General features: G+C 38.4%; 3 protein-coding genes across 19 annotated transcripts; 2 read left to right on the top strand and 1 right to left on the bottom strand.

Moving 5' to 3' along the window:
* Window positions 1–34,720: 34,720 nt before the first annotated feature.
* LOC122041247 lies at window positions 34,721–69,928 on the bottom strand. Of its 16 annotated transcripts, XR_006128933.1 has the most exons (8): window positions 69,616–69,928; window positions 55,223–55,413; window positions 47,092–47,331; window positions 46,784–46,958; window positions 40,378–40,953; window positions 39,290–39,320; window positions 39,090–39,175; window positions 38,002–38,993 (listed from the first exon to the last, which is right to left on the bottom strand). XR_006128933.1 is itself a non-coding variant. In XM_042600877.1 (4 exons), the coding sequence occupies exons 1-4, from the start codon at window positions 69,887–69,889 to the stop codon at window positions 55,055–55,057; spliced, it is 465 nt and encodes a 154-aa protein (XP_042456811.1). In that variant the 5' UTR covers window positions 69,890–69,928; the 3' UTR covers window positions 54,672–55,054. The 16 variants fall into 16 exon arrangements, 1 of the variants encoding a protein (XP_042456811.1); XR_006128929.1 differs by adding an exon at window positions 34,721–34,794 and having other exon boundaries at window positions 38,773–39,320; XR_006128928.1 differs by having other exon boundaries at window positions 37,992–38,577; window positions 38,773–39,320.
* LOC122041245 (protein FLOWERING LOCUS T-like) lies at window positions 42,273–44,760 on the top strand. Of its 2 annotated transcripts, XM_042600874.1 has the most exons (5): window positions 42,273–42,536; window positions 43,074–43,135; window positions 43,352–43,392; window positions 43,475–43,691; window positions 44,460–44,760. In XM_042600874.1, the coding sequence occupies exons 1-5, from the start codon at window positions 42,345–42,347 to the stop codon at window positions 44,485–44,487; spliced, it is 540 nt and encodes a 179-aa protein (XP_042456808.1). In that variant the 5' UTR covers window positions 42,273–42,344; the 3' UTR covers window positions 44,488–44,760. The 2 variants fall into 2 exon arrangements, with proteins under 2 accessions (XP_042456808.1, XP_042456809.1); XM_042600875.1 differs by lacking the exon at window positions 44,460–44,760 and having other exon boundaries at window positions 43,475–43,695.
* LOC122041246 lies at window positions 46,803–47,619 on the top strand. Its single transcript, XM_042600876.1, has 2 exons — window positions 46,803–46,988; window positions 47,074–47,619. The coding sequence occupies exons 1-2, from the start codon at window positions 46,803–46,805 to the stop codon at window positions 47,404–47,406; spliced, it is 519 nt and encodes a 172-aa protein (XP_042456810.1). The 3' UTR covers window positions 47,407–47,619.
* Window positions 69,929–72,089: the final 2,161 nt, after the last annotated feature.

Genomic DNA, 72,089 nt, shown 5'->3' with positions numbered 1-72,089 from the left:
AATCGGATATTTAACTTCTTACAGTAAACTAGGTTTAACTATAGAGACCTCAATAGAAATACATTATCGAAACATGAAATCGAAAAATAAAATCGATAACAAAAATGATAACTTAAAACTGATAGCTTCTTGTGTTTAGTTTTTCAAGATCTATATAAAGAAAATGAACTAGTTATGATGCGGAAACAAATAACTAGTTATACCTTTCTTTGTAGCTTAAAGACCTCTTGATCTTCTGTTGTATTCCTCTCCTCCTGTTGGACGTCATGTGGGTGATGATTTACCAAGATGGAATCCACTCGAACCACTTATTCTCCTCTAAGACTCTCAAGTCATCAAGGGATGCCAAAATAGGAAACTCCTCTTCTTCTTCTTCTCCAAGCAACCGAACACAAGCTTTCTTCCTCTCTTTGTTCCGTCGGCCTTAGCAAAGTAAGGATGAAATTGCCTCCAGCCAAAGGTGAGGAAGAGAGGTCCCTTGTATGTACTCGGATCTAGATGAAGATGAACCTCTCTTGTGTCGCCGACCCTTGATAGATGAGGGGATGAGAGGGTCGACCACAAGTAAGGATAAGAAGAATGGGAGTCGGCCACACCAAGGAAAAGAGAGGAGAGAATAGAGTTGTGTACTCTCATGAGGCACCCTCTCCTTCTCTTTTATAATCCTTGGTCAAGGTAAAAAAGGAAAGTTTTAAACATAATTAAAACTTCCTTATTTGTGGCCTCCCATTTAAAAAAAGAAATTTTAACAACAATTAAAATCTCTCTTTTCTAAATTTCCTATTGTTCATGGCAATAAAGGAAAGTTTTAAAATTAATTTCTCTCTTTTAAAACAAGTAGACAACTAAAATAAGAAAAGATTAATTAAAACTTCTCCTTTTTAAATCATGGTTATAGAAAGAGAAAATTTTATCAAAAATTAAAATATCTTTTAAAAATTATAGATAACTACAAATAAGGAAAGATTTTAATAAAATTAAAATCTCTCTTTAATCTTTTGTAGATAGATATAAAAGGAAATATTTTAAAATTTTAAAACTCTCTTTTAAAACTATGAGGATGGCTATAAAAGGAAATTAAAATCTTTCTTTTAACCATAAAAGGAAAGATTTTAATAAAATAAAATCTCTCTTTTAACCATTGTAGATAACTACAAATAAGGAAAGATTTTAACAAAATTTTATTTTAAACAAAACTTTCTTTTTCCTTTACCTATAGTCGACCCCATGCTTGGTGACCAAGCATGGCTTGGCCGGTCACTACATGAGCTCCAAAATAATGCTTGGTCGACTTGGATGTGTCCGACCCATTACTTGGGTAAGAAGTGGACTTTGTGGATACAAGGCTTAATAGAGGCTACAACATGGATCGAGAGGAGAAATTGATTTTGGTCTCCTGATGAGCTTGAGCTTCCTGTGTTCACCCTGAACACCTAACTCAAGTTCATCAATAATAACTCGTACCACTAAAGAGTTATTATTGAATTACCGCACCAATCCCAAATTACATTATGGACTCCTTATTATGAGTGCATTAATCTCCTTGTATTTAAGATATTGAATGTCCACTAATTAAATGAGTTACTGACAACTTAATTAATATTTAGCTCCAAGAGTAGTACCACTCAACTTTATTGTCATATTGGACTAAGTCCACCTACAGGGTTTACATGACAATCCTTATGAGCTCTTCAAGGGGACATCATCAACGTAGATTATTAGGACACAATTTCATTCTATAATCAACAACACACCATATAAATAATATTATTTCCCAACTTATCGGGCCTATTGATTTAACGAGCGAAATCGCACCATTTGATAAATTAAAGAAATAAATATTAAGTATACGTGCTTGTTATTATATCATGATTAAGAGTACGCACTTCCATAATAACAGAGGGTTTGTTCTTTTATGTAGTCAGTATAAAAGAAACTACCTCAAATGGTCCTGCTCAATACACTCATAGTGTACTAGTGTAATTTTATAGTCAAGATAAACTAATACCAAATTACACTACAATAACTCCAATGGTTTGTCTCATTTCATCTTGGTTGTGAGCTACTATTTATAATTTATAACGAACTGATAACATGATCTTCTGTGTGTCTTCTCACACCATGTTATCTTCAATATAAATTAAATGGACAACTACACTTAGCAAAAATGTAGATATTTGACCAATGTGATTCTTATAAATGTTTATATAAAAGTTAGACTTTTAATATACATCCTAACAATCTCTCACTTATACTAAAAGACTATGTTGTCATATATGTTGTCATACATCTGATTCTCATCCTCTCAACATGTACATCAAAAGCTCTTGCCTTAAGGGCCTTAGTGAAAAGATCCAGGTCATCTCCTAATGTAATCTAGGTGACAACAACTTCTCCTCGTTATACGATGTCTCGTATTGGGTGGTACTTGCGCTCTATATATTTTCTTGCCTTATGGGCTCGTGGTTCCTTCGAGTTTGCTACTGTTCCAAATAATTTTGGGCAAACAAAGAATCACATCTAAGTTCGTCATGAAGTTAATGAGTCATTCAGCTTCTATGGCTGCCTCAGAGACTGTCATATACTTTGTTTCCATGGTGGAGTATGAATCGTATTTCTGTTTAACACTTCTCCATTGTTATGGCTTCACTTCCTAAAGTAAACACAAAACCCCGAGGTTAACTTACTATTGTTCCTATCTGATTGGAATTTCGAATCCATGTAATCCACAGGGAGCAAGTCATCTGCCTGGTAAATCAGCATATAATCTCTAGTCCTTCTCAGGTACTTTAATATATGTTTTACGACAATCCAATTTCCTTGTCTTGGGTTACTTTATACTAACAATGTCCACGACAAAGCAGATATCCGGTCTCATACATAGCATTGCATACATTAAACTTCCTACAACATAAGGAATTCCCTTCATTAAACCGGATATTCCAAGATCTTGAAGCTTGCTTCAGTCCATAAATAGACTGATTGAGCTTACATACAAGATGCTCTTTGTCTTTTTCAATAAACCCCTCTGGTTGTTTCATATGGATGTTTTCTTCCAGACTTCCATTAAGAAAAGCTATCTTGACATCCATTTGCCAAACCTCATAATTCATATGAGCAGCAATAGATAAAAGTATCCGGATAGACTTAAGCATAGCTACCGGTGAAAAAGTTTCCTCATAATCGATTTCCTCTTTCTGAGTATATCCTTTTGCAACAAGTCTTGCTTTGAGAGTTTCTACCTTCCTGTCTGCCCCTCTTTTTCTTTTGTAGACTTATTTACACCTAATGACTTTTACAACATTTGGTGGTTCTACAAGCTCCCAGACCTTATTAGAATACATAGATTCTATTTCAGAATTCATTGTACTTTGCCAAGATGCTACATCTTAATCTTAGAGTGCTTCATCATATGTGCAGGAATCAGGTTCATGTTCACCAGGGATCAAGTCCAAGACTCTCCCAAAAACATGAATCTACCAGGTTGTCGAACAACTCTTCCATTACGATGTGACACTGCTTGTAATTGTGCAACATTTATGACACGTGTTGTAGTTTCTTATGGTATCTCATCTTGTAGAGTTGGTACTAGTTTAGACGTGTCTTCTCTAATTTTCTTAAGAACAGTTTTTATCACGGGCTTGTGGTTCATTACATAGTCCTTTTCTAAAAATCGGACATTGGTGCTAACAATGACCTTCTGATTTTTAGAACTATAAATCTCCTTTCGTTTCTCTAGGATAACCCACAAACAAGTGAACTCCTGTCCAACTTATCAGTGTCTCCCTTTAGCACATGTGCTGGACTACCTCAAATTCGAATATATTTCAGACTAGGTTTACACCCATTCTACAATTCTATAGGAGCAGAGGGTTCTGACTTTAGAAGGTACTATGTTCATTGTCGTTTCTAGAGTATATCCCCAAAATGAATTTGATAATTCTGAATAACTCATCATTAATCTAGTCATTTCCATAAGAGTCTTATACCTTCGTTCTACCACACCATTCTGTTGGGGTGTACCAGGTGCAGACAGTTGGGATTGAATCCCGGCCTCTGATAAGTAACTCCTAAACTATCCTAAGAGGTACTTTTTACCACGATTATACCATAGTGTCTTGATTCTTTTATCATGACGTTTCTCCATATCTGTCTTGTACTTATAAAAGCATTTAGACTTGCGGCGCATCAAATAAAAGTACTCGTATCTCGAATAGTTGTCTATAAAAGAGACGAAATATTCGAAATCACCTCTTGCTTGAATAGTCATAGGTACATATCAGAATGATCGAATTCCAACATATATTTGGCTCTATATCCCTTGGCCTTAAAAAGTCTTTTGGTCATTTTCCCTTCCAAACAAGACTCGCAGGTTTGAAAAATTTTCCACTACCAATGAACTCAAAAGTCCATCGGCTATTAACCTTTGAATCCTACTCAAGTTAATATGACCTAGCTTTAAATGCCAAAGATATGTTTGGTTCATTTCTGAAGGTTGCTTTCTCTTATTAGAGTTAGAAGATGTGTTATTAATTTTCATTTGTTGCATCGTGGGAGTTATTGAATTTAGAGTATATAAATTGTCAATCAACATACCAGAACAGATAACTTCCATATTTTTCTTGATAACACATTTGTTATCAAAATAGATAGAATATCCATCCTTGTATAATTTAGATACTGAAATCAAGTTCTTTCTAAAACTTGATACGTAAAGATAATTTCTCAAAATCAATATTTTATTCCTATAAACATCTCTCACTACAATAGCTGTTACTTTTGTAGCATTGCCCATGTAAACAGTGATTTCTCTTTCATGTAGTTGTCAGGTTTCCTGGAACCCCTGTAATTCACCCTGTAATGAATTACAGGCATGATTAGTGGTTCCCGTATCTACACACCAGGTACCGATAGATAACACCACTAAACATGTTTCAACAACTAATGAATAAGATATACTTTTATTGTTCTCATTTCTAAGAGGACAGTCCACATTAGTGTCCAAGTTTTGTTTCCAATCATTATAATTGAGAATAGTAACTCTATTCTCTAGTATAACAGCTAGGGAATTGAAGACCATTTGAAATCCAAATAATCACAAAATATTTGGTCAAAACCAACAACTCAAACACCGTGAATTTTTATGTCACGATAGTGTGTATGTATACAAATTCAATCATTAATTTTATTATCTTGACATCCTAAATTTATGACAAATAAAATTAATAATTAATCTTTCTTCGATCAAATATTAGGTCAACACTTTAGAATTTAAATTAATATTGATTCCTCAAAACAATATCATTTAAATTCACCAACACCTCAAATACTGTGAATTTTAAATGCCACGATAGTGTAAACGTATACAAATTCAAACATTCGTAAGAGGAGGGTCTTATCCATTAATTATCTTGTCAACCTAAAATCACCTTAAACACTATGAATTTTGTATGTCACGATAGTGTGGACGTATACAAATTCAATCATTTGTAAGAAGAGGTTTTACCCATTAATTTTATTTTGCCAACCTAATTTTATGACAATAAAATTACCTCAAATACCATGAATTTTGTATGTCACGATAGTGTGGACGTATACAAATTTAAACATTTGTAAGAGGAGGTTTTACCTAGCTTTATGACAAATTAATAGTTGGGTTTTCTTCTGTCACACAAATAATAGCAGTGAGTCTGATGGGGAGGATATTATTAAATGTGCCTAAGTGTATATCATTACTTGATACTAAGTTCACTAAATAGAATTGTGCCCCTTCAGTTGGAGAAGATCGCATACATCCTAAATAATTTCCTATAATCATCCATTAAGGAAGTTTGATCTAGTGATCTGCAAACAAATTCATCCGATGTAGAGGAAGGCACTCAGAGCCAACGCGCAAGTTTGAATGTATCACTTACAAACCAGTAATGGAGACCGTGGAATTTAATCAAATTCCTCTCCCACTTAGTTATTTAGAACGAGGAATTTTAACATGTACATAAGCACACAAACGCAAGCACACACAGCATAAAAGACAATAAATAAAAAAAATTATTTTCCAACTATTGTGGTTTTTATCCATAGCTGTGTAGGTGCAGCGGAGGTCGGCAAGAGGGGGGTGAAAAATTAAAACTATACCCTCCTCGGAATTTAACTCAAAAATAAAAACAGCAGTAAAATAATAGCAATTAAATTAAGGAGACAGAAAATAAATCAGAAACAGAATTTAACCTGGTTACAACCAAGAGGGTTGTTAATCCAGGGCGATGAAAAGCGTACTAACAAAAATCTCCTTCTCTGAAGATGGAGAAGCCTTTTACACTTTTGGAAGCTCACTAGTTGCTTAGGAATTATTTACAGTATTGATTGCTTGAGTTGTGTTGAATTCCTAGCTCCAGGGACCTTTAAATAACCTTTGAAAATCTGATCTCGAGGGTCCAAGGCACCTCCAAGGGGTGAGTGGATAAAACTTTATCCGCAGTGCAAACGGTCAGTTTTGACCTGTTGAAGGCGCCTTCAACAAGGCTGAAGGCGCCTTCAAGCTGGAGGTGCCTCCAAGCCTGATGGAGGCGCCTCTAAGCTGGCAGCTTGAATTCCAGCTTGCTCCTTTGCTTCGCTTTGACTTCCGACGCTTCGATCTTTTGGGTGATTGCGGCCAACCAGAATAGGGCTCACCCGAACCCAATTCCCGACCTTCTCCTCGAGCAGGCTTCTGTCCCGGCTTAACGTCCCTCGAACACCGCGCACGTTCTTCTCGCCCACCGGTGTATTCTTCCGCAGCTCTCTCGTCCTTCGGACGCACCGAGCCCGTCGGTTCCCTTCTCGTGTCGTCCTTCTCGTTAGCTGCGTCTTCCGCTCGACTTCCTATGCTCCTAAGCTCCTGCACACTCAGACACAGGGATCAAACAAAGCAGGACCTAACTAACTTGGTTGATCACATCAAAACACTCACAGGGACCAACAATCTCCCCCTTTTTGATGTGCATCAACCCAAGTTCAAATTAGGGTAAAAATAGACAGAAAAGTAATTTTAAAAGAAAAATTACTAAATTCACATATTAAACATTAGTTTGCAATAAATAAAATTGCAACTACAAAAAGAATATTTTTAATTTAAAAAAAAAATTCTCTCACTAAATGTGTACTTCTCTAAGCTTGTATCTTTCTCTCCCCCTTTGATCACAACACAAACGGGGTAATAAAAAAAATTTAGCATAAATTTTTAAGTTAGAAAAATTTATAAGTTAAGATGAAATTAGAAAAATTGAAATTTCAAAGATATTTCTAAGTAAAATGAAGTTTTTTTTTTTGGAAAAAATTCTAAGTAAAATGCTAAGTAAAATTTCTAAGTAAAAAAAAATCTAACCACAATAATTTGTTTGGATTTTTCAAAATAATTTTTAAGTAAAAAATTAATTTTTAGAAAAGAAATTCTAAACAAAACTTTCAAAGATATTTTTCTAAAAAAAAAATAATTTCTAAGAAAATATTTAAAAACTTTTCAAAGCATTGTTTAATTTCAATTTTAATACTTTTATCAGAAAGTTAATTAAACATTTTCATTTCAATATTTCGGCTTCCAAGTCGTGGCAAGACACTAGGCCTTCTTGGTTCTTGGAGCAACAACCACTTCCTTAGACAAAGCTTCCAAAAAGAAATTCAAAGTTTAATTTTCTTACTGTAAGCTTTAAATGAATTAATTTACCACAAATTTCAGAACCCAGTAGAGGTTCCTTCCTACAGGGTTATTCAAAAATTTCGGGGGTACATATTTCTTGGTTACTCTTTTAAGTTGACTCTGATGGTTTCTAATGTACCAATTCAATTTTCCATAAATTTTTAATTTTAAGTTTGGAAATTTATTTGTATTTAAACATGCATCAGATTTCAATTTTTCAATTTCTAATTTTAATTTATCATTTTCTGATTTTATGCTATCGTACATCTCAAGTGGACATACTTTTGTTAATTTCATTTTCAATTCTTTATTTTCTTTTTCTAATTCGAATAAGTCTTTAGAAAGCGATTTAATAAAGCGAAAAAACTGAGTCGGGGTTAGATTTCGTACCTGACTTACCTGACTCGGTGAGGCTCCCCCTTCACTACAGCTTTCCTCTTCTGATGTTCCTCCCCCATCATCGATACTCATCTCTGAGCTTGACTCTTCTTCCAGCTGATGGTTAGCTATTAGAGTGAACCTCGAGAATTCTTCGACGTCTGATTCGGAGGATGAGTCTGACCAAGTGGCCTTTATATTCTTGTGTTTGGAGGAATCTGGTTTCTTGTACTTGGTCTTTGCCTTCTCCTTTTGCTTGCTCTTCAATTTCGGGCAGTCATCCTTGATGTGCCCTTCTTCGTTGCAGTTGTAGCAACGAGTCGTTCTTCTTTTTCTCTCATGCCTACCTTCTTCGTTGCGATCTAAATTTGTTAGATTTAAAAAATTTATTGAAGCGTCTTACCAGTAGTGTCGCTTCTGATTCATCAACCGAGGATTCGGAGTCAGAACTGTTCATTTTTACCTTTAAGGCAATGTTTTGACTGGTCTTCTCTACTCCATTGGGCTCTGAAACTCGAGATTCGTGAAGTTCAAAAGTGAAAAACAGTTGTTCTAGAGTACTTACCTCGAAGTCTTTAGAGATGTAGTACGCATCTACTAAGGAGGCACACTCTGGAGTTCTGGGGAAGACGTTGAGCGCGTATCGGATCGAGTCCCGGTTCATTACTTCTTCTCTAAGATTGGTTAGTGCGTGATCAGCTCTTTTGATCCTTGCTTGGAGTTGCGCTACCTTCTCGCCTTGGTTCATCCGGAGGTTCGTCAACTGGGTCCGGAGGATGTCGCGCCTGGCTAGCTTCGCTTCGAAGGTACCTTCGTGAAGCTCCAGGAATTTCTCCCAGAGATCCTTCGCGAAGTCGTAGCTTCCGATTCGATTTACCTCATGAGGTAGCAGTACACTGAGTAGATGGAACTCAGCCTTTCCGTTGGCGACGAAATCGGCTTGCTCCTTCTTGCTCCATGTGTTTTCTTCTTTATCTTTCGGCGTTGCAAAATCATATTTCATTGTAATAAGAATATCAAAATATGTTTTTAAAAATACCTCCATTTTTCGCTTCCATGTGGCGAAATCTCCGCCGAACTTTGGAGGATGAATATTTGCTCCGGCCATCGTCTTAATCATTGTGCTTCAGTCGGCGATTAGTCCTTCTGAGGCGATCTGACTCTGATACCAATTATAAGTTGCAGCGGAGGCCGGCAAGAGGGGAGTGAATTGTTCCTGAAAAATTAAAACTATACCCTCCTCGAAATTTAACTAAAAAATAAAAGCAGCAATAAAATAATAGCAACTAAATTAAGGAGACAGAAATAAATCAGAAACAGAATTTAATCTGGTTACAACCAAGAGGGTTGTTAATCCAGGACGATGAAAAGTGCACTAACAAAAATCTCTTTCTCTGAAGGCGGAGAAGCCTTTTACACTTTTGGAAGCTCACTAGTTGCTTAGGAAATGCTTACAGTATTAATTGCTTGAGTTGTGTTGAATTCCTAGCTCCAGGGGCCTTTAAATAGCCTCTGGAAATCTGATCTTAAGGGTCCAAGGCGCCTCCAATAGAGGTCCAAGGCGCCTCCAAGGGGTGAGCGGATAAAACTTTATCCGCAGCGCAAACGGTCAGTTTTGACCTGTTGAAGGCGCCTTCAAGCTGGAGGCGCCTCCTAGCCTAATGGAGGCACCTCCAAGCTGGCAGCTTGAATTCCAGCTTGCTCCTTTGCTTCGCTTTGACTTCCGACGCTTCGATTTTTTGGGTGATTGCGGCCAACCGGAATAGGGCTCATATGAACCCAATTCCCAGCCTTCTCCTCGAGCAGGCTTCCGTCCCGTCTTAACGTCCCTCGAACGCCGCGCACGTTCTTCTCGCCCACCGGTGTACTCTTCCGCAGCTCTCTCGTCCTTCGGACACACCGAGCCTGTCGGCTCCCTTCCCGTGTCGTCCTTCTCGCTAGCTGCGTCTTTCGCTCGACTTCCTGCCCTCCTAAGCTCCTGCACACTCAGACACAGGGATCAAACAAAGCAGGACATAACCAACTTAGTTGATCACATCAAAACACTCACGAGGACCAACAAGCTGTCCTCTGTGTGCCATCAACCCTAGCTGCTGCCATCTTTAGCCACCGTCATCGGGTCTAGTCGTCGCATCTATCTTGCTTCTTTTTCCGCTGCGCCTCTGGTCCTCAAATAGTCTCACGCCTCGCAAGGATACGATCCGTGACAAACATAAAATTTTACATTTATCGATCCTATATTCCACGAAGGAATGCTCATATAATCTAGATCGAACAAAATGTAAAATCCTAATAACTAATACAGCTCTTGTTGTATTTAATATTACAATCATGCACACACATAAAATGTCCTCGACATGTCCGAGGGTCCAATCACACACAAATACAAGCATGACCATAATAGTTAGATCTAGGATGTCTGCAACCACAGAGTTAATCTATTTGCACATCCTACTATTATCATGTCTAAATTATGTATGACATGTGCATAATTAAACTAAAAACCAAACACACAGAGGCTAAAACCTAGTTCTGATACCAATTGTTGGTTGCTACTCGGAATACCATCCTAGTTTCCCTGTACAAAATATTTGTGCAAACATAGAACTATCCTAGCTACTCATGTGCTCTACTAAAGTTAAATTTGGATTGCAAACGATGCTTAACATTATTAATCCAAATTTCCCTTTAGAAGTTAAACTTGGATTGGGAATGAAACTTAACATTCTTACTCCAAGTTCAATCGATGGGATCTTCCTAAGTTAAACCATATTACAAAAGTTATCAAATATCTATTTCAAAGATCGACTTCCAGGTTAAATATGGCGAGACACTAGGTCTTCTTGGGTATGAGATCATCCACCACTTCCTAGACAAAGTCTCACAAAGAAATCGGATATTTAACTTCTTACAATAAACTAGGTTTAAGTATAGAGACTTCAATAGAAACACATTATCGAAACATGAATCGAAAAATAAAATCGATAATAAAAACGATAACTTAAAACCAATAGCCTCTTGTGTTTGGTTTTTCAAGATCTATATAAAGAACATGAACTAGTTATGATGCGGAAATAAATAACTAGTTATACCGTTCTTTGTAGCTTAAAGACCTCTTGATCTTCTGTTATATTCCTCTCATTCTCTTGGACGTCGTGTAGGCGATGATCTACTAAGATGGAATCCACTCGAACCACTTCTTCTCCTCCAAGACTCTCAAGCCATCAAGGGATGCCAAAATAGGAAACTCCTTCTCTTCTTCTTCTTCTCCAAGCAACCGAACACAAGCTTTCTTCCTCTCTTTGTTCCGCCGATCTTAGCAAAGTAAGGATGAAATTGTCTCCAGCTAAAGGTGATCGGATCTAGATGAAGGTGAACCTCTCTTGTGTCACTGGCCCTTGATAGATGAGGGGATGAGAGGGCCGACCACAAGTAAGGATAAGAAGAAATGGAGCCGACCACACCAAGGAAAAGAGAGAGAATAGGGTTGTGTACTCTCATGAGGCACCCTCTCCTTCTCTTTTATAATCCTTGGTCAAGGTAAAAAAGGAATATTTTAAACATAATTAAAATTTCCTTATTTGTGGCCTCCCATTTAAAAAAGAAAATTTTAACAACAATTAAAATTTCTCTTTGCTAAATTTCCTATTGTTCATGGCAATAAAGGAAAGTTTTAAAATTAATCTCTCTCTTTTAAAACATGTAAACAACTACAAAAAGGAAAGATTAATTAAAACTTTTCCTTTTTAAATCATGATTACAAAAAGAGAAAGTTTTATTAAAAATTAAAATCTCTCTTTTAAACATTATAGATTTATTAAAAATTTAAAATCTCTCTTAAATCTTTTGTAGATAATTATAAAAGGAAAGATTTTAAAATTTTAAAACTCTCTTTTAAAACCATGAGGATGACTATAAAAGGAAATTAAAATATTTCTTTTAACCATAAAAGGAAAGATTTTAACAAAATAAAATCTCTCTTTTAACCATTGTAGATAACTACAAATAAGAAAGGATTTTAACAAAATTTTATTTTAAACAAAACTTCCTTTTTCCTTTACCTATGGTCGGCCCCATGCTTGGTCACCAAGCATGGCTTGGCCGGCCACTACATGAGCTCCAAAATAATGCTTGGTCGACCCCCTTGCTCCAAGCAAGGATGTGTCCAACCCATTACTTGGGCAAGAAGTGGACTTTGTGGATACAAGACTTAATAGACGCTACAACAGGGACCGAGAGCAGAAATTGATTTTGATCTCCCGATGCTCCAAGCAAGGATGTGTCCGGCCCATTACTTGGGTAAGAAGTGGACTTTGTGGATACAAGGCTTAATAGAAGCTACAATAAGGACCGAGAGGAGAAATTGGTTTTAGTCTCCCAATGAGCTTGAGCTTCCTGTGTTCGCCTCGAACACTCGACTCAAGTTCATCAATAATAACTCATACCACTAAAGAGTTATTATTGAACTACCGCACCAATCTCAAATTACATTATGAGCTCCTTCTTATTATGAGTACATTAATCTCCCTGTGTTTAAGATATTGAATGTCTACTAATTAAATGAGTTACTGATAACTCACTTAATTAATATCTAGCTCCAAGAGTAGTACCACTCAACTTTATTGTCATGTCGGACTAAATCCACCTGCAGAAACATGACAATCCTTATAAGCTCATCAAGGGGGCATCATCAACCTAGATTACTAGGACACAGTTTCATTTTATAATCAACAACACACCATATAAATAATATCATTTCCCAACTTATTGGGTCTATTGATTTAACGAGCTAAATTGCACCTTTTGATAAATTAAAAAAATAAATATTAAGTATATGTGTTTGTTATTATATCATAATTAAGAGTACGCACTTCCATATTAACAGAGATTTTGTTCTTTTATATAGTCAGTATAAAAGAAACTACCTCAAATGGTTCTGCTCAATACACTTATAGTGTACTAATGTAATTATATAATCTAGATAAATTAATACCAAATTACACTACAATCACTCCAATGGTTTGTCCCATTCCATCTTGGTTGTGAGCTACTATTTATAATTTATAAGGAACTGATAACATGATCTTTTGTGTGTCTCCTCACACCATGTTATCTTCAATATAAATTAAATGGACAACTACACTTAGCAAAAATGTAGACATTTGACCAATGTGATTCTTATAAATATTTATACAAAAGCTAGGTTTTTAGTATACATCCTAACACGGTCAACGTCCACGTCGATGGTGATAAAGTTTGGGTTTCGAGCGCTCGGACACTCAAAGCCAACCCCGTTGACTTTTTCGATCCAAACCCTCTGCTCCGGTGCTGCTCGCCTTGGTCCGGATCTTTCGCTTCGGCTCGGCTCGCTTCGGTGATTTCGGCCAACTTAAATAAGGTTCACCTGAACCCAATTTCGGCTTCTCCTCGAACAAACTTTCGCTCCGGTTTCTCGTCCCTCGAACGTCGCGTACGTTCTTCTCGTCCACCGGTGTACTCTTCAGCGGCACCTCGTCCCTTAGAGTACCAAGTCCGTCGGCTCTCTCCCGTGTCTTCTTTCTCGCTAGTCGCGTCTTCCGCTCGACTTTCTATGCTCCTAATTAAGCTCCTGCACACTTAGACACAAGGATCAAAACCAATAGAACTTAAATTGTTTGATCACATCAAAATAACCTTGGGGTTCCAACAATCTCCCATTTTAGATGTGAGCAACCCAAATTAAGCTAGGGTAAACAAATAAAGTTAAAGTAAAAATAAATTTTACAATAAAGCATAAAAAGTAAGAAATTTAATTTTAAGCTACCTCCCCTAGACTTAATTCTCTCTCTCCCCCTTTGATCGTATAAAAAATGGGGTACCATAAAATCTAAGGGCAATTCTAATTTTCAAATAATTTTGAAAGAAAAAAACTTATCAAAAGAAAATTCTAAATAAGAAAATTTTAATAAGAAAATTTTTTTTAAGTTTAAAACTGAAAAAATTTCTCAGTTTGACAAGTTTACAAGAATTAATTTTTTAGAAATTTTGATAAAATATATCTGATATTTAAAAACTTTTAAGTAAAAAAAATTCTAAATAAAAAAATTTCTAAAGAAAAAGTTACTAAGTTTTTTTTAAAATTTGTGCAATATGTAAAATATATTTTGGTAAAGCACAAGTTAAAAAATTTTGAAATAATAAGATTTTTTTTAGTTAAACAGATAGAAAAATTTTAGAATTTTTCAAAAAAAATTAAATAACTATTCAAAGTATTATCTAATTTCAATTTTAATATTCTATCAATTAGTCAATTAAATATTTTATTTTAATATTTAACTTTCATGCTGTGGCGAGGCACTAGACCCTCTTAATTATTAGATCATCAATCATTTCTAAACAAAGGCGCATAAGGAAATTAAACATTTAATTTTCTTACTGAAAGTGTTAAGTCTAAATTAAAATTCAAGTTAGATAAGACTTTGGAACTCAATATAAGTTTCAGCCAACTGTATTAATTAGAAATTTCTTCGGTACATATTTCTTTGAAATATTTCTAATTTATCCTTTGTAATATCTAAAATACCAATTTAAGTTATTGAATTTTCTAAAACTTGTATTACATGAGCATGCATGATTTTTCAAGTTACTTATTTTTTTTGCAAAATATCATTTTCTAGTTTTATTTTGTCAAACTCTTCTAATGGGCAAGATTTTATTAAAATTAATTTTTAATTTCTTTTTCAAGTTTGCAACAATCTTTGGTTAATACTTTTATAAATTTAAACAACTTATCAGGTGGAAGAGATCGTACCTGACTTACCTTATCGACTTCGTTATCCGTAGCTCCCCTTGAACTGTTGTTTTCTTCCGATGTAGCTCCCCTTTCATCGATGCTCTCAATGCTCATTTAGGATGAACTTGTCTTATGTTCATCTTCTTGATGACTTGCCATTAATGCAAGTCCGGAGAAAGCCTCAACTTCCGATTCGAACGAAGTATAGTTCTATGTCACCTTTAGAGTCTTGTACTTATTCGTTTGGACAAGCTTCTTTCCTTTATCCTTGTCCTTGCCCCTAAGCTTGGGGCAGTTGTCTTTGATGTGTCCTTCTTCATTGCAGTGGTAGCATCTGATCGTCCTTTTCTTTCTATCCTGCGGATGGTTAGTTTTTCTTAATTTAAATAACTTTTTAAAACACCTTATCATCATTATCATTTCTTCATCCTTGAGAGAAGATTCTGAATCTTGTTCGTCCATTCTTACCTTAAGAGCAATGTTGTGCGTCGGTTCCTTCTTTGTATCTACACATCTCAACTAATGGATTTCAAAAGTTGAAAATAACCCTTCTAAGGTAACAGTTTCTATATCCTTAGAGATATAGTAGATATCTACTAATGATGCTCATTTCATATTTCTAGGGAATGTATTAAGTGCGTACCTTAGCGAATCTCGGTTGCTTACCTTTTCTCCGAAATTCGAAAGTTCGGTGATGAACTCCTTAATTCTCGAGTGAAGGTGTGTTATGGTTTTGTTTTCTTCAAATCAGAGGTTGGTGAGCTGATTGCGAAGTAGGTCCCGTCTCGCAAGTTTCGCTTCCGAGGTTTCCTCATGTAGTTTCAGGAATTTCTCCCAGAGCTCATTTGTGAACTCATAAGCTCTAATCCGGTTGATTTCTTGTGGTGGTAGTACGCTTAGCAGACGAAATTATGCCCTGTCGTTTGCCACGTAGTCGGCTTGTTCCTTTTTCGTCTATTGATACTTTTCCTGTTGGTTGCTACTCGGAAAATCTAGAGGTTCCACTGTACAAAAATTTTGTACAAAGGTCTGAACCTTTTCCTAGCTACCATGTGTTCTTTTAAATTAAATTTTGAATCGCCTGCGGAACTTAACACGTTTGATCCAAAACTTAATCTATTTGTTCTTTTAGGTTTTGACTTGGATCTCCTGCGGAACTTAACACGTTTGATCCAAATCACCTAAGTTATTAATTCCATTAAATATTAATTTCCAAAATTGGTTCCCAGTACTGACGTGGCGAGGCACATGGCCTTCTTGGATATGGGAGCAACCACCACCGACTAGACAAAACCTTTTAATGAAAGTTAATATTTAATTTCCTAAAATAACTTTAGGTCAACCGAAAAGAACAATCAAATCACAAAGAAAAGAAAAACAAAAAAATACTATATCGAAAATAAATTCGAAATACTAGAATCGTATGTCTCTTGTATTTAGTATTATTTCCAAAAATAACTAGTATGATGCGGAAAGAAAAATTACTAGTTTTACCTTTTAGAAAGACCTCTTGATCTTCTACCGTATTCCTCTTCTAACCTCGGACGTTGTGTGGACAACGATCTTCCGAGATGAGAACCACCTAGGCACCATCTTCCTTCTTCCTTCAAGTTTCGGCCAAGCACAAGAACTTTCAAAGGATGAAGAATTTTCCACCAACCAAGCTCCAAGGGATACATGCTTTCTCTCCTTCTTCTCCTTCCTTGATCCGGCCGCATCCTCCAAGCTCCAAGAGATGATAGATTTCGGCCACAACAAGAGGAGAGAAGAGAAAGGAAGGGCCGGCCACCACACCAAGGAAAAGAGGGAGAAAAATAGAATAGAGTCCTTAGCCTTGAAGCCTCCTCTACCCCCTCTTTTATAATCCTTGGTCTTGGCAAATAAGAAAAATTTAATAAAAACTTCCTTAATTCTTTTGCCATTGAAAAGGAAAATTTATTTAATTAAAACAATTTTCTCTTTTCAAATTACAATGGCCGGCCACAACAACTAAAATCTCCAAGCAAATAAAATTTTAAACACCAATTAAAACTTCCTTATTTGCTTCCGGAAATTTATAAAATTTCTCTAATAATTTTTATCCCTTCATGATTGGTTTATAAAAAGGAAATTTAATAAATTAAAATCTTTCTTTTAAACATGTGGATAAAAAGAAAGTTATCTCTATAAATTAAAAACTCTTTTAATTTACAAATAAGGAAAGCTATCAAATCTTTTCTTAATCTTTTGTAGAAACTTATAAAAGAGAATATTTAATTTTAAACTCTCTTTTAAATCATGAACATGGTTAAAAAGGAAAGTTTTTTTAAAATTTAAAATCCTCCTTTAATCAACAAATAAGGAAAGATTTCAAATTTTAAACTCTTTTAAACATGTAGATGATTTACAAATTAGGAAAGTTTTTACCAAAAATTAAAACCATCCTTTTAAACTACAAATAAGGAAAGAGATTAATCTCTTCTCTTAATCTTTTGTAGAAAGCTATAAAAAGAAATTTTTAATTTTTAAACTCTCTTTTAAAATCATGATATCCACATAAGAAATAATTTTAATAAAAATCCTTTTTAATATTCTAGTGGCCGGCCACCTAAGCTTGGGACCCAAGCTTTGGCCGGCCACCTACATGGCTCATCCACTTGGCCGGCCCTAGCTTGGGTTCCAAGCTAGCTTGGCCGGCCCCATTGGATGGGTAAGAAGGTGGGTATGCGGTGGGTATAAATCTCTATATACTAGAGGCTACGATAGGGACCGAGAGGAGGAATTGGTTTTGGTCTCCTGATAAAATTAAGCATCCCGTGTTCGCCCCGAACACAACTTAATTTTATCAATAATAATTCATTCCACTAAAGAACTATTATTGAACTACCGCACCAATCCCAAATTACATTTTGGGCTCCTTCTTATTATGAGTGTGTTAGTCTCCCTGTGTTTAAGATAACAAATGTCCACTAATTAAGTTACTGACAACTCAATTAATATCTAGCTCCAAGAGTAGTACCACTCAACTTCATCGTCATGTCGGACTAAGTCCACCTGCAGGGTTTAACATGACAATCCTTATGAGCTCCTCTTGGGGACATTCTCAACCTAGATCACTAGGACACAGTTTCCTTCTATAATCAACAACACACACTATAAGTGATATCATTTCCCAACTTATCGGGCTTATTGATTTATCGAACTAAATCTCACTCATTGATAAATTAAAGAAATAAATATCAAATATATGTGCTTGTTATTATATTAGAATTAAGAGCACACACTTCCATAATAACTGAGGTCTTTGTTCCTTCATTAAGTCAGTATAAAAGGAACGACCTCAAATGGTCCTACTCAATACACTCTTAGTGTACTAGTGTAATTATATAGTTAAGATAAACTAACATCTAATTACACTACGACCTTCCAATGGTTTGTTCCTTTCCATCATGGTCGTGAGCTACTGTTTATAATTTATAAGGTACTGATAACATGATCTTCTGTGTGTGACACCACACACAATGTTATCTACAATATAAATTAACTGAACAACTATATTTATCACAAATGTAGACATTTGACTAATGTGATTCTTATTTCTAAATAAATATTTTATACCAAAAGCTAGGCTTTTAGTATAGATTCTAACAATCTCCCACTTATACTAAAAGACTAAGCTGTCATATCTGCTGCCATATATATGATTCTCATGCCTTTCAAAAAGCTCTTGCCTTAAGGACCTTAGGTTATCATCTGATGCAATCTAGGCGGCAACAACTTCTCCTCATTATACAATTTCTTGTATTGGGTAGTACTTGCGCTCTATTGTGTTTACTTGCCTTATAGACTCATGGTTTCTTCGAGTTTGCTACTGCACCATTATTATTACAATAAATTGTAATAATCTTTGCACAAACTATAAATCATATCTAAGTCTATCTTGAGGTTATTTAAGTCATTCAACTTTTATGGCTACCTCAGAGGCTTGCCATATACTCAGCTTCTATGGTGGAGTCCAGAAAAACACCTATGCTTATCACTCTTCCATAGTTATGACTTTTCCTCCTAAAGTAAACACAAAACCCCGAGGTCGACTTATTATTGTCCCTATCCGATTGGAAGTCAAAATCCGTGCAACCTACAGGAACCAAATTAACTGCCTTGTAAGCTAGCATATAATCTTTAGTGCCTCTAAGGTACTTTTAATATATGCTTTACTGCAGTCCAATGTCCTTGTCTAGGGTTACTTTGATATCTGCTAACTATGCCCTTGGCAAAACAGATTTCTGATCTCGTGCATAGCATACATGAGGTTGTCTAACTGCCGAAGCATAAAGAACTACCTACATGTCCTCAATCTCCTTTGATGTCATCGGAGACATCTCTTTAGATAAAGACACTCCATGCTTAAAAGGTAAGAAACCTTTCTAGGAGTTTTGCATGCTAAAAATGAGTAAGGATTTTTCCGATGTATTAATCTTGGGATAAGTAATATATATTTTTTTTTCTTGCGATCCCTTATTACTTTGATCTCAAAAATATATACATTCTCCCAAGTCCTTTATATCAAATTATTTGGACAATCATACTCTTACTTCTGACAACATTTTGATATTGTTTCCAACTACCAAAAATGTTATCTACGTATAGTACAAGAAACACCACCACGTTTTCATCACACCTTTTGTATACACAAGACTTATCCGTTTATTCAATAAATCCATAGGTCTGGATTACTTTGATAAACTGGATGTTCCAAGACCTTGAAGCTTTACCTCAGTCCATAGACTGATTAAGCTTGCACACAAGATGCTCTTAGCCCTTTACAATGAACCCTTCTGGTTGCTTTATATGGATGCTTTCTTCAAGACTTCCATTAAGGAATGCTGTCTTGACATCCACTTGCCAAATAGATAAAAGAATCCGGATAGACTTAAGCATGGCTACCAGTGAAAAAGTTTCCTTTTTCATCTGGCCTTGCTTTTGAAAGTTTCTACCTTCCTGTCTATCCCTCTTTACCTATTATAGACCTTTTTACACCCAAAGGCTTTTACATCATTTGGTGTTTCTACAAGCTTCTAGATTTTATTAGAATACATATATTCTAATTCTATTATTCATTACTCTTTGTCAAGATGTTGCATCTTTATCTTGGAGTGCTTCGTCATATGTCCGAAGATCAGGTTCATGCCCTCCAGGGATCGAGTCCAAAAAACTCTCCCAAAACATGAATCCTTTTAGGTTGCGTAACAACCCTCCCACTACGACAAGCCATTTTCTGCAATTGTGTATCATTTGTGATACGTGTTGCAGTTTCCTTGTGGTATCTCATCTTGTACAGTTGGTACTAGATTAAACATGTCTTTTATTATTTCCTTAAGAACAAAATTTCTTATGGGCACATGGTTTATTACATAGTCCTTTTCTAAAAATCGGTCATTGATGCTAACAATGACCTTCTGATTTTTAAGACTATAAACCTACTTTCATTTCTCTAGGATAACCCACAAACAAGTGAATTCCTGTCCAACTTATCATTGTCTCTCTTCTGCATATATGCTGGACTACCCGAATCCGAATATGTTTCGAAATAGGCATATTCTAAATAACTCATCAATCTACTTATTTCCATAAGAGTCCTATACCTTCCTTTTTCTACACCATTCTGTCGGGGTGTACCAGGTGCAGTTAGTTGGGATTGAATCCCTACTTCTAATAAGTGACTCCTAAATTCTCCAAAGAGGTACTTGCCACTACGATCTTACTATAGTGACTTTTACTTTAACATTTCTCCGCATCAGCCTTGTACTCTTTGAACTAATCAAAGTACTTAGTCTTGCGGTACATTAAGTAAATTTATTTGTATCTTAAATAGTTGTCTATAAAATAGACGAAATATTCAATACTACCTCTTGTCTGGATAGTCATAGGATCACACAAATCAGAATGAACCAATTTCAACATATCTTTGACTCCATACCCCTTAGACTTAAAAGCTTCTTGGTTATTTTTTCTTCCAAGTAAGACTCGCAGGTTGGAAAGATTTCCACTACTAATGAACTCAAAAGTTCATCAGCTACCAATGAATCCTACTCAAGTTAATATAACCTAGCCTTAGATGCCAAAGATATAATTGGTTCATTTCCGAAGGTTACTTTCTCTTAAAGTTAGAAGATGTGTTACTAATTTCCATTTGTTGCATCATGAGAGTTATTGGATTTATAAATTGCCAACCAACGTACCAAAACAGATAACTTCTCTCTTTTTCTTAATAACAACTTTATTATTAAAAGAGACAGAATATCAAGTTCTTTGAATAGTTTGGAAACTGAAAACTAGTTCTTTCTAAACTTGGTGCGTAAAGACAATTACTCAAAAATCCATGTTTTATTCTTATCAAAACATAAACATCTCCCACTGCAACAGCTACCATTTTTACAGTAGTGCTCATGTGGACGGTGTTTTAATTTTCATTTAGTTGCCGGGTTTCCTGGAACCCTGCAATGAATTACGCATATGATTAATGGCATCTGTATTTATACTCCAGGTTCTGGTAAATAACACCACTAAACATGTTTCAACTAATGAATTAAATACACCTATATTGTTCTTAATTCTAAGAAGATAGTCTACCTTAATGTCCAAGTCCTATTTCCAATCATTACAATTGGGACTACTAAGTCTTTTCTATAGTATGACTACTAGGGGATTGACAAACATTTTAAATCCTAAGAATCACAAAAATATTTGGTCAAGATCAACTCCTTAAAATCCCCATAAATTTTGTATGCCACGATAGTGTGAACGTATACAAAATCGAAAAGGAGATTTTATTCATTAATTTTATTATCTCGTCAACTTTACTTTATGACGAATAAAATTAATAGTTGATCTGTCTTTGATCAAATATTTGGTCAAAACTTTTTGAATTTAAAATAACATTGATTCCTCAAACAATATTATTTAAATTCACCAACACCTCAAACACCGTGAATTTTGCATGCCACGATAGTGTGGACATATACAAAATTAAACATTTGTAAGAGGAGGGGTTTACCCATTAATTACCTTGTCAATAAATCTTTATGACAAATAAAATTACCTCAAACACCGTGAATTTTGTATGCCACGATAGTGTGGACGTATACAAAATCAAACATTCGTAAGAGGGATTCTTAATTTTATTATCTTGTCAACCTATTTATTTGACAAATTAATAGTTGATTTTCTTTGGTCAGATAAATAATAGCAGTGACTCCGATGGGGAGGATACTATTAGACGTGCCTAAGTGTATACCATTACTTGACACTAAGTCCATTAATAAGATTATGCCCCTTCCGATGGGGAAGATCACACGCTCTTAATTAACTTCCTATAGTCATCCAAAATGGAAGTTTAATCTAGTGATCTGCAAACAAGCTCATCCGATATGGAAGAAGGCACTCAGAGCCAACGCGCAAACTTGTTACATCACTTATAAACCAGTAATGGAGACCGTGGAATTTATTTAAAATAAATCCCTCTTCCACTTAGTTATTTAAAGTGAGGAATTTTGACTATGTTAGTCTACCTAACATGCATACTAACAAGCACACACAACACAGCATAAAAAACAATAAATAGAAAAATTAATTTTCAACTATTATGGCTTTTATCTATTGTTGTCCTCCGTGTGTCACCAACCCTAGCTGCTGCCATCTTTGGCCACCGCCACCGGGTCTAATTGTCGCATCCATCTTGCTCCTTGTTCCGCTGCGCCTCTGGTCCTCAAAAAGGTTCCACGCCTTGCAAGATTCGATCCGCGACATAAATAGAATTTTACATTTTTCGATCCTATATTCCTCGAAGGAATGTACATGTAAACTAGATCAAAAAATAAAATCCTAATAAAACTAAATACAGCTCCTGTTGTATTTTATAATACAATCATGCACACACAATAAATGCCCTTGACATGTCCAAGGATCCAATCACACACATAATAACTATAAGCCATAATAGTTGGATCATGCATCCACAAAGTTAGCACATCCTACTATTATCCTGCCTAAATTATGTATGACATGTGCATAATTAAACTAATACCAAATACACAGAGGCAAAACCCTAACTCTGATACCAATTGTTGGTTGCTACTCGGAAAACCTAGAGGTTCCACTGTACAAAAATTTTGTACAAAGGTCTGAACATTTTCCTAGCTACCATGTGTTCTTTTAAATTAAATTTTGAATCGCCTGCGGAACTTAACACGTTTGATCCAAAACTTAATATATTTGTTCTTTTAGGTTTTGACTTGGATCTCCTGCGGAACTTAACACGTTTGATCAAAATCACCTAAGTTATTAATTTCATTAAATATTAATTTCCAAAATTGATTCCCAGTACTGACGTGACGAGGCACATGGCCTTCTTGGATATGGGAGCAACCACCACCGACTAGACAAAACCTTTTAAGGAAAGCTAATATTTAATTTCCTAAAATAACTTTAGGTCAACCGAAAAGAACAATCAAATCACAAGGAAAAAAAATAAAAAAACACTATATTGAAAACAAATTCGAAACACTAGAATCGTATGCCTCTTGTATTTAGTATTATTTCCAAAAATAACTAGTATGATGCGGAAAGAAAAATTACTAGTTTTACCTTTTAGAAAGACCTCTTGATCTTCTACCGTATTCCTCTTCTAACCTCGGACGTTGTGTGGGCAACGATCTTCCGAGATGAGAACCACCTAGGCACCTTCTTCCTTCTTCCTTCAAGTTTCGGCCAAGCACAAGAACTTTCAAAGGATGAAGAATTTTCCACCAACCAAGCTACAAGGGATGCATGCTTTCTCTCCTTCTTCTCCTTCCTTGATCCGGCCATATCCTCCAAGCTCCAAGAGATGATAGATTTCGGCCACAACAAGAGGAGAGAAAAGAAAGGAAGGGTCGGCCACCACACCAAGGAAAAGAGGGAGAAAAATAGAATAGAGTCCTTAGCCTTGAAGCCTCCTCTACCCCCTCTTTTATAATCCTTGGTCTTGGCAAATAAGGAAAATTTAATAAAATCTTCCTTAATTCTTTTGCCATTGAAAAGGAAAATTTATTTAATTAAAATAATTTTCTCTTTTCAAATTACATTGGCCAGCCACAACAAATAAAATCTCCAAGCAAATAAAATTTTAAACACCAATTAAAACTTCCTTATTTGCTTCCGGAAATTTATAAAAATTTCTCTAATAATTTTTATCCCTTCATGATTGGTTTATAAAAAGGAAATTTAATAAATTAAAATCTTTCTTTTAAACATGTGGATAAAAAGAAAGTTATCTCTATAAATTAAAAACTCTTTTAATTTACAAATAAGGAAAGATATCAAATCTTTTTTTAATCTTTTGTAGAAACTTATAAAAGAGAATATTTAATTTTAAACTCTCTTTTAAATCATGAACATGGTTAAAAAGAAAAATTTTCTTAAAATTTAAAATCCTCCTTTAATCAACAAATAAGGAAAGATTTCAAATTTTAAACTCTCTTTTAAACATGTAGATGATTTACAAATTAGGAAAATTTTTACCAAAAATTAAAATCATCCTTTTAAACTACAAATAAGGAAAGAGATTAATCTCTTCTCTTAATCTTTTGTAGAAATCTATAAAAGAAAATTTTTAATTTTTAAACTCTCTTTTAAAATCATGATATCCAAATAAGAAATAATTTTAATAAAAATTCTTTTTAATATTCTAGTGGTCGGCCACCTAAGCTTGGGACCCAAGCTTTGGCCAGCCACCTATATGGCTCATCCACTTGGTCTTGGTCGACCCTAGCTTGGGTTCCAAGCTAGCTTAGCCGGCCTCATTGGATGGGTAAGAAGGTGGGTATGCGGTGGGTATAAATCTCTATATATTAGAGGCTACGATAGGGACCGAGAGGAGGAATTGGTTTTGGTCTCCTGATAAAATTAAGCATCCCGTGTTCGCCCCGAACACAACTTAATTTTATCAATAATAATTCATTCCACTAAAGAACAATTATTGAACTACCGCACCAATCCCAAATTACATTTTGGGCTCCTTCTTATTATGAGTGTGTCAGTCTCCCTGTGTTTAACATAACAAATGCCCACTAATTAAGTAAGTTACTGACAACTCAATTAATATCTAGCTCCAAGAGTAGTACCACTCAACTTCATCGTCATGTCGGACTAAGTTCACCTGCAGGGTTTAACATGACAATCCTTATGAGCTCCTCTTGGGGACATTCTCAACCTAGATCACTAGGACACAGTTTCCTTCTATAATCAACAACACACACTGATCCTGCGGTAAGAATGGGGGACCCACAGATGGGGTCCCATCCGAACGGAACCCGAGATTACCCAGCCAAAGGTTTGGGTTTCCGACGCCAAAGGAGAACCGGAGCCGAGTGGCCGAGCGGAGGTGTCCGCTCGGCCGGAATCGTGGCAAGGGAACAGTGGTTAGCCGAGCGGCCTATTCGCTCGGCTCGGGATATGGTATGTCAGCAAAGGCATGATGATTAGACTGTACGCAAGATGGCACTATTAAAGGCCCCACCATCACGTCACAGAAAGGTTGATACAGTATTGGTATGGCCTTATGGATGCCCTTCTGACAGGCCCACACCTAGGCATGGTCGAGAGCAGGTGATTGTATCAACAGTATGGTCTTATGGATGCCCTTCTGACAGGCCCACACCTGGGCATGGTCGAAAGCAGGTGATTGCTTCGATTGGTGTGCCCAGGCTCCTTCGAGAGGTCTATATAAGGCCTCCACTTCTTCAACCGAAGGTACGCGAGTCTTCATCCTGCAGCCACCTTCTTCGCCTATTCCCTTGCCTGACTTGAGCGTCGGAGGGTCGTCGCCGGGATCTCCCCGGCCCAACTTCTGTGCAGGTTCGCCGGAGCATTCGAGGATCCAGCAGAGAGCGCCGCATCCCCAGCGTCCGTTGACTCCTGGTTCGGACAGGATCAAATTGGCGCCGTCTGTGGGAACGCGCCTGTATCCGAGCGGAATAGATGGACGAAGCTGGACGACCTCACCGTGACGCTCTCCCAGGAGACTCGACGCTCTAATTGAGGCAAGAGCAGCTAAGCTCGTGGAGCAACAGAAACAGAAGGCTCAAGCTGAGCGGATATCTGAGCGGCCCAGGAGGAACGACCGGAGAAGCATTAGAAATGGGGGCAAAATAAGGGTCCGACCAGCACTCAAGTGGGAGTAACTCCTGCCCCGATATCGGTCCGACGAGGAAGCCATGATGAGTTTCGACAAGTATATATATTCTTTATCACTCCACGGGTATTCGGGAGTCGAGAAATTGGGTCAGAACCCTCGCTGGTCGGCAGCCGGGCCAAGAGCTCAATGGGAAGACCCCGTGCCGCTCGGCCGGGAGTATATTAGCCGGGCCAAGAGCTCGATGGGAAGAGCCCGTGCCGCTCGGCCGGGAGTATATTAGCCGAGCCCCGAGCTCGATGGGAAGCCCGTGCCGCTCGGCCGGGAGTATATTAGCCGAGCCCCGAGCTCGATGGGAAGACCCCGTGTCGCTCGACCAGGAGTATATTAGCCGAGCCAAACGCTCGAGTATCGAAGGCCCCGGACCATTCGGCCGGAGGTAAATTAGCCGAGCCCCGAGCTCGAGTATCGAAGGCCCCGGACCGTTCGGCCGGAGGTAAATTAGCCGAGCCCCTAGCTCGAAATCGAAGGCCCCGTGCCGTTCGGCCGGAGGTAAATTATCCGAGCCAAAGGCTCAAGTATTGAAGGCCCCGGACCATTCAGACGGAGGTATATTAGCCGAGCCAAACGCTAGAGCATCGAGGAGTATGTTAGCCGAGCCCCTAGCTCGAAAGCGAAGGCCCTGAGCCGTTCGGCCGGAGGTAAATTATTCGAGCAAAATGCTCAAGGGCGAAGGCCCCGAGCCGCTCGGCCGGAGGTAAATTATTCCAGCAAAATGCTCAAGGACGAAGGCCCAAGTCGTTCGGCCGGGCGTGCGATATCCTTGCATCGGCATAAAAAAACCGAAGGCCCCGTGCCGCTCGGCCGGAGGTAAATTATCGGAGCCAAACGCTCGACGACGAAGGCCCCGAGCTGCTCGGCCGAAGGTAAATTGGTCGAGCCAAGCGCTCGAGGACCGAAGGCCACGTGCAGGAAGCAAAGTGGTGTAATATGGCGCTAATTCTTTGCATATTTTCTGTTAGCCTGTATCCTCATAATGCAGGAACCAAAAGTGATAAAAAGGATGGCAAAAAGCTTCGCCGAACGGAAGCGTCAAAATTAGCCTTAAAAACCGTCTAGCCCAGACGTTAAACCGTAGAGACGAGCCGGCGTCTATAAACCCTCCGAGCGGAAAACCGACGAGCTCTGTCGTTAAAGATCGAGAGCCGCGTCGACCGGCTATAAATATCCGCGCCGACGAGCTCCGTCGTTAAAGATCGAGAGCCGCGCCGACCGGCTATAAATATCCGCGCCGACGAGCTCCGTCGTTAAAGATCGAGAGTCACGCCGACCGGCTATAAATATCCGCGCCGACGAGCTCCGTCGTTAAAGATCGAGAGTCACGCCGACCGGCTATAAATATCCGCGCCGACGAGCTCCGTCGTTAAAGATCGAGAGCCGCGCCGACCGGCTATAAATATCCGCGCCGACGAGCTCCGTCGTTAAAGATCGAGAGCCGCGCCGGCCGGCTATAAATATCCGCGCCGACGAGCTCCGTCGTTAAAGATCGAGAGCCGCGCCGACCGGCTATAAATATCCGCGCCGACGAGCTCCGTCGTTAAAGATCGAGAGCCGCGCCGACCGGCTATAAATATTCGCGCCGACGAGCTCCGTCGTTAAAGATCGAGAGCCGCGCCGACCGGCTATAAAAACCGAGCGGAAAACCGACGAGCACCATCGTTAAAAATCGACAGTCGGTCCGGCGACTATAAATACCCCGGGCGTACGAACGAATATCAGAGTAAGAAACCACGGAAACCATAAGTCTTAAAACATTTAGGCCCACTCGGGCGTTGGTCCTTCGATACTTGGCACAAGCTAGATACGTGTAGAGCGAGTAGGCCCTCCCACTCGGACTTTGCTTAATGGGTTAAACTGATCGGCCGCGTGACAGAGAACACTTAGAGCATGACTGACTCTAAGCATAAACGTTAAGCAAACAGAAGAATATTATGGGTAATGATCAGGAAGACGCAAGCAAGGACATAATTGCATTAAAGGGAAAGCATGCCGGACGGCAAGTACAAAAAGTTGCGCTGGGCGTAAGAAACGCAAAAACAAGATAGAGACAAGGAACACTCTTCACTCGGGGTCTTCGAAGTTGAAGAAAGCGTCCGGGATATCGTCAATCATAGCCGTCAGATCCGAAGAGGGAATGGTCAGGTCAGCAGGAAGGTGTCCCCCCTTCTTCAAGTACGCCATGGTGACCTTGACCGCCTCGGCGAAAGTTGAGGAGACGTTGCTACCGAATTTTGCGCCGAACCGCTCTGAGCGTAGGTATTCTTGGCGCGCTGCTGCTAGGCGACTCGGTTCTCCCTCCTTGTACTTTCTGAGCGCCGCATGGGAGGCAATCAGTGAATCTTGGAGAACTTTCTGATCTACCTCCGCTTTAGTGCGTTCGGCTGAGCGCTCATCCCGTTCGGTAGCTAGTTGGGCTTCCAGCTCCTTAGATCGCTGATCTAGGGCTCGGACTTCAACTTTCATCTTGTCTAGATCAGCGATCGCCCGCTTCTTCCGGTTACTGGCGCGCTTCACGTCTTCGTCGCGCTTCTTCACCAAGCCTTCAAGTCGAGCCACCTCTGTAGCCAGGTCGGCAGCCTTCTTCTGTTCGGCCTCGAGGGCTTGTTTCCCCCGCTCGGCCGATGGACCCCCCGAGACTTGGAGTTTTTCCATGAGATCCTCCAGCTCGGCTAGCCGATGGCTAGTGGTGATTTGCTCGGCCCAATGCTGTAAGGGAAATAATAAAATCAGGAACCGAACAGTAGCATGGCACAGGAAGAAAAATGAACTTACCTGAGTGGTCTGCTGCATGTGGTTATCGCCAAGCTGCTTAGGCGTCATGAGGGCCACCCGAATCTGGGCGTCCTCGAAAAGTTTGGCGAGCGGACCCGTCAAGATTATTTCATGAACGGGGCTGGATGGCCGATCGGCAGATAATAAATATTCCTCCGATGGGAATCGAAGGGTAGTCTTGATGGTCGGGTGGCCGGACGGCACTTCCTCAGCCGCCGTCGCCTGGCCCGAGGACTCCCCTATGGTTGAAGTTTCGCCCAATCGTCGTAAGCGGCGACGAGTCCGTGGAGGAGAGCCAGAGGACTGTGCGGTGGGCGAGGCCATTGGGGTCCCGATCTGCGACGGCGTGCGATCTGGCGAAGCGACCTCGATCGACACCTATGGTTCGCCCTCTTGGGTCGGGGGAAGGCTGGGGTCTCTTCGACGTTTCCGCCGAACTTCGAGTGGTGAATCCCCGGCCTGGGAGACTCCCAACTCGGCTGGAGCAGAGGAAATAGGATCCGCCTCAACCTCCGTTGAAGCGGATTGGGTAACTTCTGTTTCAGGGGCGGACTGCGCCCCCCCTCTCTCCTGCATCTGCCGGGCGGCTGGGGATAAGACCCCGCTCGGCGAGTTCTTTTTTGGTAGCCGCCCCAATCTCCACGGCCTTCAATTTCAGATGATCGGTAGCCTTGGAGCGCCACATGACTTCAGCTGCAGAGTAAGAAATTAAAATCAGTTAGACAAAAAAGGCGAAGGGAGTAAAGAATCCTTACCCATGCGGTAGGGGAGATTGGCCCGAACGGGAGATAATCCAAAAATATACAACACCCCCTTGAGAAGCAACTGGTCGATCTTGTACCGCTGACCGGACAAGCAATTTGCCACATGAAGGTAGGCCGGATTGCTTCTGAATTTGCCGAGCTCCGACTGGGTCGGCACAGCGGTCTGCCATTTGGTTCGGAATGCTGGCCGTTTGGGAAGTCGTATATAGAAGAAGAATTCCTTCCAGTGCTTGTTGGAGGTCGGCATGTTCTCAAAAAATTTAAAGCCTATTCTACTTTGGAAAATAAAAGTACCCAACTCGGATTGTTTGGGATAGAAGAAGTAGTGGAATATTTTGGGGTCAAGTGGGATACTGTGCAGCCTAAAGAGGACGACCATCCCGCTCAGCAACCTAAAGGAATTCGGCACAAGTTGGCCGAGCGGGATGCGGAAATAATTACAAACTTCCAAAATAAATGGATGGGTAGGAAATCTAAGGCCGCCCTGGAATTAGTCTAGAAAAAAACAAATGGTACCGATCGGAGGGTTATGGGGCCGATCGGTCGGGCCGGCTACAACTATTTCATGGTCGTCAGGGATCCCGTAGGTCCTAACAACGCGCCGGGCACGCTCCTCATCGAACCTACTCTCCATACTCATATACCACGGACCGTGAGCCTGGGCAGCGGGTTCGGAAGAGCTCGCCATCTCGAAGAGACGAAAGGACAGCAAGAAATCGGAGGAATGGGAACGAAAGAGAGGCAAAATGAGTAAGGAATACCTAGTAAGCGAAGAAAGAAGGCTCACTGAGAAGGAGACGGGCGGAAGAGATCACCGGTGAGATGGTAGCCGCTGAGAAACAGGAACTGGATCGCCGGAGGCCGTAGCAGTAGAAGAGTTAGAAGGACAAAGCACGAGCAAAGGTGCGGCAGAGGAGGACTGAGGCTTTATACGGCCGAAGTCGATCGGCCTCCACCGTCGGATGTAGGGCATAAGAGACGAGCTCATCATCTAGCCGTTCATTTCAAAACAAAGGGCGTCCCATCGTACGGAACGTCACCGCCAATATAGACGAGCCACGTGGCGCTCTGTCACCGAGCACAATTAATGCGCCCATACCGCGCGTGCTTCGGCTTAATGAAAAAGACTGGCGCGATTTTCAAGAGGATTTAGACAAGCAAACAGCCACGTTGGGCGCCAAGGCATATAAAGCGAAGAGCCGAGCGGCTAAATTTGGCATGAGGGTCGAACGGCTCACGGGATGTCAGCAGCATCGATAAGGCAACGACCGCCCGCTCGGACACATAGTCCAGTCAGTCGGACTCACTGCCTCCTTCGACTAGACTTGAAGGGGAGACAAGTGATCCTGCGGTAAGAATGGGGGACCCACAGATGGGGTCCCGTCCGAGCGGAACCCGAGATTACCCAGCCAAAGGTTTGGGTTTCCGACGCCAAAGGAGAACCGGAGCCGAGTGGCCGAGCGGAGGTGTCCGCTCGGCCGAGGACAGAATGACCGAACGGAGGTGTCCGCTCGGCCGGAATCGTGGCAAGGGAACAGTGGTTAGTTGAGCGGCCTATTCGCTTGGCTCGGGATATGGTATGTCAGCAAAGGCATGATGATTAGACTGTACGCAAGATGGCACTATTAAAGGCCCCACCATCACGTCACGGAAAGGTTGATACAGTATTAGTATGGCCTTATGGATGCCCTTCTGACAGGCCCACACCTAGGCATGGTCGAGAGCAGGTGATTGTATCAACAGTATAGTCTTATGGATGCCCTTCTGACAGGCCCACACCTGGGCATGGTCGAAAGCAGGTGATTGCTTCGATTGGTGTGCTCAGGCTCCTTCGAGAGGTCTATATAAGGCCTCCACTTCTTCAACCGAAGGTACGCGAGTCTTCATCCTGCAGCCACCTTCTTCGCCTATTCCCTTGCCTGACTTGAGCGTCGGAGGGTCGTCGCCGGGATCTCCCCGGCCCGACTTCTGTGCAGGTTCGCCGGAGCATTCGAGGATCCAGCAGAGAGCGCCGCATCCCCAGCGTCCGTTGACTCCTGGTTCGGACAGGATCACACACTATAAGTGATATCATTTTCCAACTTATCGGGCTTATTTATTTATCAAACTAAATCTCACCCATTGATAAATTAAAGAAATAAATATCAAATATATGTGCTTGTTATTATATTAGGATTAAGAGCACACACTTCCATAATAACTGAGATCTTTGTTCCTTCATTAAGTCAATATAAAAGGAACGACCTCAAATGGTCCTACTCAATACACTCTTAGTGTACTAGTGTAATTATATAGTTAAGATAAACTAACACCTAATTACACTACGACCTTCCAATGGTTTGTTCCTTTCCATCATAGTCGTGAGCTACTGTTTATAATTTATAAGGTACTGATAACATGATCTTCTGTGTGTAACACCACACACCATGTTATCTACAATATAAATTAACTGAACAACTACATTTATCACAAATGTAGACATTTGACCAATGTGATTCTTATTTCTAGATAAATGTTTTATACCAAAAGCTAGGTTTCCTCGTGTAGTTTCAGGAATTTCTCCCAGAGCTCATTTGTGAACTCATAAGCTCCAATCCGATTGATTTCTTGTGGCGGTAGTACGCTTAGCAGATGAAATTATGCCCTGTCGTTTGCCACGTAGTCGGCTTGTTCCTTTTTCGTCTATTGATACTTTTCCTTGCCCTTGAGTGCTTCAAAACCAAATTCCATTATTAATGATAAATCGAAATCGATTTTGAAAAATACCTCCATTCTCTTTTTTCAGCTCGCGAACTCCCCCTCAAATTTTGGTGGGTAGATGCTTGGTTCGGCCATCGTCTTTGCTCCGATCGATGGTTAGTCCTCCTGAAGCATTCTGGCTCTGATACCACTTGTTGAGACTGATTGACCAGTTAGAAGGAGGAATTGAATAGCCCTACACAATTAAAAAGAAACGAACCCTTCTCGGATTTAAAAGAACACTTGGATATAATAAAGTAAAAAAATAAACTAAAAAACGAGGCTCATAGATTTTACTTGGTTACAACCGGAGAGGTTATTAATCTAAGGAAATAAATCTTACTAAGTATCTCCTTCAAGCGGAGAAGCTTCTTACAGCAGTGAAAGCACAAAAAGATGAAGCTAAACTAACAAAGTGAAGCACACAAGTATTGGAACTCAAATTACTTGTTGTTATTCAACTTCTGGACCAAGGTTGTATTTATAGCCTTGGTCGGGGTGCCTGGAAGCGTTCCAGGCGCCTGGAATGAGATAGAAATCTATCTCGACGCAACGGTCAACGCTCACATCAATGGTGATAAAGAATAGGTTTCGGGCATCCGAACCCTCAAAGTCAATCCCGTTGATTTTTTCTGTTCGGACCCTCTGCTTCGGTGTTGCCCGCCTTAGTTCGAGTCTTCTATTCCAGCTCCGCTCGCTTAGGTAATTTCGACCAACCGAAATAAGGCTCACTCAAATCTAATTTCGGCCTTCTCCTCGAGCAAACTTTCGCTCTAACTTCTCGTCCCTCGAATATCGCGTACATTTTTCTCGTCCACCGGTGTACTCTTCCGCGACACCTCGTCCCTCAGACGCACCGAGCCCGTCGGCTCTCTCCCGTGTCGTCCTTCTCGTTAGCCGCGTCTTTCGCTTGACTTCCTGTGTTCCTAAGCTCCTACACACTTAGCCATAGGGATCAAAACCAACAGGATCTAACTTAACTTATTTGATCATATCAAAATAACATTGGGATTTCAACAATAACATCTAAACGAACCAAGTTCGAATCAAATTTGAATTGAGAGTTCGATAAAATCTAAATAAACCAGACTCAAGTCAAACTTCAAAAAAGCTTAAACACATAGAAAATAAATTAAGTCAAGTTTGAATAATCATTTCAAAAATTTGATTCATTTTAAACTTAGCTAGGCTCGGTTACCTTATCAAATAAATTTGAATACCTCAAAATTTAGCCCGGCTCTATTTTTTTACAGCCCTATTAAGAATCTTATATTCATTTTCATATTCATACCAATTAAAGGATTAAATATCTCTTATATTAATCATTTTTCCTTTTTTCCGTTTAACATATCTATATATATATTCATTCCCTTTATACCAAGGATATCTATTTGGGTCACGGAGAAAATTGGAATAGTGTGAATAGAATGTAATCGGAATGATTCATTCTCGGTGAATTGTTTGGATTTAAGAAAAGAATGGTCATTAATGGTGTAGACAAAAGTGCACATTGAGCAAGGCAAATGGACCTACTCGACGAGGGCCGGTTAGCTTATCGGACCGATTATCATTATACTCATTCTATTGATAAATTAGATAAATCACTTCTAAATCTTAATTTAATTTTACTTAAAATCCATGTCCTTTTGAAGGAAAAAAAAAAATCCTCATCATGCATTAAAATAAAAGCATGAGTGAATCGGACTGAATAATATAAAAATATTAATATTTGAATTTAAATTTTAAAAAATATATAAGATATTCAAATTCAATTTAAAATTTTAAAATATAAATAATTTTAGCTTAAAATAGAATTTGAGCTCGTTCGATTAAAATTGTTTGAATAAGATTAAAATTGTTTGAACTTATTCGAGAATAATTAAATTATAATTTGAAATTATTTAAATTTAAATCTTAATTTCAGCATATTGAAATTAAAAGTATGTAAAAATAATCAAAGTTTTATTGTTCAACTCTGGAGCAGCTCATGAACAATTGAATAAATATCATGAGTTTGAATTGGTTAAAATTGAACGATAGATTAAAAAAAATTCAAAATGACATGGAATTAAGCCATATCAATTTGTTTAATTGTCTTGATTATATATAAGGAAAAAATACCTTTAGCCTCATTATATTTTCTATCAAACAGCATTTTACTTCCTATATTGAAAAAATAACACTTAACCTCCTTTAACTAAAGTCAAATGTGAAAAAATTTGTAAAAAATAATTGTCCTTATTTTTTAATAGTCTTTTTTTTTATAATCTTAGGAGGAAAAAACATATTAAATTGAGATGGAAAATAATTAGATATATCTTAATTATTGATTAGTTGAATTGATGATGTACATAGGAAGAAAAATATACATAAAAAGATTATATATATATATATATATATAAGCATCTAATGATAATGTCCTTCGTCACTCATTCGGATCTGTGGTTGATGTTGATTTGTCGGTGTGTTCGCTCTTAGTATCCTGCAAAGGAAAGGTTATCAGCTAAAGGTTGGTGTTGTCAGTGTTACTCTCTTTAACGGTCAAATCAGTGATGAACTGAGATGTGAGACTCACGTGCATGTATGAGAAAGCAAAAGAGTTCAAAGAAGACAAAGAAAATTTATCTTCGCGTAAAAAAAAAATTATACCTTTACCTATTTTTGCAGAACCTTATATAATCATGGACAGTGACAGACCTAAAATTTTAAATTTAGGGAAAAGTGAAAAAAATAATTATTATATATTGTATTTGAATGTGCAATCGAGACAATGAAAATATACATTTTAAACTACTTAATTTTATTTTATTCATATAATTAAATATTAATCTTTATATATTATTAGAAGTTACATACAATTTATTGATTTTAATTAATAAATTAGTAATCATGCACATGTAAATATCAATTAGGACCTTGAATTATCATTCAAATATCAGCAAAGGAAACAGAAGTAGACATAAATTATCAATAAAATTAATATATTTTTTCCTCTTAAGATTATTAAAAAAATATCAAAAAAAAATAAGGACATAATTATCTTTTACAAATTTATTCACATTTGACTTTTGTCAAATGGGGGGTTAAATATTATTTTTTAAATACAGAGAGAGCAAAATGCTACTTGATAAAAAAATACAAGGGTTAAAGATATTTTTCCTTTATATTTATGCTCTCAAACTCCATTTTCATACATTACATTGTGAGCAATATTTTTTTTAACATGAATTAAGTTGATTCATGTTAAAAATTAATGTTATCAATATAGTATGTCAAATTAATATTTAAGAGTATCAATATAATCAGGAGAATTAGATGAATATACGATCAGATTCTATATTGAGAGTAATGATTTTTTTTAATTTATTTTCAATTGAGTTAAATTCCACAAATCGATTGCTACACTATAACTATGGATCGATAAATGTTACATGACCATAATCATTCTCAATCAATTAATAGATTTACCAATCGATTGCTAGACTATAATAATCGATTGGTAAATCTAACAATTGATTGTTAGACTATAATAATCGATTGGTAAATCTAACAATTGATTGAACAGTAAGAAGGGTAAAATGCGTATTGGTTACGTGATTATGATATGTGATTTGAATATTTGGAAACTTAACTACATGGTTTACATGGTTTAGTAATTTGCTAATTTTTATTCATAACCCTATTCATACCCTATACATGGCGCTCAATATCATGAAAACTCCTCTGATAACTAGAAAATTGAATTTGTGCGCTCGTAAATCACCAAAAGTAAAAAGACAAAACTAAAAAAAAAATCTAAGAATTATATAAAAAATAATAATAAATCCAGTTAACATCATTGACTAACCCTGGGATAACCGACCTAATCTCACTGAATTTTTTCACCGGCCACTAGGATAAATTGGTCGAGGGGAGTGATCAGTCCGGCCCTATAAAATTTTTCCACCGATCATCAAGATAAATCGGGAAGTACACAAGACGAGCACCCCAAGTGCCCAATATTCTTTGATTGCACACCTCATTTAGAGAAAAAATTCATATAAATATATCATAACTGGAGATCAAATAGCAAGGACAAATCTAAGAACTATAAGCATAGATTAACAGTAGCTGACTCTATCTTATTATCTCATAACCAAGGTTTATTGATAACAAACAGCATCTGAAGCCCATGGTATTTACATCATCACACAGACAACGCTAACACCTCACCGTAGGATTAGGGTTTGCTTTGTTACCAATGGATTCGATTAACGCTCACTCATCTAAGCTTATAAAAAGCTTCTTTGTTAGCCTGAATGAGAAGCTCCCTAATTGTATTAAAGAAACTAAATAAAAGGTCGATTTGGCCACGAGAAGCTCTCTAATTGTGAACTTGATTAAAAAAAAAAGTCATTTACTAAATAAAAGGTCCAAAGAGTGCCAAGCTAAAATCTTCCTGGTTTAGAACTAAGAATCATGTCTATTTGATAGTTACGCAAAACCAAAAAATCAAGTTGATCCAACTATAGGATGGTCTCCTATCGGAATTTGATCAAAACCAGTTGTTTAGCCAAAAAAAAAAAACAACAACAACACACTTCTAGTCTTCCAAAATCAAATGGAAAGCCATGCCACTTCTTAAAGTTTTGCAAAAGTTGTGGCAGATTGGGCTATGGAAAGTCTTTGATGATCAAAATTGGTCACTCTAAAGAAAATGTGTAGCCATTATGTTTTGAGTCGTGTTCCATATTGGCTATCGAACTCCAAATCAATTCCATTGTAGATAATAAAGAACCAAACTTCTACTACGCTTCCACCAAAGTTCATAGGAAGATCTCCAGTTGTGAACTTGAATGGAAATGATCGCATGGAAAAAACATTCAACACCACCCTAACAAGGTTTGCATTCATAATGTGTGAACACAACATTTGGTGAAATAGAGAAAGCAAACAATGTAGAGTACCAATTTAAATTGGAAGAGAATGTTCGGAACTATAGACTCAAGTTTAAAGCATAATCCAAACAAAGCAAAGGAGAATAAAAATTGTCATCCTCGCTAATTCTATTCTTCTTCCTAGTTCATGACTAGTGTTTTAGACGAAACCCTCTTCATGCTCATACCAAATCTCAATTTAGATCTTATTGATCAATAAAGTTCAATTTCCAAAATCCAACAAAAAAAAAAACAAAAAGAAAAAAAAAAGACAACTCGGTGTACGAAGTTTTCGCCAATGCGAGGTCATGAAGAATGGTCTATTGTTGGTAGTCTTATTCTATTTTGCAAGAGGTTTCCGAAGCTCGAACTCGTGACCTCTAGGTCATATGACAATAATTTTACCATTACACTAAGGCTCTCGCCAAAGTCCAAGCAATTATCTAAAATATGAGGCTCAACGTACACAAGATCAATAGTTGGTAAATCTAAGTCCAAGTGATTATCCATATGACAAAGGTTAGCCAAGTCCAAATAACAATCCAATAGGTGACAATTTAGTTTGAAGTATAGAAAATCAATATAAGCCCAATGAAAGTATATTGGGCAAGTCCATATGGTATTATTGTGTGATGCATACATATTGATGTTATTTAGGTGTAGATTTGGCCTAATCTTGTAATATTCATTGTATTGAATTTTTTTTTCTAGTTTCTAATAGTCTATATTATGCATATATAATGTATTCAACATTCTTATAGTTCTCTTAGTCGAAGGTTCTCAAATTGTGTGACCATGATCTATATCATGCATAAGTTCTCATTATAATTAAATCTAGTGAAAAGATCACCAAACTCCCCCTTCTCCTGAAGTTTGTTCTCTTCTTTATATCATCTCTAACCTTTGCTTTCGTCTTAGTGTGCCATTCCTAATTTTCAGAAACACTATTTTATTGCCTCTGATACCACAGTGAGTAGGTTGCTGTCACCTTAATTCATATCTCGTTCATAACAGGCAAGTCATACTTGTTCGGTGCCAAATATCCGCAAGCCCATTGCGCATTGCATCACTTTAACGAGCATTATTTGGAGAATCACAATCTGAGTCAAAATGAAACGTTATTGGAGAATATATTGCCACTTTTTCTATCATTAGTCCTCCAAGCACCCATGTATTTCCCATTAACAATGGGAGAAAGCATGGAAGAACCTTGTCCTCCACACTACAGTGCAAGTCATGCATAAAATCCTAAGGAATACGATCCCCCTGCTCCATCATATGAATCCTCTTTTCTTTCTCGCACGCCGTATATTCCAAGCATATCATAGATAGGATTTGCACCATCAGCACTGCATAATCAGCTGAATTTTTCATCTTCTTATTTTTCTTTTGAAGATGAAACGAACTTCACCTATATTAACTAATTACTTTTTTCATCTGACACTATTGCAGTTTCAGTGTCCCTTTCATAGCCTATCAAATGCCTATACGCATCTAATCACCATTAGCAAAAAAATAAACTACAGAGCAAAAGAGCCACTAACCTCGATTAGTTGTATCAGATCCAAATCTCTCATCCAAACCAGCGACATAAGGCTTTTTTGCCACCTTTTTGACTATTGTTATCCTGGCAGTGCCCAATGACACATCCCCATGCAATCATCTCCTTTATTCTTCATCACTACATTTGTTTATGAATCCGCAGAAGAAAAAAGGAGCCGAGTGGTGGGATTCTCCCTTGCACGGCGTGCGTCCTTCCTTCCATCTGACATCTCTCATTCAATTATTTGTGCATCATTTGGCCACCAATTGTTTGGTGAACTCCACTGCCATAAACAATTGTCCCCAACCTTTTCCTCACCTGTTGACGTATGAGCGAGGAGATGCTGTTCTTCCTTCCTCGCAACTGACTCCCACGCCATGTGCAAAACCTCATTTACTGCAGCACTGATCTTGTCATTGTCCCAGAAGAAAAGAAAAATTCAGCTTGAGTTTGGCAGCCATGGGAGAGATAGAGATGAATAATTGGGGAATATATTTGATGGTTGTAGAATTGCCTACGTTGCAAGCTCCACGATGTGATCCTTCACCTCTGCATTTTAAAGAAATGGAAAAAAAAAAAACAAAATAAACAAGAGAATCTGAGCCTATTGCCTCAAGAATAAGAATAGTCGGCTTCACAATGCACATTAAATATGTGAATCTTCATCATTATATTCATTAAGTTTTGGCTGTATATGTGGCCACCTATATCCTTTCCATGGAGTAAGAATTAAATGTATGAACTGTTCTTATAGTTTTAGGGTTAATTATATGCAGCAGTATTCCATACCTTGTATACGAGTATACTTGTGATATGTGTGTAAATATATAAAGATACTTGTGATTATATATGTGGATAAATAATCAATTATACACGTGTGTGTGTGTGCATCCATCCACGATTAGATATATGAATAATTAATTCATAGCCAAACTTTGACTTGCTTTCTACATCTTATTATGCTCGGCAAATCAGCCACAAAGTCTTTGATTTAATAAAGAAACATAAAGGCGAATGCATTTTTTCTAAAGTTGAGATAATTATTCCTTATAAAGGCACATCTTCACCAAATATAATAATCTAACTGTAAAGAAGAAAACTAACACTCTGTCTATCATTGATTGAGGTTGTAAACAATTAAATGTCACATGCAGGCAAATCTTAAGCTTGCTCATAGAAGAGATAGTCCATTAACATATCTTCATATGTGCAAAGTAATAAATAATTCAAGATTATGGTGTATATATGTATGAAACATAGCTCACATTCAATTTGCATATTATAAAAGTGATCAGTTTGGTTGCAATGATAAGTACCACAGGAAGAATAGATAGATCAAAATCTTATATGTGCTGATCCCATGAATTAAATTTTTGTATTCACGATAAGGATTTTGTTAAAATAGTGAGGAAGTGTTCATCCATAATTATTGAAAAACAGACTGGATCAATCGGTCTGATCAGAAAAAAAAAAACCTGGGTCATGGACTAGTCTAGTTCTTTAAATGGATCGGTTCCGCATGCGAACCGATTCAACAAGGACCTGCTTTTTAAAAATGAAAAAATTTAGTCAGTTTGATAAAAATTGATCAAGTTTTTCCACTTACCACAAGAATCTTTGAAATACTCTTTCATCAACTTTGTCTGATAAACAAACTTCTATCAGCATCGTATCCGCAGGTTCTGCTCATGTAGAATGAACAAATCTTCCATGCATTTATCCAATCTCTCTCACTGTTTTCATGTGCTGGAATTGATTGATGTCTCTCTTCTCAGATAAACTCAAATGTGACAGAATATAAGGGAAATCAAAGAATGGCACAATAATCCAGAATATGCTAATTGACCGCCCTCATATGTCGACACAAGTTGCAATCACATTTTCACTTATTTTCCATTTGAAGAACCTTTTTATTTTTTGGGCATTTAATGACCCAATCACACTCGACAAGTCTCCTTGTCGAATTGGGTGGTGGTTTCTATTTTTTTTTTTTTCTTTTCTTTTTTAATCTCTAGTCTCCTAGTCATGCCTCGAGAGAACTCGACGTGATGATCATTGTGGACAGATTAGATCTACCTTTGATCGCTTTGTCACTTCTTAGATGAAGACCTTCACTCTGCCATAAACTCATGGCTTTTTCATCAGCTTCTCTTTGACAATAAACTCTTTAGCTTTTCTCCACCTGTTCAAGGTCATGCATTAGAATATTGACATTACTTGTGTGAATTTTTTGACATTAAAGTTGGCAACAAAGGAAGGGGAATCACACAGTTACTTTGAAATTTCATTGGGTGGGAGTCGATAAATCATCCCAAATCTTAAGCATGCAAGGGTACTGAAATTGAAAGGGATAGACACAGAACTTGTTGGCAGAATGGTGAGAGAAAGTAAAGGAACACAAAGGGACTTCAAAATATTATCCATGTAACACATCATTGAAATGGATAAAATTATTTATTAAACATAGGAACTTTAGATGAGTAACATGTATTTTAAGGATGACCAACAATGGGAATGAAATTCAAACCAATCCCTGAGAACTTATCAGCCAACAAATTGAAATTGTCATAAATTGAATCCACACTTTGCCCTGTGGCAGCTTCTCATAAGGCAAACAATCACTTTGTGGCCTATAAAAAATAGATCAATACCACAAGGAAGAACCCCACTTTGGAAGCATTTGAAGACCAAGTTATAAACTTCCTATTACTTGGAACACTCATAACCCCACTTTAATTTAGCTTATCTAAGATTCTCTCCACCTCAACCCCTCTAACTAGAAAAGCCACCTTGTATTTTAGTCATGTTCCACCTTAACCCTTTCAGCTAATGCTAATCCAACATCTGTTCACCTCAGGCAAGATGCTTACCAACTTTTATCCACATTGACTGAACACCAAGCAGTTCGATTGAACCCCACCCAAATCTCCGTCCACTCATACATGAGCTTCGAATAGTTCAGTCAAATATATCACTATCATTTCTATCGTAATTGTGAGTTTGTAATTTCAACCACAACAAGCACCTTAAAAACAGAGCATGCTGCCCTCGAAATTTTTCAGGCATGAAGTGCAGACAACCTTAATAGACCTGAATTTAGAACCACACAGACACTTCATACTCAATTCCTAAACCACACTCCTTGAAGTGAAGACATTTGCGCTGGTGCCACTTTGTCAAAAGAGAATAACTAATTTCAAACGAAAATATATATTTATTCTTTCTCAAGGGATTCCCAAGAGCAAACAAAATGCTAAATTCCAACAGTTAGGTGCTTACTTGCTCCAGGAGCTCACACCTACCTCCATTCCATGTATCATTGATCACCAATCACTGTTACAGGAGGATCCAGATCTAAAGATTTTATTCACCATGCCACTAACCCTTACAAAATTCAATATCCCACATTCATCTCAATCCAAATTATCCTCCTTAACATTGCACTAGTCTCAGATTCCAGGACCATCATTACCCTCTCTATCTATATAAGACTCTAATCCCTCCATTGGCATTACCACCATCAAGCCTCTTTTGCTCAACTTCAATCCGAGTCCCGCAACCCATCAATCAATCATGTCGAGAGACCCGCTCGTGGTTGGCAACATTGTTGGGGATGTCTTGGACCCGTTTGTCAGGTCAGCCTCACTTAGGGTGATCTACAACGGGAAGGAGTTGACCAATGGGTCCGAGCTCAAACCTTCGGCAGTGGCAAACCAGCCAAGGGTTGAGATGAGGGGACGTGACTCTAGGACATACTATACTCTTGTAAGTGACATGTTTAGCTTGATTTGGTTTGGTTGCATGAGCCTCAATCTATCAGCTCAATTGGAGCAAGTGGGTCAAGATGCAAAGTTGTTTGTCCATTTGTAGCAGTCAAAGAATCTTCTTCTAGGTCTTGGATTAACTGTTGAAGCCTTTTGTGCAATCTTTGAATTGACAAGGCTGCTCGACTTGATAGGTTTCTCTTGGAGTTACATGTGTAGGCAGAATTCAACGCTAATCCTATGAATAGGCTCCGTAGGAAATCCTATAGAGGTGTTTTTCTTGGCCGTAAGATTAGGTCCATATTTAATTATGATAATTGATGATTTATCATTGTTAATTAATCATTAACAGTTAAAACTAAATTCCAATAGCATAAGAAATCCCGAGGGACAGTTTTCCTATGCTTTCACTATAGTAAATCTTGATTTGCATCACGTAAACATGGCATAAGATTTGTTGCATGTTTATAGAATGCCAATTAAAACATCAATAGATTCAAGTATTCTTGATGTTTGTTGACCATAATGATATGTTTAGGTGATGGTGGATCCTGATTCTCCCAGCCCCAGCAATCCAACCAAGAGGGAGTACCTCCATTGGTAAGTTCACCTTGCCTGAAAAAATGGTTGAAATTTACTTCATTGTCTTGAAATCGAACCAGTAGATCCAACTAGAACAGCTGTGAATAATGGAACATCCAGTTGAACTAGCTAAAGGGTCAGTTCAATGGGACTATCTCACCCTGGTTTGATATTCCAAACATTGGTATATGATCCCTGGGATCTAACGGCCTTCCATCTTAAATGTCCTTGTAGGTTGGTGACTGACATCCCAGAAACATCAAATGCCACTTATGGTGAGGAAACCACATTGAACTAGGTTATAAACTTCTTTTGACTATGGATTCTTTTGTGAAGCGTAAAAGTTTTTCGTTGTAGGAAATGAGATTGTGGCATATGAGAGTCCTCGGCCAACTGCCGGGATCCATCGGTTTGTGTTTGTGGTATTCCGACAATCCATCCGACAAACAATTTATGCACCAGGATGGAGGCCAAACTTCAACACAAGGGACTTTGCAGCTGCGTATAGCCTCGGTGATCCTGTGGCTGCCATGTTCTTCAACTGCCAAAGGGAGAATGGATGTGGAGGAAGAAGGTAAGTATATAGATTTTAGATCTTGAGTGTTCATCAATTGGATATGCCCAAGATTAAAGGGAACAGGTTGCCGTAGCCAAAATACTCTCCTGATTATCAACTTTTTCACCAACTTACAAAATATTATATATCAAAAATAGAGCAAAAAATGACCTAAATAAAATTTTATAACAGTCAAGAAATGAAATTGAAACAATTTGATAAGCAACATGTGATATTAGAATTGTATCAAAGTGAACCTAGATGATACCGACAAAATCAAATATACTAAATTATGATCAAATAAATATTCAATCCTGTTTGCACAACTTGAACAATGGTTCGAGAGGGATCTCAATTGGGTATTTTCAAATAAGAAGGTCCGAACTTGAATTTTTTTTTCATTAGTAGAGGCTCAATTTGACTACTTGTGCATACTAAAATGAATTTATCAAACATCTTGTGTACAACTAAAATCAAGCTTCTCAATCAATACAAAATGTAAGCAATTAAGCCCATGCAGAAACAAGAAACATAAATATATGCATTGGACTATGGGGTATATTTCTTAAAGGGAGAAAAAAAAACAACTCCACTTTATACCTTTTGCCTCCAGAAGTGATTCCTAATCCAAAATCTTGTTTAAACAAACACGCTGGTCTTGTGGTCCAGCCAATTACAAGAACAACTAGAAAAAGAATCTATCACTGTCTTTTTTTCCTTTTTTTTTCAAGAAAGAATAACAATCCATGGTTGTATCTCTTACACGGTTTTTTTATTAATCAATAGGTACCAAGCTGTCAATGGCTGGATGTAGTGAGCTTTTCATCCAATTGCAATTGTTTCCAGAGGATAGATGAAGGGGGGCCCCATTGCAGACATGCAAAATGAGCCATACATATGTATTTTCTCATTACATATAAAATACTATGCATCACGATGTGCCCTTATATAAAATACTAAATACTTTGTACGAGTGTGTTAACTTCTCTACTTGATCAATTGTGTATCTGTAATTGAATGAAGAAATCAAGTGCCGACTCTGAGCATAATTAGTGCTACTTGGCATCTGCAGAGTTTAAGACCTATTTTACCTAAAGAACAGATGCGATTTATGTGAGGACGGGCATGAGAATCGAGGTAAGATTAGTAAGGTTCTTTTGTTCATCCAGATGGAAGACACCGTGGAATGGACTTCAAACCCCCTCACTCACTTCAAGCCCTTCTTACTTCACCTTCTCTTTTCACCCTTTTCCCTCCTATCTTTTTCCTTTCTTTCCTCCCGCATCCTTCAAGGTACTTAAACCACAGTTCAAAAATTAACAAATCACACACTTGAATTCACACTATCATGGGATTACTTATACCACAGTCCAAATAATGTGAAATGCTCTAATAGATAAAGGCGTGAATATTGGATGATCATGTGATATATGATGTTGGTACTTAATAATATGCTTTGATATGTTCGTTATGCAATATACTAATTTTCAGTGTAATATTGAACATATGATCATGATTCTATGTGCTTGCTTCTTGAGTATAACTCACTCAAAGTCTTCGTCAAGGGGGCTTGTGTTCATTCTTCCTCTTTTCTTGCAAAGAAAAAACTCATTCAGGGTTTTCCATATCATTTAGAACCCAAATCGATTCAGTTCCAATTATATGGCCCAACATTGCACTGCCATGGACCTTTAGTCAAATCGACGTAACTAATGCTAAATATTTAATTGTCATTATGATGAAACAGTGTAGCAAACATGGAATCAGTTCAATCACTTAATTGCCACTAAATGAATAATTAATCTCTGTTAATGACAAGACGACCCCCGCATTAATGTCCAAATGCTATGCTCATATAAGAAGTCCGAGGTGCCACTGGAGATTAAAGACGACCTCACAGATACAAAGGGCTGTTGGAACATTAAATTCACAAGGGGAGTGAGTTATGACATCAAACATTGAATGCATTTGATCCATCATGACCAAAGAATGAGGCACAGCTCCATTTATTAATTGGAGTTGCTGGCGTGGATTTTCAGAAGCCTCACCCCACCACACTAATTTGTTATGCCTTGCTCAGTTTATTTTTTTAGGATAGTGCTAAATGGTCAGAATTTGACCAGTTAGAATACATTTTATAAATTATTATTAAGGATATTTTAGTAATATCATATTTATATATTAATTATATACATGTATTACAATTCATTTTTAACTGGTCAGATTCTGACTAACAAGATTTATTGATTTTTTTAGCATTTTATCATAGAACACGGCTAGCTTTTCCAACTACCAGAAGAATGCACCATACTTTGGTATTACCTTTGGTATTATCAAAGAGCGCATTCATTTTCTAATATACCCCTCTGCCCAACTCTCATAGCGCAACCCATTTTCAGGCCAAACCACTGTTTGCCTGCCCAATAAGTGTGAAACCATTTCTGACGTGTTTGAAGTTCTCTATCGCCATACCTATTCCGCCATCATGATGGTAGAGATTGGCATAGCCTCTTAAGTCGCCTGTCATGACCAAAAGTGCTTAATGACCCTAAACAACTTAAAATCTAAAAAAAAAAAAAAGGTATACAGACTCAAGGGACTAATTCAAGTGAACACTTTCGGTTAAAAAGTTCTTGATAAAAGACTAAACGATTCGGTTTCTTGTCGCAAGTCGGTTATGTTCAGGTGGCAAAACAAAGTTTAACGCTTTCAAATGGGCAGAGACTAAAGGAGTTTTTTGGAAATTCATTGCGCCGTTTGGTAAATACCAATGTAAACAGGAAGTGGGACAGAGTGGGCCTTATTGGTGTTGGTTTCTTGTCACAATTTATGGTCATTCTCCAGTCTACTGTCCACTTTAAATGCATAGGACTGCCCTCCTATTAATGGGGTTGGATGAAATTCACTTTAAGAACCCTATTTACTCACCACGCGCCCCCTTGCATGATCCCATCAGTCTTAGCACGAGATGCCTCTCCGAGATTATCGTTCACTCATCCTATATATTGCAGACTACATGTATGAAGACATAAAAGTTGATTTATAAAGCTTAACGAGGAGACAGGAAGGAGGAAGTAAAGCTTAACGAGAAGACAGAAAAGAGGAAGTACCAGTATCAAACAGGCGGCTATGGAACACACGGAGCTTTCTCTTGGCCAGCCTCAGTCAATCTCGACTGAGGAAACAGATCCAATTTCCACGACGAAGAGGAAGCAACAATCAATATGGAGTAATCCAGTGAACCAGAGTGGTAACATTGACCTCCAGCTCGATGATCCCCTGCCACTAGATTGGGAGCAATGCTTAGATTTGGAAGTGAGCAATAAACCTCTCGCATTTATCTAATGCAATATGACAGTATCATCTAAATTTATGCTTTATTTAAATCATGCTGTGGCAGTCAGGAAACATGTATTACCTGAACAGGAGGACCATGAAAAAAAGATGGATGAGGCCAAAAGAGCGAAGCATGGACTTGGATCTTAACATCTCAGTGTTTCCATTCTCAGAAGGAAAGACAACATACACAGCTCAGGAAATGAAGAAGCAATGCAGTTCAAGTAGCAACATGGTGGCATTAGTCTGTGTTCATTGCCATCTTCTCGTCATGATGTTCAAATCTTCACCACACTGTCCAAATTGCAACTACCTGCACTCGCTGCCATTGCAAGATGTGTCTCATCATAATCTAGAGGCTGCAAAGCCATTGGAAACTCTGAACCTCCTTCATTAATTGTGTTAAAGATGTGAGTTGAGCATTTAGGTTGGTAGAAAAATATAATAGTAGTGGTTTGAAGCCAATGCGATAAAATGAAATCAACTTCATAATCAAATGCTTGTTGATGGGCCATCTTTTCATTAAATGAAGAGGAGGTGTACCTTGTGATATGAAAAGCTTCGACTGTACTATCATAAAATGATATAAATGCTGTTTGGTTTCGGTTGATGGACAATGAATGCCACATTCTATTCCCTTTTCCCCCTGCTTCCGCACAAAAACTTTCTAGAGTTTGGAACACCTTCCTATGCTGATATTTATTTGAAGGATGGTGTTAAATGGTAGAATTGTGCTAAATGACTAGAATCTGACCCGCTAAAATAGATTTTTCTTTAAATTTTAGAGTCATTATTAAGTGTGTCCAAGTAATATCATATTTTATAAATCAATAATATCTTTTTCCATCTATTTCATATTTAATTTTTAAAAATTATCTCTTTCTATTGTTGAATATAAGTGAATGGAGAAGAAGTGGAAGAGGAAAGAGGCTCCATTGTGAATGAGACTTTAGTCCCACATTGGGAGTTTCATGATATGATGGTTGGTTTATATTGATTCACATGTATTGAGGATGTGAACAAATGCACGGGAAGAGACTCTCTCTCACGTGTGGGTGCGCAGGGGGTGTAAATCCAGAGCCCGGATTGTACTGAACCATGTTAACTCGTGTGCGGGCACGACTTGCGCGCGCCTAATGTCGTACCGGTCGGGACAAAATTCGCCCAAGTAGAACAAACAACATTTTGCTTCTGTGTAACAAATGCATTAAGTTTGAGATTAATGCAGAATCTAAACATTCGAGTAATACAGAGGCTGCGATCACAGGCAAAGAACACACACGCGAGAAGCAAACAAAAGCTCCCCGCCTCATTCCCCTCCTCTGTCGTGCTACTCCTGCTCAGCAGAGTGCTCGTGATAGCGATCGGGTGTCACTCAGTTCGACGAAACAGAAACTACGACTCTCGCAGGCCTCGGTCAGCTCGTCCGGTCAGTCTCTCTACCCTCTGCTTGGCTAACCTGCCCGCTCGGCCGATCCGCCCTCCTCTTGACCGATCTACCCTCTGTTTGGTCGACCTGTCGCTCGGCCGATCCGTCCTCCACTTGACCGATCTACCCTCTGCGTGGCTGACCTGCCTGCTCAGCCAATCCACCCGCTCGGCAACACAAATCTACCCTCTGCTTGGTCGACCTGCCCTCTTGGTCGATCCGTGCACTCAGCAACACAGATCTGCTCTCTGCTTGGCTGACCTGCCCTCTGCTTGGCCGACCTATCCTCTCGGCCGATCCACCCTCTCGACCGATTCGCCCCCTCAGCCGATCCGCCCGCTCGGCAACACAAACTAGCGGCTTAGCCGATCTTCCTGCTCGGCAATTCTTCAGCTCGTAGCAGAAACCAACCCCTGTTGGCAGCCTGAGATTATCCGCTCGGGTCATCTCGACTGTAAGTTGAATTTAATTCAGAGCAATTTAAATTCAATTAATACCCTGTATATCTTCGGCGACAGATTATTTGTATCCAACAATCTTGAAACAGATTCGATTCTCTTGAGATGACCACAAAACGGAATGTTGAGATGCAACAGACTCAACACATGCATGCCCCCTCCGCCCCGATTGGAACTGTGTCAATCAACTACGGGGAAAAGCCAGAGAAGTTCAGTGAACTGAACTTCAAGAGGTGGCAGCAGAAGATACTCTTCTACCTGACCACGCTCAACCTGGCTCGGTTCTTGACCGAGGTCCCTCCCAAGTGTGCTGAGGATGCTGATGCGCAAACCATCAGGACAGTGGAGGCATGGACTCATTCTGAGTTCCTCTACTAAAACTACATCCTCAACTGCCTTGTCGACTCGTTGTACGCTGTGTATAGTATAAAGAGAACGGCTAAGGAGCTGTAGGAGTCCCTGGACATGAAATACAAGACGGAGGATGCAGGGGCAAAGAAGTTCATCGTGGGCTGATTCCTGGACTACAAGATGGTTAACTCCAAGACGATGATTAGCCAAGTCCAGGAGCTTCAAGTGATCTTGCACAAGATCCACTAGCCAAATCCAGGAGCTTCAGGTGATCTTGCACGAGATCCACTTAGAAGGGATGGTTCTGAGTGAAACCTTCCAGGTGGCTGCTATCATTGAAAAGCTGCATCCCGGCTGGAAGAACTTCAAGAACTACCTGAAGCACAAGCGGAAGGAGATGAATGTGGAGGAACTCATTGTTCAACTTCGCATCGAAGAAGACAACAAGAGTTCAGAGAGAAAGATGTTCTCTCAGGCTACTGTGAAAGCCAACGTGGTCGAGCACGGTCAAAGCTCGAAACGGAAGAACCCTAAGTCTTCCAAGATGGGACCCAGAGGAGGCATCAGCAAGAAGAAGTTCTTTGGGAAGTGCTTCAACTGTGACAAAGTGGATCACAAATCTTCGGAGTGCAGAAAGCCGAAGAAGCAAGAGGCCAACCTGAACGAGGGACCAAAAATGGACGACCTCTACGTTGTGGTCTCTGAGTTGAACATGATCGGTTCAAACCCGCGGCAATGGTGGATCGATACTGGAGCCACCAGACATGTCTGCTGCAATAAGGAGCAGCTCCACAACTTTGAAGAAGTCACTGGAGACAAGCTGCTCATGGGGAACTCAGCAACCTCGGACATCATGGGCCAGGAAAGGTGGTGCTGAAGATGACCTCAAGCAAGGACCTTACTCTAAACAATGTGTTGTATGTTCTGGCGATTCGGAAGAATCTAGTATCCGGATCACTGCTAAGCAAGCATGGCTTCCGCGTTGTCTTTGAGTCGGACAGAGTTGTATTGTCCAAGAATGGAGTGTTTGTAGGAAGGGACTATGTATCTGATGGGTTGTTTAAGCTCAATGTAATGACGATTAGGCCTAAGATAAATAACACTGAAAGCTCTTCCACTTATATGCTTGAGTCTTCGTGTTTGTGGCATGATAAATTAGGACATGTTAACTATGATGTATTGTGTAGATTAATTAATATGCAAAGCATACCTACATTCCACCTTCACCCAAAACACAAGTGTGAGATTTGTGTTGAAGCGAAAATGACAAGGTCATCCTTTCAACATATTGAAAGAAGTAACGAACCACTTGACCTAATCCACACTGATGTGTGCGACCTAAAAGGTACGCCAACACGTGGTGGTAATAAATACTTCATCACTTTTGTAGCTGATAATACAAAATATTGTTATGTGTATCTTCTCAAAAGTAAGGATGAAGCTATAGAGAAATTTGTTGTCTATAAGAATGAGGTTGAAAACCAACTTAATAGAAAAATTAAGATGGTTCGAAGTGACCGAGGCGGTGAATATGTATCACCATTTGCTAAGTTGTGTGCTGAACAGACACGAAACAACAGCTCCTTATACTCCTTAGCAAAATGGAGTTGCTGAGTGAAAGAATTGAACTCTAAAGGAGATGATGAATGTCCTTTCTATTGAGCTCTGGATTGCCAGAGTCCATGTGAGGGGAAGCTGTATTAACAGCTAATTACCTTTTAAATAAGGTGCTCTAGAAGAAAATATATAAGAACCCTTATGAGTTATGGAATGGAAGACAACCGTCCTACAAATATTTACGAATATGGGGGTGTCTTGCCAAAGTGTTGGTGCCTAATCCAAAAAGAATTAAAATAGGACTAAAGACTGTTGATTGCATATTTATTGGATATACACGAAACAACACTGCGTATAGATTTTGTGTATATGAGTCACACATACCGGAGATACACAAAAACTCGATAATCGAATCGAGAAATGTCTCGTTCTTCTAGTATGTGTTTCCGTATAAAACCCGAGAGGATGCGAGCTCCTCAAAACGGGTAAATGAAACACAAGGCGAAAAAGAAGATGATGATGAGGAACCTATGGAGGTTGAGCCTAGACGGAGCAAAAGAGTTTGGGTAGAAAAATCCTATGGATCGGATTTTATCACTTTCGTGTTGGAGAGTGAGCCCCGAAGTTACTCAGAAGGTGTAGGCTCTTCTAATAGACCTCACTGGAGAGAGGCAATTGCATCTAAAGATAGAATCTATCTTGCAAAATCACACTTGGGAACTTGTGGATCTTCCTCCGGGAAGTAAACCACTAGGTTGCAAGTAGATTTTTAAGAAGAAAATGAAATCAAATGACACAATTGATAAGTATAATGTCAGACTAGTAATCAAAGGATACCGACAACGAGAAGGCCTTGATTACTTTGATACGTATTCTCCAGTGTCGAGAATAACTTCCATTAGAGTATTGTTGGCTATCGCCGCTCTATGGAATCTCGAAATACATCAAATGGATGTAAAGACTGTCTTTCTAAATGGGGATTTAGAAGAGAAGATCTACATGAAGCAACCTGAGAGGTTTTCTGTGCCAGGACAGAAAAACAAGGTTTGTAGATTGGTGAAGTCATTATATGGCTTGAAACAAGCACCAAAGTAGTGACATGAAAAATTTGATAATGCCATGAAGGAATGTGAATTCAAGATCAATGAATGTAATAAATGTGTCTATATGAAAACCACAGAGAGTGACTATATCATCTTGTGTCTCTATGTAGACGACATACTTATCATTGGAAATAATGATAAGATAATAAAATCCACAAAAGGTATGTTGAGTTCAAGATTTGATATGAAAGGCATAGGCCTAATGTGATTCTAGGAATCAAAATTCTTATAACAACAAAAGGACTTGTTCTTAGTCAATCCCATTACGTGGACAAAATTCTTGAGAAATTCACTAAGAGTGATACTGCGTTGGCACGAATGCCGATAGATACAAGTCAACATCTATCGAAAAATCGAGGTAAAAGTATCTCTCAGATAGAGTACTCTCGAGTGATTGGAAGTCTGATGTACTTGATAAGTTGTACACGACCAGACTTGGCCTACACAGTAAGCAAACTGAGTAGATGCACGAGTACTCCCGGTGTTGAGCACTGGAACGGGATAACAAGAATACTGAGGTACTTAAGGCATACTCATGAATATGGACTGTACTATACAAGATATCCTGCTGTGATCGAAGGATACAGTGATACAAGTTGGATATCTGATATAAAAGACTCTAAGTCTACGAGTGGATATGTCTTCACTCTAGCAGGTGCAGTCATTTCCTGGAAATCTTCTAAGCAAACAGCAATAACCAGAGTCACGATGGAATCTGAGTTTGTAACTCTTGACAAATGTGATGAAGAGGCTGAATGACTACGACAATTCTTAGAAGAAATTCCACGATGACCGAAACCTGTGCCGGCGATTTGCATATATTGCGATAGTCAATCAGCAATCGATCGGGCACAGAGCCATCTATATAATGATAAGTCTAGACATATATATCGTAGACATAATACCATTAGACAACTACTCTCATCGGGAGTTATCACGGTTGACTATGTAAAGTCGAAGGATAACCTAGCGGATCCGCTAACCAAAAGGTTAAATCGAAAGTTAGTTGCAAGCTCATCACGAGAAATGGGATTGATGTCGTTGTCAGCGATCAGTGCAGAGGGCACCCAACCTATGTTGACCGGAGATCCCAAGAACTAGGTTCAAAGGGACAACTAATCTGCACTAACTAGACACATTGTGGGGATAGCCCAATGAAACAGTGACTAGACGAGGGTAAACCGATGGGCTTTTAATGATCAAGAAGAGTATATGACAACTCTTGAGGGATCACCTATGTGAGAAAGAAGTGGGGCCGCTTCAAAAAGAATTAGAGGCACAATTCTTAGAACTTATCACAGAACCAGGCGTGTTCATGGGCAAGAACGAACACACCTATGAGAACTGAGTTGTATCAGGGAGAGTCTTGGGTGAGATTTGTCACTGCTTACACAGACGGCAGTATAGTTCAAGGACATCGTGTCTACTATCAACCAGTAAGTAACCAGATCTTCACAAGGAAAGTTTCAAAGGGTAAAACCTACCTATCCTATACTTGACTCAACTGTTGAATGCTATCACATACCCTATCTCCATTCATGCGGGGGATTGTTGAATATAAGTGAATGGAGAAGAGGTGAAAGAGGAAAGAGGCTCCATTGTGAATGGGACTTTAGTCCCACATTGGGAGTTTCATGGCATGATGGTTGGTTTATATTGATTCACATGTATTGAGGATGTAAACAAATGCACGGGAAGAGACTCTCTCTCACGTGTGGGTGCGCAGGTGGGTGCAAATCCAGAGCCTGGATTGCACTGGACCATGTTGACTCGTGTGTGGGCATGACCTGAGCGCGCCGAATGCTGGACCGGTCGGGACAAAATTCACCCAAGTAGAACAACCAACGTTTTGCCACGTAAACATTTTGTTTCTGTGTAACAGATGCATTAAGTTTGAGATTAATGCAGAATCTAAACGTTCGAGTAATAATGAGTGAAACAGTAGACGTTTCACTGCTCGGCTAGTAATGGTCATTAATCGACCATTAACGCTGTCGTTGATCTGAGCTTCTATATAAGGAGGTTGCGATCACAGGCAGAGAACACACACGCAAGAAGCAAGAAGAAGCTCCCCGCCTCATTCTCCTCCCCTGTTGTGCTACTCCTGCTCAGCAAAGTGCCTGTGATAGCGATCGGGTGTCATTCGCCGTGACCACCAGTGCTTGGTGGGGATCACTGTCAAACCGTTGTATCCTGGGAAACAGATGACCCGAGTAAGCCTCGAAGCACAGCCAGAGGTGGGGACGAATCTGTTTCAAGGAAACTGCAACTCTTGCAGGCCTCAGTCAGCTCGTCCGGTCAGTCTCTCTGCCCTCTGCTTGGCCGACCTGCCCGCTCGGTCGATCTGCCCTCCGCTTGACCGATCTACCCTCTACTTGGCCGACCTGCTCGCTCGATCGATCCGTCCTCCGCTTGACCGATCTACCCTCTGCGTGGCCGACCTGCCCGCTCAGCCGATCCGCCCGCTCGGCAACACAGATCTGCCCTCTGCTTGGCCGACCTGCCCTCTTGGTCGATCCGCCCACTCGGCAACACAGATCTGTTGCAACACAGATCTGCCCTCTGCTTGGCCGACCTACCCTCTACTTGGCCGACCTGCCCTCTCGCCCGATCCACCCGCTCGGCAACACAGACTAGCGGCTCGGTTGATCTTCTTGCTCAGCAATTCTTCAGCTCGTAGCAGAAACCAACTCCTGCTGGCAGCCTAAGATTATCCGCTCAGGTCATATCAACTGTAAGTTGAATTTAATTCAGAGCAGTTTAAATTCAACTAATACCCTGTATATCTCCGACAACAGATTATTTGTATCCAACATCTATATCAATGATTAATTACATTTTTAAAATACCATGCATTGATTAAACACCTTACATTCATTTTCTAGCTGGTCTGACCATTGAGATTTATCCTTATCTGAAAGCATGTGCGTCTTCCAATGTCATCTACTTCCAAATACGACTCAGCTAGTGGATAAGTTTCACCCACCAAAATTTTTCATTGATGTTGCATCATGTTACAGACTAGAAAAAAAATCAATTCTAAAATTGAATTTAAATATAATTAGTAACAATGTAAAGTGCACAAAATTCTGTGCACATATTACCAATATGAGATAACTATTCCTGAAAACTTAAAGTGGATATCTATCAATAAATCGTTCTTGGACCTGAAGAAACTAGATCACTAACAGTGTTCGCTAGATCAACAATTTCCTGGTTGGATTCAATGGATTGTCTTCGGAAACACTACATGTAATGGGAGTAAAAAGTCATTAACTATGCACCCAAGTGATCTGAAAATTTACAGTATCTTACCTCAAAAGGCCATAGCTGGTCCCCAGGCTTCCAAGGAATTATGTGAAGATGAGTCTGCAGCAGGCATAGATTAAAGAAGGTAGCATACAGCCACTGGTATTTGAAACCATCTCCTGAACTTAAATTCACTACTAACATGAAATATTACTTGACCTGCTCTAATCCATCGTTGACAAGCAAATTGAATGAATCTGCAAATTACAGATTGCATATAACTCATCTACCAAATACTGATGAAAGGTGTTTTAATAGAGTGCATTACAACTCATTGATTTTTCACAAAAATTGACAAATAGAAGTTGAATAGTGTGTATCACAATGATGAATTGTTCAGGGCAACTGGTTTCAAGGTAAATGGTCTATTGAGATGCTAGAAGCTTTATATGACATTTGATGCAAATAAACCTTCAAGAGATAATAAATGACCAAACAGATATATAAAAGATACACAGAAGCATGGCTACATAAAAGCACATCAAACATTGTCAATAATTTTTTTAAAAAAAATGATGGAAACATTCATATCCGAAAGGAAAAAACTAAAATATTACCCAATCAGGCTGAGGTGCTTTAGAAATCTTGTACGCAAGTATTGGCATGGATCTCTTGGCAGATTCAAATTTCAGAAATTTTAATGAAAAATCAAACAGCACGGCATCCAGCATCAAGGAAAAGTATGATGAATCATATCAGCTTCCAACTTACCAAGCTCATTTCAATATCTCAAATTAGTTGTTAAAAGTTACGAGGAACTTTGGCATAGATACCATTAATTCACGAGTTATTTTCATGTTTTGTCTAGACAAAAATGACACCAGTTGAACAATTAATGATATTCTTTGATATATGAAAAGACAGACACAGGTTCTAGATGTTAAATAGAATACACACAGACTTTATTTCTTCTCTGTGGTTTGTATGAATATGAATCTCCAAGGACAGTGGCAGCATGGCAGGTATTCAATCAGCACTAGCCATTGAGCATGCATGCGAATCAATAAACTGTAACAATTTGATGTGTTTTAGATTTCGTTTTTGTTCATTGGAATGGTGAAAATTCTTGTTTTCAACCAAGGATGCCTATCATCCGAAAATCAATGAGAGAAGAAGCAAAATAATTAATGCATAAACAAAGAATATCAAACAAAATCACATACCTATTTTTCACATTCATGAGCCCATAATCTACATGATTTCATGGCCAACTACTGTCAGGGGTGACAACTCTAAAGAGCTTCAATTCTAATAAACCTGACACACTGTAAGAAACAAGAAAAGAAACATCCAAAAACAGCTGAGCAGTCCTTGTCAATCTCAAGGACAGTGACCAACAAGAAATCCAAGCTAAAAAACAAAAATGAAGTATCCATAGACATTTGAGGCTGAGTACTTCGTTGAGGAAACAGAAAAAGAAAATCATGAACCAATGCCTCAAGATCTGATTCACCAAGATAAACATGGTTAGTATTAGCCCTTAGAGTCAATTATGCGATAATTGACAAGGGAACTTTTGCATCATATTTTATTAATAAAAGATAAAGTTTATGGTCATTATATTTACTTTAAATCTGTGTTAGATGAATAAGTATAATAATATCCTAGGGGAGTAGGTTCTAGTCTACAACATATCAATTGGTTGAATTGATAGTGGGAGGGTGTATATATATATATATAACACTACTCTTAATTATTCCTAGTTAAGTATTAATATACAAGAACAATATTAATGCGTTGAGAGTAGCATATAGGTCAATTGATAATTTATTCTCACAAGTCGTGGAGATAAGATATCAATTTGATACATGGGTATATATTAGAGAAAATGTACTGAATTGACCCGTCATGAAAATATTTCATGGATCATTATATGAGTGTCATAAAAATTCTCATAGTGACTATTGGTATGAATAATCCTTAGACCTGAAGGCACTATGATTCTCTACCTAAGGAGTTGTGTACTTTGATATCGGCAAACGCCACCTGTAACAAGGTGGACTATAAAGTCAATCACTGGGTATGCAATAAGTTATGCGGAGGAATGTGAGCGATGTAGATGAGATCTATCCTTCCATATGACAAAAGTGATATCTGTGGGTCCCTTGATTAAGTAGGACACAAGAATGCATGGTCATGCTCAAATTAGCCAATATGAGATATTAAGCTTATTTGATTGAGTGTGTTTACTTAGAGAATAAAAAACACAAAGATTGATAAGAGGATGACATGACTCATGCCTCATGGATCAATTTAGATATTAAGGATGCAATGACGCATTGCTAGATGTCACTCATTACATATGTATCTAAAATGATTTTAGAGATATTGTCAACGTTACGAGAACATATTGGATCATACACAAAGAACATGTTGATTTAGAGATGAGTTTATTTTAATTTGACTAAAATATGATGAACCCTAAAATTATTGGGTTAAGTGTAATCCGAATTAGACTCGTTGAGTTAGAGTCAAATGAATCCAATCATTGGATGAGTCTAATCAGAATTAGACCATTGGATTAAACTTAACCACTAAAGAGAATTAATATCCATTAATAGAGATTAATAGAGCATTAATGAAAAGGAAACCAAAAGACAAAAACCTTTTTATATTCATTAGATGAGTACAAAAGTTATTTGCAATGCATTTTCGTGTGAATCATTCTAGTCTTCTTCTTCTTCTTCTTCTTCTTCTTCTCCTCTTGGTCGAACCATCCAAGTTGCTAGTACACCGAAGGTGGTTCTTCTTCGAAACCGAGTTCGGGCGATGAACATGGAACGTGTTCATGTAGATACCGAAGAGGCGTGGTCATTCGGATCGTGCTAAGATCTTTCGAATCAAAGTTGCTGCCAGGATTGTACCATTCACACAACAAAGGTAGTTGACCCTATCCGAAAGTCCGCGAGTTAGAGAGCTAGGATATGGCGGTTTCTGGAATGTGGATTTCGCCGCTCTGCAAAACAGACGACGTCGTGCCGAGCCAGGGAAAGGGTCGGCGTTAGCCCTCCGACGCTCAAGTCGGTCACCGAAATACGGAGAAGAAGTGAAGCAACAGTAGAATTACGCGTAAAAGTATCATGCGTACCTCCGGGTGATGGACCCCTTTATATAGAGCTACGGTGGACGACGTGCACGTTCCTCGAAGAGTGGGCACATTCTCTAATATGTGCGTGGCCACGTTCTCCAACATGTTCGTGGCCACGCCCCACACGTTCCAACATGCACAATCCTCTGTCCTGCCGCTTGTCCGAACGGGTCAGCCGCTCGGCACCGAGCAATGACTTGTCCCTCTTGATCGGACAAGCTCTTCCATACCCGGTGTCTTAATATTTCCTAGAGCACTCGGTGTCGAGATATGCCACCGCCTTACCCCGAGTCGGACGAATGATCCGCTCGGACGAATCTCCTGCCGACCGGACACTGGTTCATCCGATTAGCCAATGTAGCCACCTTCCGCTCTTCTGAGTTCTAGCGTTTACCGCCTTGACTTTGACCTCCACCGTGGCAATTGACCTGTGTCAGGTGGGCTCCTTCTTATCGCCGCATCAGTAGTTATTCTATCAAACTTTGTATATTGTATTCATATGGATCTATGGAGGTATCGATTTTTCCACTGTGTTTATATATTATTTTTCGCAAAAGATCCATGGTATCAGAGTCACTTGTGAATGCATATACATCGTTTTAGTTATGTTTCATACGTGATATAGATAACGAACATATGTTTATTATGATTTACATGATGAGTGTTTTTGTCGAACATGAAATAGTTTGTGTTGATCAAACTAAAGGATTGTAGCATCTTCATACGTAATATGAATACGTGCTATAGTCTAATTTCATTTGACAAATCTTCCATGTCCTACGATTTTCATAATAGTTGATGCAGTTGCGTTAATATGTTGAGAACAGATTGTGAAATAACTCATGAACTGTTGTGAACAAATTGTACAATATTTGTTGTAAGCACGCATCAATCTATTATGAGGGAGGTCTCGGGTTATTCTTTATGAACTGTGAGCAACAACTCATTCAATGAGTTAATAAAAATTTAGCAAGACCGCCGTAAGATTGTGGCTCATAAATATTGTTAAGAATCATAATAAGAGTATGTTATAGTGCATGGTTAAGATCTATTACGAATAATGTATGTCATGGTGTATGGATATGACCCCTTTTCCCAATGAGTTTGGATTGTGTGTGTGTACATGTATTAATTAATAATACAACCTACGAGCCATGCCTCTCACCTTTATACTTTTAGTTGTAAAAAATTAGACAACCCTCGAATGTAACTCGAGGTTTCTTTAAATTTGTAATGAACAATTAAGAATAGTACTAATCTATTGGACGACGATGGAAAGGGAGGAGACCAATAACACACGATAACCAAGGAAGCACTTGGAGAAGATCCAATTCCCTAGGTTGACCTTTCGATCTTCTCATTAGCTTGAAAAGATTGTAGTAGACGGGTCATAACCATGTCACGTTTCTAATTATGCATATATATTGATATGTGTCATGCTTGTATGTGATGTATGTTTAATTAGTCGTTTTATCATAATTAGGTCAATTTCATATGTTTATCAAAGTTTAATACTCACTATTACCTTGATCAATTGTAGACATGCATGCCAAAGAAAAGTGACTCAATTTATCTTGGCAGAGTACGACAGAATAATTATGATGTCCAAATATTGAACTTTGGATGCGACTTAACTAAGTTATCTCAATTAGCTTGAGAACATAGAGACATATCCCATACATTAGGCAAACGAACAAATAGTCTTGTTCACCTAACTATCTAAGAGTTGCATATGTTGTAATTGGTAAATATTGCCTACCTAAATTATACAAGTCTTGGACGATTAGCCAAAGCTAACTCAAGATGAGGTATAATATAAATCTTGTTCCACTTGAATGTCATTGGGTTTGGAGCTAGTAGTGTGGGTAAACTCCGGTTGCCTACATTCATTACTTACTCCTACCAAGCTTTACAGTTCAATGGGAGAATCATTTAATTAAAGGTCTAATTAAATGATTTAAATATGATACTTATTTCTATATTTCATATTATAGATCAGCATATCATCAAATACGTCAAATACTCTCTTTATGTGATCTGTCCTTGATAAAGACAAGCTGCATGGAGTTAATTTCCTTGGTTGGTACAAAAACATGAGAATTGTTCTCAAGCAAGAAAGAAAACTGTATATCCTAGAGCAACCCATTCTTGAACCACCCGCCACTACTACTACTCATGCTTATAAGAAGTATCAAGATGATGCATTAGATGTGTCATGTCTTATACTTGCCACCATGAACTCTAAGCTTCAGAAGCAACATGAGAACATGGATGCTCATGATATGGTTGAACAGACAACTACAGCAATGGCAGGCAAGACACGAGAGTTTTGAGATATCTCAAACTTTATTTCAATGCAAGATGTAAAAAGGAAGTTTCGTAGGATCTCATGTAACTAAAATGATTGGGTACGTTGAGAACCTTAAAAGATTGGGATTTCCATTGGACCAAGAATTGACCACTAACCTTGTTTTGCAATCATTGCCAGAAGGGTATAGTCAATTTGTCATGAACTATAACATGAATGAACTTGACAAACCATTGCCTGAGATGTTAAGCATGTTGAGAACTGCTGAACTCAATCCTAAAAAGACAAAGCCTAGCACAATATTAATGGTGCAAAAGGGAAAAGGTAAACGACAGCCCAAAGATAAGAATAAGACCTAGGCAAAGGCAAGACCAAATCTTATGCATTGAAACATAAAGGCGAGGTGCCTAAGGAAGGAACTGTGAGGGATCGGTGGCCGGCTTGAAGGAGGTTGGATAGACGGCGCCCCCAAATCGATCGCTTCTCCTAAGATGTTAGCTTGCGCAGCGGAATACAAACAAAACAAACAAGCTAAAGGCTAAAACTAAGAAAGGAAATGCAAACCGCTAACACGTTCGTTTAACGTGGTTCGGAGATTAGAACTCCTACTCCACGACGTGTCCTTGAGGTGGACGATCCCGATCCGTCAGTGGATTAACCCCCGGCAAACTCCGGCTATCTCAAATAGCTCATTGTGGGTGGAGAAACCTCACCACAACACTCACAAACACTTGAAAACAAGTAGACTATTAATTAGGGTTTACCACCACTAATTTCGTCAGGGATAACCAAGCTTCCAAGCCTTGGTTATATAAGCTGCGGGTTGAAAACTCCGCCTACCAGTCGACTGCCAAAATATGCAGTCGACTGCCCTCTGTGGAAATTCGACCGTTCCATCCCAACGGCTCGATACCAGTCGACTGCTAAAACTTACAGTCGACTGCACCAGTCGACTGCTAAAACATGCAATCTACTGATCCACACTGACCGAACGAACAGAACCATTATGTTCGCACCCAGTCGACTGCACCACGACTGCTATATAATGCTACAGAACCGCTAAATTAACGCGACAATACTGCTACAAGCCCGCGGCTCATCCCCAATGTCATCCTTCGCAGATGCCTCGAATTCCTCGGCTCTCCTTGTTGCCTTGTTCACGGTCCCTCGGATGCTCCATCCTTCACTGGACTGAAGCCGTCAACCTAAGTCACATGTGTACCCTGCAAACCTGCACAACTTAAATACACATATCAAATACAAGGGTGAACCTAACTTAAACCCTTTGCCCAAACACCAAAATACATGGTCGAACGGACCATTGGGATTGCTCCAACAGAAACATGCTTCCATTGTGGTGAAATCGGACATTGGAAGAGGAACTGTAAATTATATATGGAGGAAGTTAGAAATAAAAGAAGTGAGAGCCTCAGGTATATATGTTATAGAAGTCAATCTATCTATTTCTTCTTCATGGATATTAAATACCGGCTATGTATCTCACATTTGTACTAATGTGTAGGGCCTAAGAAAGACTAGATTGTTGACAAAGGGTGAAGTAGAGCAAGAGTTGCTGCTATAGTTGTAGAAACATATTCCTTATCTTTGCCCATTAGACTTATCTTTGCCCATTATGTCCACTTTAACTAAGAACATTATCTCTATTTTTTATTTGGATAAGAAAGGTTTCTCATTTATAATAAAGGACAAATGTTGTTTTGTTCATTTAAATGATATGTTCTATTGTAGTGCACTTCCTATAAATGGACTCTATGTTCTAAACTTTGAAAACTTAATCTATAACATAAATATCACATGATTCAAACTTAATGATCTGAACCAAACATATCTCTGGCATTGTCGCTTGGGTCACATAAATGAGAATTGCGTATCACAGCTCCATAAGGATGGACTTTTTGACTTATTTAATTTTGGATCATATGAGATATGTGTATGTGAATCTTGTCTACAAGGCAAGATGGCAAAGACTCCTTTTAATAGACACAACAAAAGAGCTAATGATTTGTTAGGACTCATTCATATTAATGTTTGTGGCCTTTTCAATATAACAACTAGAGGAGGCTATCAATATTTCATTACTTTTACATGATATCAGTAGATATGGCTATATGTATTGCATGAAACACAAGCCTGAATTATTTGAAAAGTTCAAAAAATTCAAGAATGAAGTGCAAAACCAAATTGGTAAGCGTAATAAGATACTTCGATCAAATCGATGTGGAAAATACCTTAACCAAGAGTTTCATGACCATCTTATTGAATTTGGGATCATATCTCAACTCACTCCACCTAGAACACCATAGTGGAATAATGTATTAGAGAAGAAATAGTACTTTATTAGATATGATGCGATCAATGATTAGTCAGACATATCTTCCTACTTCTTTCTGGAGACATGCTTTAGAAACGGCTGCTTTCACACTTAACTGTGTTCCATCTAAGGCAGTCATAAAGACACCATAGACTATATAGACTGGGAAGAGTCCCAAGATGTCTTTCATGAAGATTCGGGATTGTGTGGCTTACATTCGACGTCAAGTTTCAAAGAAACTAGGATCCAAATTCGATAAGTGCTATTTTGTAGGATATCCCAAGAAAACGAAGGATATTACTTTTATAATTCCACACAAGGCAAAGTGTTTGTTTTTGTTGCTAAAAATGATATTTTCCTAAAAAGAGAGTTAATTTCTAGAAGAACTAATTGAAGTAAAGTCGATCTTGAAGAAATTCGAAATACACAAATTAGTCCTTAGGCCTTGATGGAAATTAAACAGGCACCATAAAGTGTTGTGGATCATGAATATGTTACATCGCAAGAAATTATGAAGTAACGACCTGTTCGAGTAGACCAAGCTCTGCGCAGATCTGATAGAATACGTCGCCAACCTAAGAGATATTCTTTTCTCTTGTCTGACGACAGTGATGTAATGTTTATTGATCTCAACGAGCTTACATCTTATCAGGAAGTTGTAATGAGCCCAGATTCTAAGATATGTGTTGATCCCTTGACGACCAGCTAGAAGGGGTGAATAGCCTACACAAAAAAAAACAAACAAATCCCTTCTCGAACTTTACAACTTAATTAAATCATTCACTTGCGTAAAAAGAAACTGATTAATTAAAGAAATAAAATAGGCACAAAAGAAATTACTTGGTTACAACCGGGGAGGTTATTAATTCAAGAAAGATGAAAAGATCACTAATGTCTCCTTTGGGCGGAAAAACCTTTTATAGCAGTCAAAACTCACAACTCCAAAACTAAAGTCAAATGGAATCAATTACAAGTGTTGTTATGACCTTCTCGCTAAATGCGTCTTTCACTCGACTTCCTGTGCTCCTGAGTTCCTGCGCACTTAGACACAATGGGTTAAATCACAACAGGACATAACTTGATTTGGTTGATCACATCAAAACTAGCTTGGGGTACTAACAAAATGGCTTGAGGTCATGAGGTCCAAAATATAATCCATGTACACTAACTAAGTATGAACTTTGGTTGATCCACCTAGGAATCAAACTCATTGGGTATAAATGGGTCTTTAAGAGAAAGACTGACATGGATGGTCTAATGTATATCTATAAAGGACGATTGGTAACTAAAGGATTCATGCAGATTCATGGTATAGACTATGATAAAAAATTTTCACCAATTGCGATGCTTAAGTCTATTCAGATCATGCTTGCTATTACAACTTACCATGATTATAAGATCTGGCAGATGGATGCCAAAATTGCATTTCTGAATGGAAATCTACTCAAGGATATGTACATGACACAACATGAGGGTTTTGTAGATCCAAAGGATGTTGGAAAGATATGTAAGTTGCAAAGATTCATTTATAGTTTAAAATAAGCTTCAAGAAGCTAGAATCTTCGATTCAATGATGCAATCAACGCATTTGGTTTCAATAAGAATGAAAATGAACCTTATGTCTACAAAAAGGTTAGTGGGAGCACAGTCATCTTTCTCATCCTGTATGTAGATGACATATTTCTCATTAGAAATGATATCCCTATACTACAATCTGTGAAGGCATGGCTTGGGAATTGTTTCTCAATTAAAGACTTAGGTGAAGCAGCCTACATTTTAGGCATCAAGATCTATAGAGATAGATCTAACAGATTACTTGACATAATTCAGAATACATATATTGACAAGATACTTAATCATTTTGCCATGTAGAATTCCAAAAAAAGATTCCTGCCGATGTCACATGGTGTGAGCCTTTCGAAGGCTCAATGCCCTCTTCTAAGAAAGAAGAAAACTGCATGGATTAGATTCCTTATGCATCTGCTATATGGTCTATCATATACACCATGTTTTGTACTCGCCCTGATGTCTTGTATGTGTTAAGCATGGCAAGCAGATACTAGTCAGATCCAAGTGAAGGTTACTGGACAACAGTCAAGAATATTCTTAAGTACTTGAGAAAAACAAAAGAATATTTCTTGATATTTAGAGGCGATAAGGAGCTCACCGTAAAGGGTTACGGCAATGCAAGCTTCCAAACCGATAAGGATGATTATAAATCACGGTCGGTATGTATATTGCTTAAATATTGCTGCATGAGCTAGAAGAGTTCAAAGCAAGATACAGTTGTTGATTCTACTACAGAGGCTAAGTACATTGTTGCTTCAGTGCAGAAAAGAGGCTATTTGAATCAAAAAATTTATTACGGAGCTTGGTGTAGTTCCTAGAATAGTGAACCCAATAGACCTTTATTTTGATAACAATGAGGCTATTGCACAGGCTAAGGAATCTCGCTCTCATCAACGATCCAAACACGGACTACGGCAGTTCCATCTCATTTGAGAAATCATCAATAGAAAAGATGTGAGGATATGCAGAATGTTGACCGATGCTAACATTACGGATGTTTTGACCAAGGCTTTGGCACAGAGGAAGCATGATAGTCACACTAAGTCACCGGATATTAGATATTTCAGTGATTGACACTAGTGCTAGTGGAAGATTGTTAGTATTAGCCCTTAAAGCCAATTATGAGATAATTGACAAGCTAACTTTGTATCATATTTCATTAATAAAAGACAAAGTTTATGGTTATTATATTTACTTCAAATCTATGCTAGATGAATAAGTATAATAATGTTCTAGGATAGTAGATTCTAGTATACGACATATCAATTGCTTAAATTAATAGTGGGAGACTGCAGATATATATATAGAATACTACTATTATTTATTTTTAGTCAAGCATTAACATACAAGGACAATATTAATACATTAAGACTAACATGTAGGTCAATCAATGACTTAATCTCACAAGTCATGGATATAAGATATCAAGTTAACACATAGGTATATATCAGAGAATATGTACTAAATTGGCCCGCCATGAGAATGGTTCATAGATCATTATATGAGTGTCATAAATATTCTCATAATGACTACTAGTATCAATAATTCTTAGACCTGAAGTCACTATAGTTCCCTACATAAGGAGTCGTGCACTTTGGTATCGGCAAATATCACATGTAACAAGGTGGACTATAAAGTCGATCATTGAGTATGCAATAAGTTATGCGGAGGGATGTGAGTGATGTAGATGTGATTTATCTCTTCCATATCACAGAAGTGATATTTGTGGACCTCTTGATTAAGTAGGACACAAACATGCATGGTCATGTTCAAATTAGTCAATATGAGATACTGAACTTATTTGATTGAGTGCGTCCACTTAGAGATCAAGAAACACAAAGATTGATAAGAGGACGATATAGTCTATATCTTATGGATCAATCAAGATATCAAGGATGGAAGGGCTAAATTATACAAAATAATAGACACAGAAAGGTTAGATCGGATCTCGACATTCTCGTCATTTGGGTAGCAATGACGCATTGCTAGATGTCACTCATTGCATATGTATTTAAAATGATTTTAGAGACATTATCAATGTCACAAGAACCTATTCGGTCACACATAAAAAAATATGTTGATTTAGAGATGGGTTTATTTTAGTTTGACTAAAATATGATGGACCTTAAGATTATTGGGTTAAGTCTAATCTGAATTAGATTCATTGAGTTAGACTCAAATGAATCCAACTATTGGATTATTGGATTGAGTCTAATCTAAATTAGACTCATTGGATTAGACTCAACCACTAAAGAGGATTAATGCCCATTAATAGAGATTAATAGAGCATTAATGAAAAGGAGATCAAAAAGTAAAAATCTTTTGTATTCATTGAATGAGTACAAAAAACTATTTGCAATGCATTTTTGTGTGAATCATTCTAGTCTTCCTCTTCTTCTTCTTTTGGCCAAACCATCCAAATTGCTAGCACATCGAAGGTGGTTCTTCTCCGAAACTGAGTTCGTGCGACGAACGTGGAACGTGTTCGTGTGGATACCGAAGAAGCACGGCCATTTTGATCGTCCTAAGATCTGCCGAATCAAAGTTGTTGCTGGGATTGTACCGTTCACGCAACAAAGGTCGTCATTCTATCAAACTTTGTATATTGTATTCGCATGGATCTCTAGATCGGTTTTTCCGCTGCGTTTATATATTATTTTTCACAAAAGATCCCTACAAACATAACATGCATCATAAACACACGGTGTTTCTCCAAATTATGGACTAATGCTACTCTAAAATTCATGAGTTACATGGCTTCAGATTAAGGACATGAGAAATTCACAGCAGGTGGAGTTGTTCAAATGAAGGTGCATGTGATTTTGGAATGATGAGGGAGTGCCTGCATGCCAAAAAAGATGGATAAAGAGTTTAAGAATATAATAAAAAAGAGAGTCAATAATTCTCTAAAATAAGATAATTGGTAAATAATTCTTCATTTGATGTTTTTTAGTGACCATACATTATTATACACTATTTATAGAGATTGCAACATAAAATAGAAAACATTACATATATGGTAATATGCTAAATGAAATATATCATTACAAACCAGATGAGTATCAGAGGTGTTGCATCGAACCAACAGATGATGATCAGATGCTCAATGTTTATAGATTATTAAAGGCAGATTGAATGGCGCACCTAGCCCAGAATGATTTGTACCTACTTCTTGATGATAAGAATCTACAACACACCCACAAACTCTAAATACCATTTAATGCCAAATCAGATAGCCTCATGAACCATAGATGCATGTTCTGATTGAAATCAGGAGAAGGTTAATATGACTAGTAAATTCTTCAGCTTGAGAGAGCAATACCAATGTAATTCTATGTTCGTGCTTATTGCAGCGAGCGTCACAAAACACATAGAGCTTATTAAGGAAATACTGGAACACACCAGTAGATGTGAGGGCATGAACCAATTTGATTGGATTCGGAGAGATCCATGAAGTGAGTGCTATAAAGTATCTCGTTAACAAGGATCCCAGCCATGGCTTAGCAGTAAGAGGGAAAGTACAGTATGTCCTGAATATCCTTTGTGAATTGTTATCTACTTTATAAGGACTTGCAGAAATAAATATATTCGCAGTTTCTTTTGATATTTTCCACTAACATAAAAAAATATTCTGGTTGTTCAACACACCCACAAACTCTAAATACCATTTAATGCCAAATCAGATAGCCTCATGAACCATAGATGCATGTTCTGATTGAAATCAGGAGAAGGCTAATATGACTAGTAAATTCTTCAGCTTGAGAGAGCAATACCAACGTAATTCTATGTTCGTGCATATTGCAGCCAGCATCACACAAAACACATAGAGCTTATTAAGGAAATACTGGAACACACCAGTAGATGTGAGGGCATGAACAAATTTGATTGGATTCGGAGAGATCCATGAAGTGAGTGCTATAAAGTATCTCGTTAACAAGGATCTCAGCCATGGCTTAGCAGTAAGAGGGAAAGTACAGTATGTCCTGAATATCCTTTGTGAATTGTTATCTACTTTATAAGCACTTGCAGAAATAAATATATCTGCAGTTTCTTTTGATATTTTCCACTAACATAAAAAAAATATTCTGGTTATTCATGCATAGTTATCACATATCTTATTTAGTACTTATCAATTACTTCTGTTTAATCAACTCAAGAATGGTTCAAGCCTACATAGTTCTCAAATCATCCTTATACTATATGCCACGATGAACAATTCGAACACCAATCCCAGGTTTATTACATCTTTCTCTTGACTAGGACTACAATGTTTCTTTTATCAATAGATATAAATCCATAATCATTTTTATTTTTCTACTAAAGCTGTCCTGATTACAATCTATCATTCTTGAACTCAATTTGTGCCTAATACGTTATACAGTTGTTATCATATTATCTGAATCAACCCCTTCATCATTGATCAAGCACCAATTTTCCCTATTTAAATGATTTTCAGTTATATATCTTCTGTTGTTTCTCGAAGGAATATCTTTTACAAGTTCATTCACAGCATACAATATGACTTGTAATACCATAGTCTATCCAGGTAGTACCTTTAGCATATTACTCTCATAGCCAGTACTTGGTTCTTTCTTCTTACTTAGATACATTGTACCACACTATTTTTCTTGAATGGTAAAAATATCTTAATATATAGTCTCACAGCAGTGGCATGTTGATTATGCGGTTGATATATTGGTTCTCTCGCTAAACTTTAAAGATGATGACATTTTCTCCCATCATGATTCGGAGTTTCGTTTGTATGTTGCTACAACGTCTGTATACCTTTATCAGACAGTATCAGCCCGAGCTGTCCATCTTGCTCCCTCCGTTAAACTGTATTGGTGGCAACAATGCAATACAAACTCCATCTCCCATCGATTAGGCAACCTTTTTCTAACATCAGCAGTTAACAAAAGATTTTATGTTGATGAAAGGGACAATGATCCTCCAGATTAGATGAGAATAACGCAAAGGTTCATCCAATTGACAGTTGTGCAAAGAAAAAACATAAAAATAGAAGGGAAAAAGATTCCTGAAATAATAATGGAAAACAATAGCGGACGGCGATTTCAATAGGGAAAAGGAACACGAAAACGGACCAAAGGATGAGAAGGCAAAGTTATAGCTCGAATGCGGAGGGATTCGCCACGGATGATCCGGCGAAAGACGTCTCCCCAGTCCGTTGAGATTCGGCGTCGCCTCCGCCGACGCTGCATCTGGAATCGGCGACACAATGAGGTTCGTCGGGCGTAGAAGGGCGTCGAGGCCCGAGGGCCCCCAGAGGGGCATGTCCGGTCGGACGGAAACGCGGCGACGTGCCATCCAGGAGAGATTGGCGGTAGAAAGAGGTCTCCGGCGGAATGCCGTCGCCATCACATCAAGGGCTCTCAGGAATGGAAGTGAACGCGTCACTACTCCAAGAGTCCAAGAAGTTGATATAGAAGTCTCCGAGTTGATAACGAGGCTTCGAAGGCAGTCCGTACTTTTAGTGCATGTTTAACCTTTATTAATTATTTAGTTAATTTCAATAACTAATAAATAATTGTAATAAGTTTTAATAAGTTGAGCACCTCAATCTAGATCACTATCGAACATCCTCGCTTTCAGTTTCGCAATGAATACACACGGGACAATGCGCAACGTATTAAAACTCTGCTTTAATAATCTAGTATATACTTGAGTAATTATATTGATAAAGTAATTTGCTATTAATTATATAAATTATATTTTTGTCATTAGTGTTGGATAATATATATAGAAAGTGTTTCTAAATTTAGCGCTTTGAATCTAATCTTGTCATCTATCGATCCATCCCTTATCAACTCCAAGTCAACTTCATGGAGTTATCCAAGATGATAAATGGTGATTATATTTACAGTTAAGACTGTAAAGTTGAATTATAAGGATGTCAAGACATAAATCTTCAGACCCTATGCACATTATCCCACCCATCACTTATCCTCTCGGCTATCGTAATTTACCTTCCTCATGATGATCTTGAGTTAGGTGCGACAGAGGCACTAAAGGCGAGTGATTTCACCTTATCAACTCCAAGCCTCTTTTATCCTACATCATTGACCATGAGTACCTTTCTGCTCTTTGCCCTCAATCGTAAAATCACCCTACTATCATTAGTCATCAACTATGAGGCTTCTCGATGAACTTCTTTCACCCTCTATGGTAACTATTAAACCCTCTTCAAGTAAAAGCACAAAGAATATCTCTTAATTTATTTTTAGCTTTAATATTATAACTCAAACGGTAGGAAATGGAGAAAGTGGGGACGTGGGAACATGCCCACGTTCCCCACTACTCTTGATGGAAAAGACCATCATACCCCTAGGTCATTTCCTTTTATAAATAGTACGTCCAAAGATCATCGGGGGTGCAACGTAGAGAAAGGAAGGAGAATATCTGAGGCGGTGGGATTTGATTCGTGGAATTGTGGAGAGCTTTCTGATTCTGTGATGTTCTTCCGACAGCGAGTCTTGCCGACGTCGATTGCGGATCTGCGGGAGATCACTATAAGCATTTATCGTTTTAATTCGTTTTCATCCATGCATTTAGAATAATCTACATTGGTATCAAATCCCAAGTTAGTTCTAAATGCATGTATGATCTCCTGTTTAAAATTGATGCCCTCTTGTTTGTTGCCACTCCAATTGATTTTGTTGCCTATCGTCAACATGATGGCAAGATCGCGTCCATGTCATGATCTGCCTCAATTGCCGACACCATAGGCCTCAAGGAACACCCACAAAAATTGTTTCCGATTTTGGCCAATGACTATGTTCATGGTCACCTCCCGCAGAGGCCTTGCGTCATTAAAGGACGCTAGTGGCAACAATCCATGGTCGACGACATTTAGGTTGGCCGGCGGCATGTTCGAGGTGGCCTCTTGAAGTTTATGCACAGCGTTCATTGCTGTGAGGCTGGCTGTAGAGGAGAGGCGATGTGCGGTGACCAACGTTCATCGCTGTGAGGCGATGTGCGGCGTGGATTCGTGGTGGAGAAAAGTGCTGGCGACGGTGTATAATGTGGAGAAACAATAGATTAGGGTTCACGACAGGAACCTTTTTTGTTTTATTTAATGCATGCGGTGAATAATGGCATGGAATGCATGATTAAAAGGGGAAAAAAAAAGTATCATGTCTACGCAATTGAATTTGATGCATGTATAAATTTAATTACGTGCTAGGTTCAAGTTGAATGCAATGGTTTTATTTAATGCAATGAAGTTTGTTCACTTAAATTGGTTTAGCTTTCAATGGGCTTGGTTTAAAGATAATTAGAACCAGACCCGGGGTAAGCTAAACCGTTAGTTAGTTTAGTCGAACCAGATTGGTCCAATCAAACTATTAGTTGGTTTGACTAAATCAATTTGATCTAATCAATTTGGGTTGATTAATTGGATTTGGACCAAATATGATCAAATGACCAAATTTATTCTAATGGGTCAAATTTGATCAAATGATTAGATTTATTCTAATCGGTCAAACTTAAACCAATGAATATTGGTTTGATCAAATAGACTTGAGTTTAATCAATAAGTCTGAAATTGGAAGAAATGGAC

The sequence above is a fragment of the Zingiber officinale genome, chromosome 2A, assembly GCF_018446385.1.
Source record: "Zingiber officinale cultivar Zhangliang chromosome 2A, Zo_v1.1, whole genome shotgun sequence".
NCBI classification, from domain to species: domain Eukaryota; kingdom Viridiplantae; phylum Streptophyta; class Magnoliopsida; order Zingiberales; family Zingiberaceae; genus Zingiber; species Zingiber officinale.
This window is presented reverse-complemented; position numbering and strand designations above follow the sequence as displayed.

What these genes read in the sequence shown, in the direction of transcription:
- LOC122041245 (XM_042600874.1), top strand. Translation starts at nt 42,345, where the DNA reads ATGTCGAGAGACCCGCTCGTGGTTGGCAACATTGTTGGGGATGTCTTG. An exon ending in AACATCAAATGCCACTTATG is followed by an intron (nt 43,393 to 43,474) that starts GTGAGGAAACCA and finishes TTTTCGTTGTAG; the next exon opens with GAAATGAGATTGTGGCATAT. An exon ending in AATGGATGTGGAGGAAGAAG is followed by an intron (nt 43,692 to 44,459) that starts GTAAGTATATAG and finishes ATTAATCAATAG; the next exon opens with GTACCAAGCTGTCAATGGCT.
- LOC122041246 (XM_042600876.1), top strand. Translation starts at nt 46,803, where the DNA reads ATGGAACACACGGAGCTTTCTCTTGGCCAGCCTCAGTCAATCTCGACT. An exon ending in AGCAATGCTTAGATTTGGAA is followed by an intron (nt 46,989 to 47,073) that starts GTGAGCAATAAA and finishes ATGCTGTGGCAG; the next exon opens with TCAGGAAACATGTATTACCT.
- LOC122041247 (XM_042600877.1), bottom strand. Translation starts at nt 69,889, where the DNA reads ATGGCGACGGCATTCCGCCGGAGACCTCTTTCTACCGCCAATCTCTCC. An exon ending in TCAACGATGGATTAGAGCAG is followed by an intron (nt 55,277 to 55,375) that starts GTCAAGTAATAT and finishes TGCCTGCTGCAG; the next exon opens with ACTCATCTTCACATAATTCC. An exon ending in ACCAGCTATGGCCTTTTGAG is followed by an intron (nt 55,154 to 55,222) that starts GTAAGATACTGT and finishes CATTACATGTAG; the next exon opens with TGTTTCCGAAGACAATCCAT.